The sequence below is a fragment of the Podarcis cretensis genome (assembly GCF_951804945.1).
Source record: "Podarcis cretensis genome assembly, chromosome: 11".
Classification (NCBI taxonomy): domain Eukaryota; kingdom Metazoa; phylum Chordata; class Lepidosauria; order Squamata; family Lacertidae; genus Podarcis; species Podarcis cretensis.
Window position 1 is genome coordinate 13,198,038 of NC_137180.1, and position 72,089 is coordinate 13,270,126.

The window sequence follows — 72,089 nt, forward strand, 5'->3', positions numbered from 1 at the left end:
AGTATTTTTCCACTTGCTGCCATTCTTGCAATGTCCCAGAACTCCCTCTAGAGGGATTATGGTAACTTAGTTTCCTTCCAGATCACACCCAAAAGTCAAATTAACTTGTTGCCCTTATTTTCAGTAAATTTATATCCAAATTGTAACGAATCTAACCAGCAAAGTCATCGTAACAAAGTTATCTTTTATTCTCCCACTTTGACAGCTACTTTGACAGCTGTCAAAATTTCTATATCTCTTCACCAGTCTCTCATAACGGATCGCTCCCGGTTCCCGGGGGGTTACTCTTTAGTTCTCACAAGCCACTCTTCTCCTCCAGCACAATTACTTGTAATTTCCCTTCGTGAAATTGATAACTTTTTTCAAATAAACAGATTCTTCTCTCGATCTTAGTTGTCAAATCCTTGCGTTAGAACATCTACAACAGGGGGGGGGGGCGGACTTCCTTTTTGCACCTCCCCCGCTCGCTCCGAATTCGTAAAACAAATTTTCCCTTTTAAGTCCGATAAATTTACTCACGGGTTGTTCTTTTTAGTCCAAATTTTCAAATTTAGAAGTCGGTGCTCTCCGTCGAATGGCATGCGGCTTCGCTAGGCAGGGGAAGCAGTGGACTCATAGCACCCCCCCGTCACCCTCTCCACAGCCTTTAAAAAGGCTCCTTCGCGGGTCGGGGGGCGCAAACGGTGCCCCCCGAGTCACCAAGTCCATGGGCATCACCGCCCATGGTTTTTGAGGGTCCCCGCGTCGCCGGCGCGGCGGGACCCAACCCCTGCCCAGCTATCCTTTCACTTTTTAAAGATGTGTCTGTTAACAAACATAACTTACAAATAGAAAAAAGAATGAAAAATTTGGGTGTAGAGAGAGAGGCTCAAAGATCTCCCATTCTCCTCCATTTCCCCCATCCCATCATCTCTTTCTTATTCAATTAATGCACCAACGTTCTCTCATCCACAATCACACATGTACATACATATTGAACATTCACACATAATCAGATACACTAACATCTCACACACTTGATCATGGTCCACATGATCAAAACTTTGTTTAATAAGCCAGGCAATGCACCCACAAGTAGCTTTGGAGCTTCACTCCTCCCTTCGGGCAATCAACAAAACAAAGCCAAAAGCTACTACTAACCATGGTTTCTTGTGACATGCAAACCACAGTTTAAAGATGGCTTGCAAATCTGGCTTGTTTGACAGCATCACATGTAATGGGAAGCTGTGGTTAATTTGTTTTCTTCACCACTACATGCAGATGAAATCAGTGCTAATATATCTTAGTTATAATAATAATATAATATAATATAATATAATATAATATAATATAATATAATATAATAATATAACCAGGATCCAGTCATGCAAACATGGCAGCTGCGGAGGCAAGGAGACTGTCTTTCACTTTCTGCCCTACTGCCATTATCCATCATGATAACACATTCACACAAGTGTGGGTGTGGGTGTAGGTGGGTGTGAGGGTGTGGGTGTTGGGATCTCCTTAATTTATCCTCATATGTCTGGCAGGTTCCCTGCCAGTCAGCAGAATGGATTCATACAGAGAGACTGACGGTTGTCAGCATAGCTGTTCAGAGGTATCAGCTGTGCTGGCACCAGTGGCAGATAGAAGATTTCTAATCTGTTTCAGAATTGTCCTTCAGTGTGTTCAGCGCAACCAGGTCCACCCACAAAGAGACCCTTCTTGTTGAGGGGTTCATTGGGTTGAGTGAATTGATTAGCTCCTGACCTCATCCCAAGGCCTGATTATGATTTTGGGATAGTGGCCAATAAGCAAACCTCCTCCTTGAAGCTATGATTGTGGGCTTAGGCCAGGGGCAGGGAAGTTGTGCCCCCACCAGATGCTGCTGAACTACAGCTCCCATCACCCACCACCATTCAGCCAGAATGGTTGGGGCTGATGGGAGCTGGAGTGGAGGGTCATAGTTCTCCCATCCCTTAGGTGCTTCCTCTGAGTGCAACCATAACCCATGGCAATCTCTTTGGAAGCAGATTTCAGTGGGAGGTGTGGTAGGAGTGGCTTGGAATAGTGGCTGGAATTTGCGTGTGTACACCCCCAAAACCACCCCCAAATGAAGACACAATATACACAGATTTTAGTTTAAGGTTTTTGGCATAAAATTTTGGCCACAACTTTATTGATTACAGCATGTGAGTGGTTGCTTAGGCATTGGTTCCAGACTACCTGAACCTGCACAATGGCAGGAACAGGACTGATACTGGGCACCACCATATGTCAGTAAGGGAAAGCGAGAACTCCTTTGATTTCACAGCTCACCCCAGATGCTCCTAGGGGCTCTGGCATGGCCCTAGCCCCTTGACAGGGTTCGGACAAAAGCAAGGCGAGCCCCTGGATTCCTTTAATGAAATTCCCTAGCAGCAGCAATGGAGGGGCAGGCACAGCCAACCACGTCCCCTCCCCAAAACACTGAACCAAATGCCTAACCGCCAACCTTACAAAGTTGTGACGATTTGCTACATGATAGGCAAAAACCAAGTGGCACCAGCAAACCAGCCAAATGGCAAAATTTCTACCAGGCCCCTGCTCCAAAACAGAGACCCCTAGAAAGGCATAGCAAGGCCATAAGAACAACCCTAAATATAGGGAGAGGAGGTTGGGTGATCTGCTGCACGTCACAAGAAAGTGAAACTCTCCAGCGACGCGCAGCAGCTTAAGTAGCCCCTCAGCAGCCAATAGCCAACCCAACTGACCAGATTTCTGCCCCAGCAGCAGAGGGGCAACCAATGGGGTGTTGTGGCCATGCCACCCCACAACAGGGAGGCAGTTTCTGGTGATCTCACCGCAACACCCATTGGTTGCGGACTTGTAGCAAGCTTCATTTTCTTCTCAAATCCTGAGTGAGAAACATCTATCTCAAGATCTAAACCATTTTGTCTCAATCGTTTATGTGTTAAAGTAGCTTGGTTTTTAACAGGTACGCTGTCGACTTTGGCCAACGCGTAACTCTGTCGTGTGAACAGAACCACCAGGACAGAAACATTAAGGATGGATTTTTGTCTCCCAATTTCTCAGCATATGCAGCCAAACCTTTTAAAAGCCTTGCAAGATGACTAACAGCAGGAGTTCCCTTTCATGCCAGGAACAGCTTTTACTTAATTAAAGATGCATGCTAGAGAGCAAAGGAGGCCTGGGAACAAATCAAAGGAGAGAAGTCAAAGATGGTGGATCAAACAGTCTGGCGGTCCTTTGTGGGGAGAGGGGAGTGCCATGCTAATATCTTCTTTACTGACAGTTCAAATGCAGCGATGGAGAAAAGACGCAATCCAGGTCTCTGTGCCAACTAAATTCAAATTCAGGCATGATTTTTTTTTTTTAAAAAAATGATAATTACAATAATAACAAGAGCTAGAGGAAATGTTGCACCCCAAAACTGAGGATGCAGGGGCAACTGCATAAAACACAACATAGTAAACCAGCATTTCTTTAAAAAGTGGACTGTGATCTACTAGTGGATCTCCGACCACTCAGGTGGGCCTCAGCGCTACAACCTGTGGCCTTTTGACTGGGCCAGTGACAACACTAGAAGGTCCTTGTATAATAAGCATAGGTGGTTAAGTTTCAGAAAAACTCCTTCCACTGAGGCAAAAGGACTAGAGGAGATGTTGAAGGAAATTAGAAAGAGTTACTTTTTAAATATATGTATAGAAATTGGGAATAGAAAGGAACATAATAAGAGAGAGAAGCTATTACAGGAAGAAGTGAATTTAAAAGGAGGGATGGAAAAGACTGGTCGTTTGGGGGAGAAAGGAAGTAGAAATTACAGGAGGTAAATAGAAACAGTTTGAGAAGCATTGGGGAGAAAAATATAAAATTAAATACTTTCTGTGCCTTGAGTCTCTGGATCAAAAAATTATTCCTAAAATTTGGGAGGAGAGTCACAGTTTTTCCCGAGCTAAAGTTTGAGGAAAGCTGCATTATGAAACTCCTTGCTGTAAGGAAAATGCTATGGCAAAGTATTTAGCATTTGCCAAAGAAGGATCAGGTATCAGTAGGAAATTACATCGGCAATTGCTGATGCCGAACTCGGATTCCACCTGCCATCATTTTTTGACTGGTTCTACCCCTGTTGCACCATCTTGTGACAGGTGGACCTCAGTAATTTCCAATCCACTCAACTGGAACCTGGGAGTAGAAAGTTTGAGAACTCCTCCAATAGCTAATAAAAACTCAAGATGCTCATTTTGAGAGGTGCTTAAGGAGTTCCATATTTGTGAATTCCGATATGAATTGATCTGATTCACACCTTCTGGGCAAATGTGCAGGCTTTATTGTCCTCTTGCTTTCACACTTTCCAACTCTTCTGACACAGTTCCTGGAAGAATCAAAATATTTTTAGAAAGAGAAAATATTATTTAAATAGAGAAAGACTGCAAATTATGCACATTTAACTTGTGTGTGTTCAGCTTCATGTGTACAGCAAGAAAATTTTAAAAGGGCGTGGAAAGGGGGAGGGGTTCTGGAAAAAATGGCTTTGGCAATCCCACTTGCCATTGAATCTAATGAGTTTTGACTATACATGATTTTGGCTTTAGGCACGATCCCTGGAACATCACCCTCATGTAAGTTGCAGGTTTACTGTATGTGTTTAAGTATTCATTTAAAAGTGAATTTCCATGCAACTTTTTTTGAAAACAACAACAACAGAGTAATGTGGAAATGTGATGGAACATGCCAAAGCAATGACAATTGTTAATAGACTGTTCCTAGTGACAGCAGTCACAAAAACAAAAAGATTCCTGCTTCTTGGGAGAAAAGCGATGACAAACCTAGACAGCATCTTAAAAAGCAGAGACATCACCTTGCCAGCTAAGGTCCGTATAGTAAAAGCTATGGTTTTCCCAGTAGTGGTGTATGGAAGTGAGAGCTGGACCATAAAGAAGGCTGATCGCCGAAGAATTGACACTTTTGAATTCTGGTGCTGGAGGAGACTCTTGAGAGTCCCATGGACTGCAAGAAGATCAAACGTATCCATTCTGAAGGAAATCAGCCCTGAGTGCTCACTGGAAGGACAGATCCTGAAGTTGAGGCTCCAATACTTTGGCCACCTCATGAGAAGAGAAGACTCCTTGGAAAAGACCCCGATGTCGGGAAAGATGGAGGGCACAAGGAGAAGGGGGCGATAAAGGACGAGATGGTTGGACAGTGTTCTCAAAGCTACCAACATGAGTTTGACCAAACTGTGGGAGGCAGTGGAAGACAGGAGTGCCTGTTGTGCTCTGGTCCATGGGGTCACAAAGAGTCGGACACGACTAAACTACTAAACAACAACAACAAATGAAAACTCATTTTTCTCAATATTGCAGCTGTTCAGTGATCATGGAGCTTGTGGTAACTGATGGGATGTGATTAATGTTCAAGGCAGTATAGAACAGGAGAGGGGCATGAAAGCTGCCTGGTGGAAAATGTATGAGGAGCATTTATTTCTCCTTTGTCATTAGAAACCAATAAATAGGACGTTGAAGCAGTTCTTTCTCCATTGAATTGTTTTAAGGAGGAAGAGTTTAACAAGGTCAATTAGGGAAAGTTCTTTCTTGGGAACATGGAAAAGCAAGGGTCACCAGCAGCTGTAGATAAGCACGCTCCTTTCTGCTGCAGATAGAGATGGGTAAACCATTTTTAAAAGTGCCATGTTTTGTTTTTAATCTAATATACATGAGTACTCATACATTAAGGAATATAAGTATTGGAATGTTATCCAAAGCAATAAAATCATAAAGGGATTACGGGGTTGCTATTTGAGAAATACAAGTCCACAGTCTTAGTAGACATGCAGAAGAAACTGCATGCTGCCATGATCTGTGGCTAATATCATTCATTGAACCAAATGCAACATATTATAGCAACATTTTTGGAAACCCTCTCCACCGCATTGTATTATCAAGGGGTTGGGTTTTTTGGGGGTAGGAAAAATAAATATAAATTATGAGTATGCTCATTTTTGCTTTCCATCTTGGCAAGAGTGAGAGAGGCAGCTTTCCATTTGCACTAACTAAAAATAGGTCTTGAGTCATGCATCAGCTTTTGACACTGCAGTAAACTTATGCAAGCCTCACACACAAAAAAAATAAAGGTAGCCTCGTTGACCCAAAATAAAAATTCCAATGTCCATATTAAGGTAATAATATGTATCAGGCTAACTCAAATAGCACAAAATAATGTGCAAGTTCTCCAGAACTCAGGCAGGATGGTAAACAGCAATGAAGGGAGGAGGAAAATTATTATGTTGAAACCATGGCATCTATATGTGGTCATGAGGCTATTTGAAACTCAAGTGCATTAGAGAACTAGAGGATAGAGGTATACAAGCTCGTTTACAAGTTATGTCCTTGCCCAAACACCTATTCCATTTTTATATGCATTGTGGTCCTTTTGTCTCCTCAGCAAACGTTCGATTGTTGCCAGATCTCACTTGCTCAAGATTGTGATAAGTCACTTTGAATAGTTCCATGAAGGCATAAGTATAGAATGGGTTCAGGTGAGGTTGACCTTACCACGAAGTGACACAAACCACCTTTTTTATGCAGTAGATCCTAAAGAAGTGAGATTTCCCTTGCTCTCTGTCTTTGCCTGCTGTTCAAATGTGTGTTACTTAACTGTTTACGACGTCCCACTCTACTGAAGAAGATTCTGTACCTTTGTAATAAAACCTTTCAGTATGCATGTGAAAGAGTTGTAAGGGACAATGGTCAGTCTTTAACACTGGTGAATTTAGAAACAAACAAAACAACAAAACAGGCTAGTGTTAACTTTGGAAGACAAAAAGCAAAACCACTGTCACCCTCAAATCTCTATGATATATTGTAAAGAACTGCTAAATCCTGTTGAGGAACTCTGCTCAGTTAATCAAAACCCTTTTGCTTCATTATGTCATGTAACTTTTGTATTTATTTTGCAGGAATAGCAGTTCCACATTTGCCCTGAAAGCTTCACTTACGGAAAATTTTCATTTTGGACAAAAAAGCAGGACTGTCAGGCAGTGGCGAAGCTGCATGCTCCGCTACCGCAGCCCGCAGGGGGCGCACGTTCTGGGAGAGTGGAGCACCGACTGTGGGGGCATGGCGCCCAGCACGTGGGGGGGGGGTGCGCCTAAATGGCACCCTACTGGATAAGTGGTGCAGGGGGTGGTCCGCTCCCTCCGCACTCCCGTTCCGCCGCCAGTGCTGTCAGGAATCATGCTGTGTTTTTGGAGCTTGAACACTGATTCTCAGCCAGAGGAGCAAAAACTGCAGTTGCAAACCCCAAACACACTCTGATGGCAGCAGAAGGTAGTGTACAGAACAATTCCTGCTGCTCTCCAGAGACGTGTGGTGGCGGCAGGTGGCTCCTTACTGGGGGAAACCGAGGCAGCAGTGTGTGGAAGAAAGGCTCATGGTTTCAGTTATCTCTATACTAATGTACAGAGTATGCAAAACGAGCAAGAAAACTAAACATCAAAAACAACTTTTTGACATTAAGAGCTGTTTGACAGTAATGGACTATCCTTCCTTGTAGGCTTCAGAACAGGTTAGGTGACTATCTGTCATGTGCACTTTAGTTGAGATCCTTGCATTTCAGGGACTTGGACCTGATGACCTCCGGGGTTCTTCCAATTCTACAACTCTATGATTCTATAAAGAGCTGTCCATTTCAAGTCTGGTTTAAAGAGAAGGACTATTAAGCAGGAGAAAAGGAGCTTTAGAGTTGCCCATCAACAGTTAACAGCATCTGGTCAAAAGACACACAAGTCATAGAATCATAGAATCATTGAGTTGGAAGAGACCACAAGGGCCATCGAGTCCAACCCCCTGCCAAGCAGGAAACACCATCAGAGCACTCCTGACATATGGTTGTCAAGCCTCTGCTTAAAGACCTCCAAAGAAGGAGACTCCACCACTCTCCTTGGCAGCAAATTCCACTCTCGAACAGCTCTTACTGTCAGGAAGTTCTTCCTAATGTTCAGGTGGAATCTTCTTTCTTGTAGTTTGGAACCATTGCTCCGTGTCCGCTTCTCTGGAGCAGCAGAAAACAACCTTTCTCCCTCCTCTATGTGACATCCTTTTATATATTTGAACATGGCTAAACATGCCCAGCTCCCTTAGTCACCTGGTGTCTTTCCCACTGTCATGAGATGTATTCTATTTCTACTGAAATTTTTGTAATGATTTCTAAATTTGCACCTATACATCTAAATCGCCATATGAAAACCGGTGTCCTCTTTTGTTCTCTCTTTTGTGTGTCATGCAACCCCACTTTTTTGACAATGCGTAACTGGCCACACTAAGCAAATGACAAGTATAAAAGTTGACTACATGCACTAGTGCAGGTAGGTAATTTTAGATCACTGCCTTGTAGTGGCTCTTTGGGGTTTTAGGCAGGAGATATTCCCAGTCCTATCTGGAGAAACCCAGGACTGAACCTGAGACCTTCTGCATGCAAATCAATTTTCCTTCCATTGAGCTTAATGCCACCATACTTTAAATGTAGAAAAACTACAATATGGAGTAACTGGGGGTCATTATCTCTGATGGGCCACTCTTATGGACTTTTTGCCATTAAATCTACAAGAAGAAACACAATTGTCATGGAAGCAAGAATTGATATTTCAAAGCTGTTTTACAGTGGCTCTTGTGATGTTTTATTATAGGTTTGAGGTTTGTGTTTCAAGTAGATTTACAATTCGCAAGATAAATGACGCTTCTTCCAGACTGAACTGGTGACCTACCTAACATAGTAGTCATTTTGGTTCAGCATCAAGCTAGAAGAAAAACTCTAGTTTGTTTCAAAAATAAAAAGGTTGATTTTTCCTTCAGAAAATATCTGCTGCTACTACTTCATGCTTAGGAACACAATGAAAAAGAAATGCCATCAGAACTCAAAAACTAGTTTGTTAGTGGAAAAGACTTGCTTGGCTGTTTTCTACTCTGAACCTTCGCCAGTATTTTCTTTCTTGAGATTTTATCTCTTTTTTTCTTCTTCACACATCACCATGTGCCACTAATTTTGACTGCCTACAAGTTTAGATACATAGAAAGAGAACATGGCCTGATTTGGATGAAATGCTAAACTATAGTTAAAGGTATTGTCAGGGGTTCAGGAGCAGAGGCACAGGGGAGAGAGGAGGCGGAGAGCGAAGGGGAACAATCCGAGGGCAGCGTAGGAGAGTATGACAGTGGGCCGAGAGATTCCATGAGCTTCTCCAGCGATTCGGAAGATTCCCAGAAGGGGGCACCGATGGCCAGGGCAAGGGGGGTCCCGGGAAGGACGCACCAGAAGCAAGGGGCCAGCGGCGACTCCCAAAGCAGCAGCTGGAGATCGGGACCAGCTTCCCCACCAGGACGTAGCGGGGGGGAAGAGTCCCATGTGTCAGGGCCGGCTTCCCCTCCAGTGGGGAGAGAAGGTGAGGCAGGGCTGACCACGCCCCTATCGCTAAGTGAGGGAACGGGGGGGAAGTCAGATCCAGCTAGCCCCCCCGAAGGGGGAAGCAGTGACAGGAGCAGTGTAACGGTCAGGAGGAAGGTTGCTGGCTGGGCGCGCGCGCCAAGTTCAAATGTACAGGAGCGCGGGACAGCAGGGAGGTTGGATTGGGAGCCAGGTCCTAAAGTGCGCCGGAAGCAGGGGGAAGAATCCGGGGAATCAGCATCAGAAGAGTCCAGAAAGGGCAACACCCCAGCGGGCAGAAGGACCCAGAGGAGAAAGGAGCAGAGGAGGAGGTGGAGCAAGGCTAGGGTCTTGAACTGGTGTCGAGGGGGAGGAGATTCAGATGGAGCTTCAGCGGTCTAGGGTTGAGACGTAGAGCTGCACGCCGCGGCTTTGAAATGGAAACTGAACCTTAATAAAGACTTTTGTATATAGCAAGAACTGGCATTGGTCCTTTGTGAGCTGGGACCTTGGGCAGCTCTGAAAGTTATATACATAGGTCTGCCCCTCTGCCCCTTCTCCTCTGGCATGGATGTGAGCAGAAGGTTGAAAGCTGTTTTTCATTACCTGTAGTTTGTCATTATGTTTGAAAAGGGGGAAACTGTAGTTAAAACTATGTCCCAAACAAGCCAGGACGGATTGGACAAACCATAGTTAAAAAAAAAATAACGGGTTGTCCCATTTCAGACATCATGGCGAACCTCAGTTAGTTGAAAACAGAAGCAAATGCTTCTATCCCTCCCCCCCCCAGGAACACATTAGAGGAAGAGAGTAGAGCAGGTACACTGGAAACCAAGGATCATTCATGTAGTACTAAGCTATAGCTATGCGCTTTTCAAACGTAAGAGTTGGTACCTGTGATGTTAACATATGAGAGTGCTGGAGGTGAAATAGTTAAACAGGTTACCCAATCAGAACCCACGGGGGGTGGAGTCAGAGGGACTATAAAACCAGCTCTGGGAGGGGTGAAGGGAGGAGTTCGTTGGGAATTGGATGGTTGGTTAGAGTGGGAGTGAATTAGGATAGTGTCTGTAGGTTGAGTTAGTGTAGCGAAATAAGCTGAGTCAGGAACAGTTAGGGGCTAGGAAGACAAATAAATATCTGAGAGGTGGTTTAGTGAGTGAGAGCAGGTAGCAGAAGTTATAGGTCTGTATAGGCATCCCATGAATGTAATTGACCGATACCGTTTATGAAACTACACACTTGTTAAACTGCAATAAATAAACAGAAGTTTATGTTCCAATTTAACCCTGACTGGACTCAGTATTGTACCAGGTAGGACCTGGGTGGTGGCAGCGAGAAATAAAGTGGTGGCACAGGGATCAATAGACGGTGAAACGTCCGGGGACCCTGTCTGATTGCCACAGTACCGTTTGCACTATTTTTACTGAATCAAAATAATGCCTATCTACTAAAAACATGAAAATGTGAAACGACTAGAAGACCCTTCAAATTGATTCTGGTGTCACTTATTGTTTCTTCATGGCAACCAGCTTAGAACATATCTGGATATGTGATATTACCTGTGACAAGGTAACGGAGATAAGCACACATAAACAAACTCAGGCAGGGTGGTCTTAGAAATCCACGATGCAGGGTTCCCGTTCTCTCTTAAATTTCCAGTCGTGTTCAGAGCAGCCTTCTTCTTGGCAGCGCTTTCACACACCAGGTACCACAGAACTGTTTTGAAAGTTGTGCTATAAAAGCTGACGTGAGTCTGGAAACGATAGGTCAACTGGCAAGCTTCTTCCCATTTAATTAAGCAGATTGGATTAAACCGTTTTGACACTGAACATCAAGTGTTTGTCTTTAGATGTTAGTTTTCATGCGTTGACTCACTCTTCCCCAAAATGCCCACAAGCTGGAGTCCAGTTGTGCCGCTGCTAGGTTTGAGGCAATCAAAAACATTTTAGCGCTGTTGGTGGAGGACAAGTACCCAACTGCTAGGCCATTATGTTTTCAGTTAGCCTTTGTGAGGGGAAGCAAAAAGTCTTAACCAGCGGAATAAAAGCAAATAAGGAAGTAAATGAAAATGCTGCATGCGTCAATCCCCTGCCAGAGCTTTCATGTGTTCCTATTGTGTGTACAAGAAATGCATACACAGAATTCTGACGATGTATATTCAGGCTAGATAGAACACAGTTTGCTTGACCATAATTGAGTGTGTCACCACCCAGAGCAACTCCCTATGTGGATATGACTATATGTTTTGTTTTTTAAAAAATAAAATACAAACGATTTGAGTGACTCAGATGCTCCAGTTATTGTCTGAAGTGACATGACTTTAAATTTATTAGGTGATGCTCAGATGGTCCTTTGATTCCTTGTTTCTGAGGGTAGTGAATGACGCATTTTCCTTGCTGTACTTTTCAAGCACCCCTGCTGTTCCTCCCTCTTGCTTTAGATTGTGTTCTTGCCACCTGCTCCAGCAAAAACTCTTTCTCTCTTGACCTTATCGCCAATTGATCCCATGACTCACCGCAACAAAGAGGCAGTCTCTTTTTTAAAAAAGAAAAGAACCCTACTACCAACAGCTATTTGTTAGAAACATAATACAACACGCTTCTAGCAGGCATCTCAGCGGAGGAAAGGAGCATGATAGCAGCCAGATATCCAGTGGGGATTTTATCAAGAAGTTCTTGGTGACGCCTCAAAGTGAGAAACCTGGAGTCCATGGCTTATTCTGTGCCACTTTCCTCTTACCTTCCTCTCAATGCATCGTGTTAAGTTGTGGGTGAACATATCGACGACACAGTGATTCTTCAAACAGCTCTTGTTTATTCACAGGCCAGAACAGAACTGAACTGAAGCGTTCAGTCAGCCTGCTTATATAGAGCTCCAGTACAACGTAACTGTAACAATTTTCTAAAACTATCCAATCACTGAAAGTCACTTTCGATCCCTTATTTGCATAACTATCTACAGTATCCCCCTGCTGGCCCAGGGTGAGAACTTCAGTACATAACACATCAGTTGGGTAAGACCTAGAGAATTGGGGAGTCTATGCATATTCAGATATACTCATGTAAAAACAAGAATCAGAATTCCACCCACAGTCCCCTGCAGAATATCTGGTGAAACTCCCTCCTTCCTCAATAAATGTCATCACCTGCCTATGGGAGGCGAATACAGTTTTAATACGGAATCATATTGCTTCCCCCACTGTTCCTTCTTGCCCTCCACTATTATTATTTATTAGCCCATTGCTTTCTTCATTTACTAGGTCATTCATTAATATGAGTCAACTGTAATTTCACACAGCATTAACTGAGCTGAAATTTTCCAGGATAGTATATTTGGGGAGATTGTTTCTTTCCTGCCTGTGCACATACACATCCCTCATGAGATTGTTGGTGAATATTTGATTGAAATCTTTGCAGATAAGGTGGAGGATTTTGAGAGGCACCAGCTCAAATTGCCAAGGGATTTAATGGTCAAAACCAGCCCTTTAAGTTCAACTTTACAGCAGATTAGCTACAGGAAATGGAAGATAATATCAGTGCAATGTGTTCAAAGCAGCAGGCCCCAATCAGTACCTAGGCTGCCACATTTTGTATCAGCTAAGCTACAAAAAACTTCTTTTTCTAGACTTCAGTATGCATGTTGCCTACCACCTTCCAACGGATTACCTGAATTTGCAGTATAGGTCTTTGTGGTAAACGACTTGCCCACATGAGTCTTACTGCTAGAGAATCCAAACTGCATTATGTGGGCCCCAAGTGTCTGAAAGACCATCTCTTTTCCTACAGGTGTTAAGATTGGTAGAGGAAGCCATACTTTCTGGGGCTGAGGGAGTTGGAGTTCAGCAGTATCTGGAGGGCAGCACATTGGCTATTGTGGCCCTAAATAATCCCTCTGTAACTTGGCTCATGTGGGATGGAGCATGGTAATCTGAATTCCCTTGAACATTCCACTTTTGCCTAAGGAAATTCCTATAATGTTCCAAAAATAAGATACTTTCCCCTTGCTAGTCCTGATTTTTTCTGCTTTGATGGGACAGGTATTTCAATAGAGCTGCAGCAAGTGTTGGTATTGTAATCTTTCACTTCCCCGCCACCTTGGGCTCCATTTTTGTTAATGATAATGTAGGAGAGTTTTCCCCTAAAAATAGAAGTGTTCCTAATCAGGTTTTCCTTGTGAAAAAGATGAGATGCAATTTAAAGATGTGCAGAAATCAGAACCTTGAGTAGCTGAACTCAGAAACAGTTCTCTGTCATTTCATTGTCTGCAATTTAATAGGAGAGAGAAACTTCTCAGGGCCTCTGACAAACGTTGAATGTAATGAAATGCAGAAAATCATAATTGTTGCTAGCTGGGTGGTCATTAAGTCAGTTTATATTTAGACAGGGGCCATCGTTTAAAATGCAGAAACTAGAGGAAAATTTGTATGCCTGAGAAGAGCTTACTGTTCACACAGCTGAACTCGCATCTGTTGAGTAGCAAATATATCCAACGGAGGTAATTCCACAAGGAACAAACCACAGGAATGTGGGAAGCCTGCCTGCCTGTGTGCCAGCGTGGGATTGTCTTCCACCTTCAAGTGATTGACATTCAGAAACTGAAAAGTCTAAGCAGCCAAAGTGCCAATCAAAATACATTGAAACATATCAATTAAACAAAAGCAGTTTGTTAAAGTACTTGGCTGGTTCAAAATAAGTCAACATAGAATCATAGAATCATAGAATCATAGAGTTGGAAGAGACCACAAGGGCCATCGAGTCCAACCCCCTGCCAAGCAGGAAACACCATCAGAGCACTCCTGACATATGGTTGTCAAGCCTCTGCTTAAAGACCTCCAAAGAAGGAGACTCCACCACACTCCTTGACAGCAAATTCCACTGTCGAACAGCTCTTACTGTCAGGAAGTTCTTCCTAATGTTTAGGTGGAATCTTCTTTCTTGTAGTTTGGATCCATTGCTCCGTGTCCGCTTCTCTGGAGCAGCAGAAAACAACCTATCTCCCTCCTCTATGTGACATCCTTTTATATATTTGAACATGGCTATCATATCACCCCTTAACCTCCTCTTCTCCAGGCTAAACATGCCCAGCTCCCTTAGCCGTTCCTCATAAGGCATTGTTTCCAGGCCTTTGACCATTTTGGTTGCCCTCCTCTGGACACGTTCCAGTTTGTCAGTGTCCTTCTTGAACTGTGGTGCCCAGAACCGGACACAGTACTCCAGGTGAGGTCTGACCAGAGCAGAATACAGTGGCACTATTACTTCCCTTGATCTAGATGCTATACTCCTATTGATGCAGCCCAGAATTGCATTGGCTTTTTTAGCTGCCGTGTCACACTGTTGGCTCATGTCAAGTTTGTGGTCAACCAAGACTCCTAGATCCTTTTCACATGTACTGCTCTCAAGCCAGGTGTCACCCATCTTATATTTGTGCCTCTCAATTTTTTTGCCCAAGTGCAATACTTTACATTTCTCCCTGTTAAAATTCATCTTGTTTGTTTTGGCCCAGTTCTCTAATCTGTCAAGGTCGTTTTGAAGTGTGATCCTGTCCTCTGGGGTGTTAGCCACCCCTCCCAGTTTGGTGTCATCTGCAAATTTGATCAGGATGCCCTTGAGTCCATCATCCAAGTCGTTGATAAAGATGTTGAATAAGACCGGGCCCAAGACAGAACCCTGTGGCACCCCACTAGTCACTCTTCTCCAGGATGAAGAGGAACCATTGATGAGCACCCTTTGGGTTCGGTCAGTCAGCCAGTTACAAATCCACTGAGTGGTAGCATAGTCAAGTCCGCATTTTACCAGCTTCTTTACAAGAATATCATGGGGCACTTTGTCAAATGCCTTGCTGAAATCAAGGTAGGCTACATCCACTGCGTTCCCTTCATCTACCAGGCTTCTAATTCTGTCAAAAAATGAGATCAGGTTAGTCTGACATGACTTATTTTTCAGAAATCCATGCTGACTATTGGTGATCACAGTATTCCTTTCTAGGTCCTCACAGACTGTTTGCTTAATGATCTGCTCCAGAATCTTCTCTGGTATAGATGTCAGACTGACTGGGCGGTAATTATTTGGGTCCTCTCTTTCCCCCTTTTTGAAAATAGGGACAACATTTGCCCTCCTCCAGTCTGCCGGGACTTCGCCTGTTCTCCAGGAATTCTCAAAGATGACTGCCAGTGGTTCTGAGATCACATCTGCCAGTTCTTTTAATACTCTTGGATGCAGTTCATCTGGCCCTGGAGACTTGAATACATCTAAACTAGCCAAGTATTCTTGTACTATCTCCTTAGTTATTCTGGGCTGTGTTTCCTCTGCTGAATCATTTGCTCCAAATTCTTCAGAAGACTGAGGCAAAGAAGGCATTGAGGAGTTTAGCCCTTTCTGTGTCCCCTGTTTGCATTTCACCATCTTCTCCTCTGAGTGACCCCACTGTTTCTTTGTTCTTCCTTTTGCTACGAACATACCCATAAAAGCCTTTTTTGTTGCTTTTAACCTCTCTAGCAAGCCTGAGTTCATTCTGTGCTTTAGCTTTTCTGACTTTGTGTCTACATGTGCTGGCTATTTGTTTGAATTCCTCTTTGGTGGTTTCCCCCCTTTTCCATTTTTTGTACACATCCTTTTTTAATCTTAACTCAGTTAAGAGTTCTTTAGATAGCCACCCTGGCTTCTTTAGGCACCTTCCATGTTTCCGTCTCATTGGTATTGCCTGAAGTTGTGCTTTTACTATCTCCCTCTTAACAAACTCCCAGCCATCATGAACTCCCTTTCCTTTTAGTATTACTGTCCATGGGATCTCACCCAGCACTTCCCTAAGTTTTATGAAGTCGGCTTTCTTAAAGTCAAGAAATTGAGTCCTAGTATGCTTGGCTGCTCCTTTCCGCTGTATAGTAAACTTCAGAAGAGCATGATCACTCGCGCCTAATGATCCTTCCACTTCTACCCCACTAACCAGGTCATCAACATTTGTTAGGACCAGATCTAAAATGGCTGTTCCTCTTGTTGCTTCTCCCACTTTCTGGACAATGAAGTTGTCTGCAAGGCCAGTGAGGAATCTGTTTGACCTTATGCTCTTGGCTGAGTTTGACATCCAGCAAATATCCGGGTAATTGAAGTCCCCCATTACTACTATCTCCCTTCCTTTTGAATGCTTGGCCATCTGTTCCAGGAAGGCATCATCTATGTCCTCCGTTTGGCTTGGGGATCTATAGTAAACTCCCACAATGAGATCCCTGTTATTCTTCTCTCCCTTAATTTTGACCCAGATGCTCTCACTTTGGCTTTGAGGTTCTAAATCTTGGATCTCTTCACAGGTATACACATCCCTGACATATAACGCCACTCCTTCTCCTTTCTTGTCTGGTCTGTTTCTCTGAAATAGATTGTATCCCTCCATTATTACATTCCAGTCGTGGGAGTTATCCCACCAGGTTTCAGTGATGCCTATTATGTCATATTTAGTTTGCTGTACCAAGAGCTCAAGCTCATCTTGTTTATTTCCCATGCTTTGCTCATTAGTGTACAGACATTGAAGTCCATTAATCATTCCCCCGTGTCTCTTATTTAAGGATTTTTTCCTCCCACCACTAGGTCTGCGTGCTGTTTGCTCCATTCGGTCTATGACATTTGGATGATCATCTTCATCAATTGATAGACTCCTGCCTTCAGGAGCACTGTCTCCCTCCCCCACATTAGTCAGTTTAAAGCCCTCCTGATGAGGTTTCTGAGATTTTTGGCAAAAACATTCCTTCCAACCGTTGTGAGGTGCAGCCCATCGCTTGCCAGAAGTCCATCTTCAAGAAACTGCAGTCCGTGATCTAAGAATCCAAACCGTTCCTGTTTACACCATTTGCGAAGCCAGCTGTTCACTTCCACTATTTTTCCCTCTCTCCCTGGGCCACGTCGTTCAACCGGGAGGACAGATGAGGTGACAATTTGTGCATTTAATTGCTTCAATTTCCTGCCCAGAGCCTCATAGTCTCTTTTGATCTTCTGGAGGCTATTGCTTGCAGTGTCATTGGTTCCCACATGAACCAAGAGGAAGGGGTATTTGTCAGTGGGTTTTATGATTCCTTGCAGTCGTTCAGTTACATCTTGGATCTTAGCACCGGGGAGACAGCACACTTCCCGAGACATCTTGTCAGGCCCACAGATCACTGCTTCTGTTCCCCTCAGTAGGGAATCCCCTATCACCACTACACGCCTCTTCTTAGATTTGGTCGGGGTTCTTCCGTGAGCTGTCCGTTCCAAGGTCGCCTGCACATTCCCTGAGGACTGACTTTGCTGCTTGTCTTCATATACCTGATCGACTGTAATGAGGGAGAGATCCTCAAATGGAGTCTGCTCTTCATCTTCCATGCTAGGGGAGAGGACCTCAAAGCGATTGTGTATTTCTAAACAATCAGAGCGAACCCTGGGCCTCCTACTTCTTTGAGTCACGTTTCTCCATATATCTGGCTCCTGTGTTGGTGAACTAGCCTCCTTCTCAGGAAGGAGCCTTATGCAGCCTTATTCATCAGAGAATCCATAAAAGGTTCAAAACCTTTCTGATCCTTACTTTCAATAATCTTTATGAAGAACCTGTTCCACGTTTATCTCTTACAGTTCCTGCTGTCTGATAGTACAGGACTCAGCACTGGTCTGGCATGGTGCCTGGTTGAAGAGTATTTCCCCAAAGGAGAGCATCTCGGACTTGTCCTCCGGAGCCTAAATTGTGGTTGGAGTAGGGGCAAGAAGAAAGGGGCAATTGGGGTCAGGACCAAGAGAGAGGTCTAACTGCTGGTATCAATCCTAACTGTGATAAACCACAGCTCCATTTATTTCAGTACAGTGCTACCTCGGGTATTTCAGTACAGTGTTACCTCGGGTTATGAACTTAATTTGTTCTGGAGGTCCGTTCTTAACCCAAAACCGTTCTTAACCTGAGGTGCACTTTCGCTAATTGGGCCTCCCGCCTAGCCGCTGCGTAATTTGCGTTCTCATCCTGGGGCAAAGTTCGCAACCCGGGATAACTACTTCCGGGTTAGCGGAGTTTGCAACCCAAAGTGTTTGTAGCCCGAAGCATTTGTAACCTGAGGTACCACTGTATATCAGGACCTGGAAGCCTATAGGTAAAGGTAAATGACCCCTGGACAGTAAAGCCTATAGGTAAAGGTAAAGGACCCCTGGACAGTAGTTGTTGTTGTTTAGTCGTTTAGTCGTGTCCGATTCTTCGTGACCCCATGGACCACAGCAGGCCAGGCACTCCTGTCTTCTACTGCCTCCTGCAGTTTGGTCAGGCTCATGTTTGTAGCTTTGAGAACACTGTCCAACCATCTTGTCCTCTGTCGCCCCCTTCTCCTTGTGCCCTCCATCTTTCCCAACATCAGGGTCTTTTCCAGGGAGTCTTCTCTTCTCATGAGGTGGCCAAAGTATTGGAGCCTCAGCTTCAGGATCTGTCCTTCCAGTGAGCACTCAGGGCTGATTTCCTTAAGAATGGATACGTTTGATCTTCTTGCAGTCCATGGGACTCTCAAGAGTCTCCTCCAGCACCATAATTCAAAAGCATCAATCCTTCGGCGATCAGCCTTCTTGATGGTCCAGCTCTCACTTCCATACATCACTACTGGGAAAACCATGGCTTTAACTATATGGACCTTTGTTGGCAAGGTGATGTCTCTGCCTGGACAGTTAAGTCCAGTCAAAGGCAACTATGGGGTTGCGGCGCTCATCTTGCTTTCAGGCCAAGGGAGCTGGTGTTTGTCTGCAGACAGCTTTTTGGGTCATGTGACCAGCATAACTAACCGCTTCTGGCGCAACAGAACACCGTGACGGAAGCCTGAGCACACGGAAATGCCATTTACCTTCCCACCGCAGCGGTACCTATTTATCTACTTGCACTGATGTGCTTTTGAACTGCTTGAATTGGCAGGAACTAGGACAGAGAAATGGGAGCTCACTCCATCACGGGGATTCGAACTGCTGACCTTCTGATTGGCAAGCCCAAAAAGCTCAGTGGTTTAGACCACAGCACCACCTGCATCCCTATAATCCTCAAATATTGTTGTACTACATGTCCTTCATCCCAGTGGTGTAGTGTGGGTTGCCAGTGCCCAGGGCAAGGTAAGAATTGCTCCCCCTAACCTGTGGACCATGTGCTACATGTACCCCTCAGAATGTGTTAAGAGAGCAGCCTGGGAGACGCCTCTCCACCACCCAAGAAGCAGCCCTACAGGCAGGTCTGCTCTGCCTAACAGGCCTCATGGTTGACCTCAGGCACAGTGGCGTGTGTGTGTGACCACCGTCCATCATCTCTCCCTCAGGGCCTCCCCGCACATTTACTTACATATTTGACCTTCGCTATGGCATCATTTAAATGGGGGCTCGGCAGAGAGAGGAAAAACAGACAGATTACACATTCACATTCAATTGTCTAATGGCGTCCGCATCACCCAGGAGAGCGCAGCTGCAGAGATAAGAAAAGAAGAATTGTTCCATTGTCTGGAGAGGTCACTTTCTGGTTCATATGAAGAAGCCGTTTTCAAGAGAGCCCAGCTACAGGAGCGCACAGCTGTATTGAGGCTGTGTAGAAGTTTTGCACCCCTAAGAATTTTGCACCTGGGGCAGCTGCCCCCTTGGTCCCCCCTCATGCTCTGACACGGCCTCATCCCTGACCATTGACCGCAATGGCTGGGCCTGATGGGATATGGAATCTAACAACATCTGAAACATGAGGAACTGCCTTAAAATGAGTCAGACAATTAGTCCATCTAGGGACTCAGCTCCATTGGTCAAAAAACAACATTTCGAATGCGTTATAAACATGCAACACCACATGGCGCTGTAGAGTAATAAACTTTTCTATGTGATTTTACATAGCAGGTTTCTGCCCCTCTTTTGTTATAACAATTAAATTTCTGACATAATGTTTTTTCCCTGTGTGTAGATCCACCCTAATTCCATACTTTTTTTTTTTTTTACATTAGTTCACTTTTTTGCTGGGCCTGATGGAAGATGGCCTAGCAACAGCTGGAACTTGGGAATTGGCCTTGTTCCCAGTCAGACCGCTGGTCCATTAGCTCATGACTGTCTACACATGACTGTCTCTGAGATTTCAGGCAGCATTTTCCCCAAAACACTACATGAAGATGCCAGGAATTGAGCGTGGGAACTTGTGTATGCAAAGCAGATACTCTACCCCTAAACCACAACACTTCCCCTATAGTCATGGCTTTAGAAGGCCATGTCTTGTGTAGTTATATTAGCATTCCCCCTCATGTTTATTTGTTTAAACGCAATTAATTAGTGTACTTATTTAAAGCTATCTCAGAATCTAGAGAGTTACATTTCTTGTTTAATTCACTGTATTGCTGTAATTAACTTTAACAGGATTACAGGATCCATAGAGGCATGTGGGTGGCATTTGTCTGAGAACTCTAAAAATACCGTTTGAAAGAAATTACTTTGGGCTTCGGGCTTCCCATTGTATTCAGAATTTGGAGAATGTTTTTTTCTGTTTTGCTCTTCTCTTGTCCCTCTCCTTACTTTCCCTTGCCTGAATCTAATCTCCATACAGAAGAGGGAGAAAGAGCATTTATCAAGATTTCTCTTTGCCTCGTGACATGCAGTTTAGAACGTTGCCTTAAAAAGCAGTTATCTTCATTGTTCACGAAAGGAATTCTTGGCTTGGACTGAAGGGCACCATTGGCAACTGTGCTATTTAGTGTCACACAGAAGCAAGCTGGTTCCAAGTGATACTACCATGAAAACAAAATGCAAAGCAGGGGGGACAAAGATGTAACACTGGCAGATCTGAAAATGTAATTAAAGTGCCCAGTCTTTTTCTCTTTACCTTTTGTCATCCTTTCCCCATTTGGGGCAAGTAAGAGCATCTTGAACAGGGTAAGAAGCTACAGTAAATGTAAGATGGACAATCCACTGCTTCCTTTATGTGCCTGTCACTGTAAAAATAAGCCTTTTGCACAAATGTTAAAAATTATACTTGATTGAGTGATGAAGAACACAGAAATGAGAGATGAGCCTTTGCAGGCAAGCATGAAGATATTATACTCCCCCCCCCCCTTCCTTAAATGTAATGACAGCAAACATGAGTCATGAGCAAATGATTTAAAGAACACTTCCCAAGTTGTTGGAACTTTTGCAATTCTGAGAAAGATGTTGAGAAAGTGCAGAATAAGAAGGCTTTTTACAAATAGAGCTTGTTTTTACAAACAAGGTTGTAGGAAAAGGCAATGGAAGCTGCTCTCGTCGTTGCAACAATGGAAGATATTTGCGTGGGTTACAGATTCAGACATTTATAATGTTCCTCCGTTGGACTATTAGGGTTCTTGTTTGAAAGCACCCCCGTATCAAGACTTTTCTCCATGTGGAGAGCTAAGAGATCAGGGAGATTTGGCACCTTCTCAGAGGACAGTCGGGACGCAGGTGGCGCTGTGGGTTAAAGCCTCAGCGCCTAGGGCTTGCCGATCGAAAGGTCGGCGGTTCGAATCCCTGCGGCGGGGTGCGCTCCCGCTGCTCGGTCCCAGCGCCTGCCAACCTAGCAGTTCGAAAGCACCTCCGGGTGCAAGTAGATAAATAGGGACCGCTTACCAGCGGGAAGGTAAACGGCGTTTCCGTGTGCGACTCTGGCTCGCCAGAGCAGCGATGTCACGCTGGCCACGTGACCCGGAAGTGTCTCCGGACAGCGCTGGTCCCTGGCCTCTTAAGTGAGATGGGCGCACAACCCCAGAGTCTGTCAAGACTGGCCCCTATGGGCAGGGGTACCTTTACCTTTACCTTTTACAGAGGACAGTCAGGCTTTTAAGTGCTCCTACGATCGTATGTCGAATACTATTTGTATTTGTCATTTCAAAGGTATACTACGGCTGTTTCAGAATAAGCATCACTCGGGGACAAACACCGAGCCAGTCTTTTAAAGTGAGAAGACGTACTGTTGCTGAAAGTGGGAGGTGTCATTTGTATTTTCGGATGTAATGTCAGATGTGGAGGTGGTGCAGTTCTTGTAAAGAAGGAAGGGTTATTTTTGTCATGCCACCATTTGGATGTCTGAGGAATGATGAGTAATTCTCATCTGTTACGGATGCTGCTGCTTCAATATATGCAATATTTTAGAGGCGTTATTGAAGTAGAATGGGACTTATTCCCAGGTCAGTAAGTATGCAATTGCAGCCTAAATTGCTTAATAACCTTGGGCTAAGGACTCACCCAGACTTGAGCTGGAGCAGTTTTCTGCTTGTTCCACACTTTCTAGGCACGATCCAACTGGTTTTGCCCTTGCCCTGCCGCTTTCCCCCTGGAAAACCTATTCTTTAGCAATAAATCAGAGCAAACGTCAATCCAGAGAAAACCCGCTTGATGTTTGCTCTGATTCAGTGGTAAAAAATGAATTACCTCTGGAGAAAGAGGTGGGATGAGGGAAATAGATGAGCCTGGAGTATTTCACTCCTATGAATGCACTGTTCAAAGACAGCTACAGTGTGGTAGGGGAAATAATTACAGAACTGGTTTTAAAAAGATACAGTGGTACCTCGGGTTAAGTACTTAATTCATTCCGGAGGTCTGTTCTTAACCTGAAACTGTTCTTAACCTGAAGCACCACGTTAGCTAATGGGACCTCCAGCTGCGGCCGCGCTGCCGGAACACAATTTCTGTTCTCATCCTGAAGCAAAGTTCTTAACCCGAGGTACTATTTCTGGGTTAGCGGAGTCTGTAACCTGAAGCGTATGTAACCTGAAGCATATGTAACCCGAGGTACCACTGTACTCTTATTCCCTTTGGGCCAGGGAACTGTTACTTTTAGGGGGAGAAATCCCTGCGGCATCCACCAAGCTAACAATAAAGGTGCCTTTGCAACGTTGCTTTTCTCATGCAGATAAAGTTCTTCTATAGCTATATGTAAAGGTAAAGGACCTCTGGACAGTTAAGTTCAGTCGAAACTGACTATGGGGTTGTGGCGCTCATCTCATTTTCAGGCCAAGGGAGCTGGCGTTTGTCCACAGACAGCTTTCTGGGTCATGTGGCCAGCATGACTAAACCACTTCTGGCACAATGGGACACCATGACAGAAACCAGAGCACATGGAAACGCCATTTACCTTCCCATCGCAGCAGTACCTATTTTATCTACGTACACTGGCATGCTTTCAAATTGCTAGGTTAAGTTGAGTCAAAGACAGTTTTATGGGTCATGTGGCCAGCAGGACTTAACTGCTTTAGATGGAAACCAGAGCACACGGAAACGCCGTTTACCTTCCCGCCGCAGCAGTACCTGTTTGTCTACTTGCACTGATATGCTTTCGAACTGCTAGGTTGGCAAGAGCTGGGGCAGAGCAAACGAGAGCTCACCCCATCACAGGGATTCGAACCACCAACCTTCTGATTGGGAAGCCCAAAAGGTTTAGACTACAGCGCCACCTGCTTCCTCGATAAACAAGCATACAATCACTGATAGGTCCACCAGCCATTGTGAGGCTCAAAGCAATGAAGATGATGCCTCCCCAGCTGTTGCCATTGGCTGTGGGTTTCTTGTGATGTCACAAAAGCACTTGGCAACTGAGTGGATATACAGGCAGGCCAAGGGGAAAGACCTTTTTTATTTCCAGCAGGACACACCTGGCAATGGATGTGACATTCAGCACTGCCCAGGTTTCTTCCACTTGGAGGAGGCAAACTGGTGAATAGAAGGAGGCAATCCTCTGGCAGTGGGATGCTAAGGAGCAATAGTAAGGCAAGTTTGCTTGCTTGAAGGCTGCTGGTATCCGTGTTTGGAAGCTGGTGGATGTCTCATGATGGACCCAACAGAAGCTGGCAGATGTTGGTGGATGGAAACCAGTGGCATTTGGATTCTGAAGTTGGTGGAGGCTACAAGGCTAAAGCAGATAGATGTTTGTGGATGTCGGCTGATGGAAGTTCACCTTTGGAAGACAGTCAACAGAAGCCAGTGGATATTTGTGGATTGAAGCCAGGGCACAAACGTGAATGGATGTCATGTTTTTGGATGTCGGCTGGTATATGTTTGTGTGAGTAAATGGGAGGCTCCAAATGTGGTTGAGGCGGAATGGTGTTTGCAAGTTCATGAATGTGATGTGTGGATGGTAGATATTCATGAATAGATGGAACCCATGGGAGGGGGCGCTATTGGTTTCATGGAATCAGAGAATGAGGGCATCAAATTTGGGAGTGACCATGAGGGTCATCTCGCTCAACCCCTTACAATGCAGGGATCTTTTGCCAGATGTGGGGCTCAAACGCACTGGCGTGCTTCCAAACTGCTAGGTTGGCAGGAGCTGGGTCAGAGCAACTGAAGCTCACCCCGTTATGGGGATTCGAACTGCTGGCCAGGGGTCCTTTACCTTTACCTTACCAAGCCATTATTGGTCAAGCTACGGGGCAAGGCCAGTTTGTATTTCCTTTTTTTTCAATGTGTCTCCTGTGTAGCGACAGCAGACTTTAAGCTTTCTAGCCAGGCCACTACAGTTGCACACACATGTGTTTGCATGAGGTCCCTTTCAAGCTGCCCTAGCCATCTGCCCGAACCTAAGAGAACAACGGAGGTTGGGTACATTTATTTCGCTTGCACCAGAACCAGAGGTGACCCCCAAACCAGATAAGGAGACAGAGTGAATTACTTTTTAGCACCTCTATGGGTGGTGAACGCAGCTGTTGTCAAACTGGGATCTGTTCAGCGCTGCCCCAAGTCGCCCAGCGACTTATTATAACAACTTCATGGTGAGTTTTGGCACCTACTTCTCTTGTAAAGAAAAGCACTGGATTAAACACACCACTGTAAATTTACTTTCTATCCCAGATAACTCCCAACCCCCCAATAAATATTACTTGTAAAAATGTCATCTGCAGCTAAGACTTAGGCCACAATCCTAAACACACTTTCTAAGGAATAAGCCCTTACTGAACAGAATGGGATTTACTTCTAGGTAGACGTGTGCAATTAGGGAGCTGGATGCCCTGTGGATTTAATATTAAAACAAATCCCCAAGGTCTGTATATCAGTTTACAGCTTTTACTGCATCAGCTAATTCTATATTAAGGATTCTCTTTCATGGAGGAGAGAATTATGTCACATATAATAAAAAGAAATCTTTTGGAGCCAGATCAGAACTTCGCATATTTTCCTTAATGATCTGCAGTGCAAATACAGTATTTTCATCTTGCGCGTTTTTAGCTTTTAAAATGTATTATTTATTTATTTACAATCTTTCTAAGCTGCCTTGGTATACAAAGATGATAAGATTAGTTGCAAAAAAATATATATTAACTGCACAGGTATAAAATAACTCCAGTTAAAAAGTGTGCAAAACAGTAATTTGAAGCTATATTTTTATGGTAACAATCTCCAACTAGTTCCCACATACAGAAGCACAGATTCTTCACCAATTTCCAGAAACAAATCACAGACGAACACATGTGGACTAACTCATAGGCCAATGGTCCTGATCTTGATAGATTGCAGTGATGGAATTGGAAATCAGGCTTCACTGGCAAATCTGAAAATCATCCTAGAGTGCCATTTCCTCACCATGAAAGGGCAGGTTCATCCCACAACCATCCATGCTTGGAATCAGAAAGAAAATGCCAGTCAGTTATTTGAGATTGAATGTATCTAGCTCTCTGGTTACCTCACTAGATGGCATAGTGGTTAATGCAAGTAGGTCAAGGGAGAGAGGGCTCTGTGGGTTCCCAGAAACCAGAATGTCAGTGAGTAGATCCTTGCTCTGAGTGCAATGCTGCAGGGAGTCATGATTCCCTCTATTTCCATGGCCCGTCTTTCTGAGGCCACTTTTTGCGCTCCCTCCCTCCCTCCCTCCCTCCATCTTTCAGGGTGCCAATGTTGCCACAATGGAGGAAGAAATGGGAGTGATTGGACAACTCCTTTGGGCATCCCTTCGAACATCTGCTTGACCTCTGGCAAAAGGTCTGGTACTATGGATCTGCTGATGGGTTTGAAAGCAGGCTGTGTTCCTGCAGTCCCTTCTCCCACACTGAAGCTGGTCCTCAGACCTTCTGTAAGGCAGATATTTCTCAGGCTCCAGATTAGGCTGCTGAGGCAGACTTCCTCACTTCCCAGAAAGAAACTGCGAGTTCCCAGATTGGCTCTGTTCTGACCAGTTACCTCTTCATCTGTTCCTCACATACACTCCACCCTCTTTCTGCTGGTGCTGAGGTTGTGACTGTCGGCACAGCTGCCTCGTCTCTTTCCTTCCACCTCTTGTCTCTTTCCTTCTTCCCTTTTCACTTCATGTCATACAGTGGGCTTTAGGCTTTCCAGCAAAGCCTCTACTGTTGTTGTTGTTGTTGTTTATATATTTTATTTATTTATGATTTTCAGTTTTATACATTTCAATAATTTTACAATCATTTTAACATTTCAAAACTCAACTTTGTTCGAGTTTTCTCTTTCTGCAACTCCTGAATTTTTTTATATATATTTTCTGCATATCAAAATTAACTTAATTTGCTAATTTATTCATCTACTTTAATAGATATACGCTTATAAAACTGCAGCTTATTACAATAATCCTGCCAATGTTCTTATCTGTTTACAATTTAAATATTCAATAAACCATTTCCATTTGTTTATAAAAAATTGTTATCTTGATTTCTTATTTTTCCAGTACGTTTGCCATGTCTGCATATTCCATAAGTTTTTGTATGCATTCTCCCTTTGCTGGGACTTCTTCTTCTCACCATTTTTGGGCAAGTAACATTCTCGCCACTGTAGTCGCATACGTAAATAAATTTCTATACCGTCTGGGTAGTTCTGTCCCTGTAATTCCCAAAAGGAAAGCTTCTGGTTGTTGTTTATTTTAACAAACATTATTTAAAACATCTTTTTCAATTCATTATATATCATTCCCCCCCCCCCGCCCCACGCATTTGTGCAAAGGGTCCTTCTGAGCTATCATAGCCATTTGTCTGAATCTGAGTTTGACCAAACTGTGGGAGGCAGTGGAAGACAGAAGTGCCTGGCGTGCTCTGGTCTATGGGGTCACGAAGAGTCGGACACAACTAAACGACTAAACAACAACAAGAGAATGAGGGAAGAGGGGAGCACATTTATTTGACTTGCAATAGAACCAGAGGTATCTGTTCAGAGCTGCCCCAAGTCACCCAGGGACTCACTTGTAACGACTTCATGGTGAAGTTCCGGCACCTATTTTTCGGGGGGGGGGAGCACTGTGTACAACTTACAGGCATCAACGTTAGTTTCTTGGAAGGAAGAGAGAGTTGTCCCAATCACTTTGCCTTTATTCCCTGTAAGACAAGGCTTCGCTACTATTTGTACTTTAGAGCTTCTCCCATGTACCATTCAGAAGCCCACCCCTCAACTATTGAGATGACATATGTCCACTTTAGGGCGTGATGATGTTGTTGTTGCTGTTGTTTAGTCATTTAGTCGTGTCTGACTCTTCGTAACCTTATGGACCAGAGCACACCAGGCACTCCTGTCTTCCACTGCCTCCCGCAGTTTGGTCAAACTCACGCTGGTAGCTTCAAGAACACTGTCCAACCACCTCGTCCTCTGTCATCCCCTTCTTTTTGTGCCCTCCATCTTTCCCAACATCAGGGTCTTTTCCAGGGAGTCTTCTCTTCTCATGAGGTGGCCAAAGTATTGGAGCCTCAGCTTCACGATCTGTCCTTCCAGTGAGCACTCAGGGCTGATTTCCTTCAGAATGGATAGGTTTGATCCTCTTGCAGTCCACGGGACTCTCAAGAGTTTCCTCCAGCACCAGAATTCAAAAACATCAATTCTTCAGTGATCAGCCTTTTTTATAGTCCAGCTCTCACTTCCATACATCACTACTGGGAAAACCATAGCTTTAACTATATGGACTATAGTATATGGTGTGATGACAAAAATGCAAAACATGAAAGCATTGAAAGCACCTTCCTAGTCAATATTCCCGGAGGCAATACTATTACATAACATGTTTACAAAACCTTCCACAAAGCACAAGTTCTTTACAAAAATGGAATGAGCATATTTCAGGGACAAAGCATTGAAGATACATGGCATATACATTCAGAAATGTGTAAGTCCTGTACAGCTGGTATTCAGTTTGACATCAATTTAGATCACAGGGGTGCGTGATTTATGATTTGCCTTTATGCACGTTGTCAGAGCTGCCCAAGGTCCCAGCTCACAAAGGACCAACGCCAGTCCGCTGTTATATATAAAAGTGTTTATTGAAGTGCAGTTTCGATTTCAAAGCCGTGGCGCGCAGCTCTACGTCTCAACTCTAGACCGCTGAAGCTCCGTCTGAATCTCCTCCCCCCAGACACCAGTTTAAGACTCTAGCCTTGCTCCACCTCTTCCTCTGCTCTTTCCTCCTCTGGGTCCGCCTGTCCGCTGGGGTCTTGTCCTTTCTAGACTCTTCTGACGCTGAGTCCCCTTAGTCTTCCCCCTGCCTCCGGCGGGCTTTGGGACCTGGTTCCCAATCCGGGTTATCTGCTGTGCCGCGTGCCTGTACATTTGAACTTGGCGCGCGCGCCCAGCCGGCAACCTTCCTCCTAACCGTTACGCTGCTCCTGTCACTGCTTCCCCCTTCGGAGAGGCTAGCTGGACCCGACTCCCCCTCCATTCCCTCACTCTGCGATGGAGGCGTGGCCAGCCCTGATTCATCTTCTCTCCCTGCTGGAGGAGAAGCTGGCCCTGATACATGGGACTCTTCCCCCCCACTACGCTCTGGTGGAGGAGCTGGTCCTGATCTCCCGCTGCTGCTTTGGGAGTCCCCGCTGGCCCCTTGCTTCTGGTGTGTCCCCCCTGGGACCCCCCTTGCCCTGGCCATCGGCGCCCCCTTCTGGGAATCTTCTGATTCGCTGGAGAAGCTCATGGAATCTCTCGTGCCACTGTCATACTCCCCTACACTGCCCTCAGATTCTTCCCCTTCGCTCTCCATCTCCTCTCTCCCCTGTGCCTCTGCTCCTGAGCCCCTGACACACGTGTTATTTAAACTGCCCAGATAGTTGTATGAGCAGATATTTGAAATCATGGAAGTATATTAATATAAGCTTTAAAAGTGATTGGTCTTCTATGTGGATATCGTTTCGTGGTTTCATTCTGTTATGTAAAATGGCCACTGCACTTGAAGCATAAACATTGCAGTGTTAATCTTCAAGAACAATGAAGTTTGCAATGAACATTTAACAGCCAGAATTTCCTTTGCAATAGATCATGTTCATTCTTTCTTGTTCTAGGGAGAAGAATGAATTCCTCGTGCAATTTTCACTCGAAAAACAGCACATACTTCAGGCAAGGACCTGATTACCGCTGCTGCAGAACAGGATATTGCTTTCTCTAATCCTGTACCATATTTAAAGCTTAGCCATCAGCGCCTGCCTCTGTGTATCCAAGCACAAAGCATTTAAAACTACAGTAAATCTGAATGGATGTGAAATAGGTTGACCTTGGAAATCTCAGCTTAATCTTTTTTTCCAGCTTTCATCAACCAATAACAGTCACCCTTTTGAAAGCTTCACAAGCCATCAGCTGGGATTTCAGACAACTGCAGATATGTCATTTGGACAAAATGAGTTATTTCTTGCATAGGGCTTACCTCCTGTGTTATTTTATGTAGGTTACAAGTGTTTGCATCCCACTAGCACATCACATATGGGTTCACGACATTCCTCCCTGTCTTCATAGTACATTTTTCTTACACTTCCTTGGTCAACCGATAATGACTGTTGAGAAGGCACTTTTACAAAGACTCAGTCAGAGAATACTGAAACAATTATGACAATTGAATAGATTAGCTTTACATGTAGGAGATGTTGCAGATATTAATATTGTACAGTCTGAAGTGACTGGAAGCGTAAGAATGACTCCTTTTGGAAGAAAACATTGTCCAGGCCCATAAGAATATTATTCAAACTTTTACTGGGAGAACTCTTCAAAACAAAACATAAGCATCAAAGATACTCCTCAAAAATCCATACAATATCTTGTTCTGTCCAGCACAGGCTCGGCATCTTAGAAAATATGAAATAATCCAAACAGACCTAGAATCAGAGGTCTCTCTCTCTAAAAGCATCCATTTCCCTGGAACTTCATTTACATCTTCTGTTCCCTGTGGTGTTCAGAGAAGATGGCTCACCTTTTCTGGTGGACGGCGTTGCAGCCGGGCATCCAGGACCCAACAGTGATCCAGCGCGGGGGCGGAGATGGACTCCCCTTCCTTGTGTCGCCGTGGCTGTGTCACCAGCGCTTGGCGGGGCCATGACTAGCGTAGTCCCGCTGGCCAATCAGCACTGGTATCGGGTGTGGCCACGGACGATTTAACCACAGCGTGGCCAGGAGCCTCACTCTCTTGCCTCATTTTGCTGGATCTAACAGCCACCACCCTTTCAAGATGGTGAATTTGCAACTCAATACCTTTGTCATCTGATCTAAGGTTACAACAGTTTAGAGTAACAGAAAACAATCTGCAGGTAAAATAACATTAGCTAGTGACAGCTCAGGGTTCTTTAGAAACCTACTTGGGGGGGGGGAGACCCAATGTTAGTAATAGAATTTCCCCATGTTAAATCTTCAGCAGTACACACACATTTTCCATTTCTGTGTCAATTAAATCATTATACTTAGCAGGAGAGAGTGGCTTGGATTCAGGTTTGCATGATCTGAGATGCAGTGAAAATCTGGAACTGCAGGCAACATAGATACGGTTACCAGGCAGTCACACATCTAAGCACTTAACAGGATGTTTTCCCCCTTTACCTCAGGCAACAACATGTTTTGGACCAGCCCTCAATCCTTTGTGAGGGTCTCCTTAGCTACTATTTCAGAAGCTGTGATTCCCCGCAGAAGCATGCCCGAAAGGACACGTTTGTCATTGTGATGCCAAGCAAAGACTTACCTATTTGCCAAGGCTCCCCCCCCCCCGAAAATTAGGCCTAGATGTTTCTGGAAAACCTATATTTATGTTTGGGCATTCCCAACTGTGAGGGACGCAGGTGGCGCTGTGGGTTAAAGCCTCAGCGCCTAGGGCTTGCCGATCGAAAGGTCGGCGGTTCGAATCCCTGCGGCGGGGTGCGCTCCCGCTGCTCGGTCCCAGCGCCTGCCAACCTAGCAGTTCGAAAGCACCTCCGGGTGCAAGTAGATAAATAGGGACCGCTTACCAGCGGGAAGGTAAACAGCGTTTCCGTGTGCGGCTCTGGCTCTGGCTCTGGCTCTGGCCAGAGCAGCGATGTCACGCTGGCCACGTGACCCGGAAGTGTCTCCGGACAGCGCTGGCCCTCGGCCTCTTAAGTGAGATGGGCGCACAACCCCAGAGTCTGTCAAGACTGGCCCGTACGGGCAGGGGTACCTTTACCTTTACCTTTATTCCCAACTGTGAACGTTTGCTAGCATTAGTCCGTATTTTGATATCTTTAGATGGTGCTATTTTTGTCTTATGTCAACGTTTTGATTATTCTTATTGTCAATTGCTTTGAGAAGTAGTGGTCTAGGAATTGATTACATACCATAAATAAATATAAAGGAGCAACCAGAGTAGACCTGCTTAGCTTCAACAAAGTGGGACTGTACCTTCAGACCATAATCTTCACGATCATCTTCAATGTAGGAGCCCATGTGTGAACAAGTGCTCCCATGTCGCTTTCCACACAGTTGGGTGGGACATCTGATTGTGCTGGTGTCCCAGTATTCACAAATAGGCTTCTACACTGCAGACAACCACACAAGTGCGTGACAGTCAAAAGATGGAGCATCAGCACACCTGATGCCATGTGTCAGGGCTCCATATCCCTGAGGGCAACTTCAGGCTTTTGCTTTTTGAACTTCTGTGTAAGGTGGAAAGAGGGAGCTTATATCCTGCATTGTGAGATGGAGAAATTCTAAATACATCTGATTCTAAATACATCCTAAATATACATTCCAGGGAGATGTGCAAGCTCTTCCTTGTGTAATGTGCAGAAACACAAAATTCAGAACTAGAAATCACCCATACACCCTCTTTTATTGTTTGCATTCCACGCGCTAACCCTGTCCTTGGGGCTCCTCACCCCTCACAAAGGAAGAGACCAGACAACAAGGTATGGGTTCGAGTTGGCCACAACTTTATTGAATTCAGATTTCAGACGTAGTCAACCGGGCCTTGGAAGGTATCCCTCTTAACCCCACGGGGTGGGCCGAGCCCGCAGTTTCCTGGTGGGTGGCACCTGGCCAGGTGGCTCCGCTCAGGGCCTCAAACTCTGCCCACCTGTTGGGAAGGGGTGAGCAGGTATTCATTCTCTCAGAACATATAACACCAACCTTAGTCCCATGATATTTTTTCCCACAGGGCAGACTACTTTATGTAGAACATCAGGAATTCCACTTTCAAATTAGACTTTTCTGCAGTAAGAATCGTAGAATCGTAGAACTGTTGAGTTGGAAGGGACCCAATGGTTATCTAGTCAAACCCCCTGCAACGAAGGAATATTTTGCCATATGTGAGGTGTGAAACCTGAGAATAAGAGTCTATTGCTCTACTAACTGAGCTATATTATCTCCAGGCTCAGAAGTACTTTAACCAAGGTGACCTCACACACACACACATGCACACACACGCACAAAATCACCACAGGGAATTTTTATCATATTTTCCCCTGAATATAATGTGAGCAAGCCCCAAAATCCATGTCACATAATATTAGCACCAAGCACACTAAATATTATGTCAGCCAGCACACGAAGTTGCTGTCATGTCACCCAGGCTAATGTCATTTACTGTCCGTTCCTTTGGCAGAAGACGGAATGCAATGTGACACTGGGGATTCTGCACATAGAAAGCTGTTTGTCCATGCAGCCCAGTATTGTCAATTCTAATCGGAAGTGGCTCTCCAGGGTCTTGGGCAAAGGGTATTTCCCCATCACATGCTACCTGATATTCTTTTCTTTTCTTTTTAACTGGCAATGGCAGGAACTGAACCTGGGACCTTTGGTACAAAAGGCAAACACTCTGCAGCTGAGCTGTGGTCCTTCCAAAGCTATAGTCCTCTCAATATGCTCCATGATATAGTACCAACCAAGTTAAGCAGTGGGTTGGTGTAGCTTAAAGGAGAAACGTTTCCCACCTTAAACACCTTGGTACAAAGCCATAATATCTAATACCAGCCTTCAGCACCCAGTCTAAACCACTGAGCCTCTTGGGCTTGCCGATCAGAAGATCGGCTGTTCGAATCCCCGCGACGGGGTGAGCTCCCATTGCTCTGTCCCAGCTCCTGCAACCTAGCAGTTCGAAAGCATGCCAGTGCAAGTAGATAAATAGGTACCTCTGTAATGGGAAGGTAAATGGCATTTCTGTCTGCTCTGGCTTCCGTCACTGTGTCCCGTTGTGCCAGTAGCAGTTTAGTCCTGCTGGCCACATGACCCAGAAAGTTGTCTATGGACAAACGCCAGCTCCCTCGGTTTGAAAAGCGAGATGAGTGCTGCAACCCCATAGTCACATTTGACTGGACTTAACCATCCAGGGGTCCTTTACCTTACCTTTACCTATAACCCCTGGAGTCAGTGGCGTAGCGTGGGGGGTGCCAGGGGTGCCGGCCGCACCGGGCGCAACATCTGGGGGGGCGCGAGTCCAGAGGGAAGGGACAAGTTCCTTCCTCCGCCGGGCTCCCCGCCACCACCGCCAGCCTTGCGCCCTAGCGCGCGCACGCCCCCCGCCGCCGCCACTGCGGCAGCACTCCACTCACTGCTCGCAGGAGGAGCAGCCGCTGCAGCAGCACCGACGCCGCCACCAACGCCTGGCCGGGCACGGGCAGCCTCCGCACCCCGACGCCGCCGCCATCCCCTCGGCCCAGCCACAGGCGGCGGCTGCTTCTGCCGACTGGGAGGGAGGAGAGCTCCGAGGGGCCTCGCCGCGCCCTGCGCTCCCCAAAACCCTCCGAGAGGAAGCCAGCGGGCAGGCGAGGGTCTCCCGGCAGAAGGGGGCGCTGCTGGCTCCGGCTCTCAGCGCAAGTCTCAGCCGCGGGGGGGGGGGAGGGGGTCGGGCGAGGACGGAGCGCGGCTGGAAGCCCCCGGACCAGGCCGGGGGGAGGAGAGGCGCTCGCCAAACCCGGATCTGGAGCGCCTCGGAGCGCGGGCTCCACCTACAGCCCAAGGAGAGGAGGGGGCGGGGAGGCGCCCGAGGGGAGGGGGCTTCGGCTGCCTCGGCCCGCGGGGGCTCCGCAAATAATAAATTTAATAAATTCCTGCTGAGCCTTAAGGGGGGGTCCTTGGCTCCTTCGCTCGCCCCCAGCCCCAGTGGCGTAGCGTGGGGGGTGCAGGGGGGCGGCCGCAACATCTGGGGGGGCGCCCTCGCACTCGAGTGCTAAAATCCAGGGGTTAGGGGGCGCAAATTACTTGCCTTGCCCCAGGTGCTGACAACCCACGCTACACCACTGCCTGGAGTGTGCAGAATTTCATACAAAAAACACTCTAGCCATAACAAACAATAACAACAACCCCAACGCAAGATATTTGCACATGTCCTTCTAGTCAGGCAACACACAAGGTGATAGACAACATTAGTCATATTCAGACTAGATCAAGTGAAATCAACAGAGACAATTACCTTAAGTCCATTGATTCTCATGGGTTTACTCCAAGTAGGACTAGCATTGGATTCCAGTCATGGAATTTCAGTAACTGATACATTGCTTCCTTACTCATGGTTGTTATCTGATTCATTATGAGAGTTCTTGTTATATCTGAAACTTTCCAAACTTTCATTTCTGGGTATGATGCCATAACAGCTTTCTTAGTTTCCTGGAGCTGTGTTGCTCAGCTGAATAAACATTAAGGAAGCTTATGATGCAGAAAATATAAAGGACAAGGCAGGCTTTGCTTCATCTGTAATTTCCTGAATTTATTGGAGGTCTCTAAGAGCTCAGTAAATTAACAGCATATTACTCTGCAAATGGCTCCTTTGAAATGATGACAGCTGTCGCTAGATTTATGACCTCCTTTTATAAACTTACTTTAAGCAGCTCATATTATTAAGCAGGCACCTTGACTATGCAAACAAACCAAAGCTGAATTGGAACCTACCACACAAGCCTGGACAATTTGTGACAGACCGGAGCAAATTGGAGACTGCCTCATCTTTCTGCTCCTGTAGCATGGCAAGTGACAGGCAAGTTGACATAACCTAGATTTAGCATTAGGCACAGGCGATGACCATCAGAAATGGTCCTACGTTGAAGCAGATTGAGGGGGGCAACCCGGTGGCAGATACTAGGGGCAGAAAGCAGCAGGTTGCTTCATTATGCACTCACCTCCTGAAATTTCATGCCAAAATTTCATGTGCTCACCTAACTTTCCACAAGCTTTGCAGCAATGTGGAAAATTATGATCTGGATAAGCGACAAACAACCACATATCCACTTTACCTCACATTCAAAGGAGGGTGGGAGCACTGGCGGAGGAAAGGGGGGAGGGGTGCACCGCTCCCGGCACCATTGGGGAGGAGGGGTACCATCGCGGCTGCCCCTCGGACACATTCTGCGCACCCCCGGCTGCCCCTCGGACACGCACCGTGCACACCCCCCACCGCACCAGGTGCCACGCCTTCACGAGCAGTGTGCCACACACCCCAGGAAGCGCACCACCCCCCTGCCTGTTCTCCGCCCTTGGTGTCAAAGCATACAGCTTCGCCACTGGCAGGGAGACACATCCAATTTTAAATAACGTTCAGGACCCTCCAGACTGTTTTTTTTGTGAGTGTGTTCTGCAAGTCCGCTCACCCCTTTAGCTGAGGTGGCATTGCAGGACGGCAGAGGCTCCACTGGGGCCCCAGTGAGGAAAACATGATTTTGGTTCCCTTCCTGATAGGCGGTGAGGGCATAAGCCCCTACTGCCTATCAGGAGCAGGATTCTGGCCTGCATCCTGCTTTGACAAATGGGGAAGGCTTTCCTCGGGTCTGCCCCCTGGTCATTTAAGCAGCCTGCTCCAGGGGCACTACCTGCTTGTTCCTTTGTCGGGCTTTTCCGCCCCACCCCCTCGGTTTAAGCTGATAGTCAAGGGCTTTGCTGCGGCTATGGTGGTCACTGTTCTTTATGTGGTGGGGTAGGAATTTCTCCACAGAGCAAATTGGCTCTGACCCGGTGGTTTTTGCCTACCTCATAGCAATTGTCACAACTGGGTTGGGCAATCCTTTGACTTGGATGGAGGGGGGGGGGTTGTAGTCTCCACCTGCCCCTCGAAACGCTGGGGTATCTCGTTAAAGGGATATGGGGGGAGTGGCCATGTCCGAGTGCCCAGGTGGGGCCAGGGCCAAAGGCACTCTCCCAAATGCTGGTCCCTGTGGGGGTCACCCTACTTGATGTAAGTCTTAGGAACCCCCGCCTGGATTGACCACACATCACTTCCAGCGGGCGGGCCAGAAGTACAGTGGTACCTCGGGTTAAGTACTTAATTCATTCTGGAGGTCCATTCTTAACCTGAAACTGCTCTTAACCTGAGGTACCACTTTAGCTAATGGGGCCTCGTGCTGCCGCCATGCTGCCGGAGCACGATTTCTGTTCTCTTCCTGAAGCAAAGTTCTTAACCCGAGGTACTATTTCTGGGTTAGCAGAGTCTGTAACCTGAAGTGTATATAACCTGAAGCGTATGTAACCTGAAGCGTATGTAACATGAGGTACCACTGTATTTCGATTGCCCCATGCCCAAGCCAAATCTCTTTCATCTGTGTTCAATAAGGTTGTGGCCTGTTTTGTTCCAAACCAGTCTTATTGGTCTCTTATTTATCTGCATTGGAGACTGGGGAGCACAACGCCTGGACCTGCAACATGTCATTGACAAAATAAAAGAGCATTTGCGGTGGATTTATACTGGAGTTTCCACACACCCAGGGGCAAAGGATGGCTAACTGCAACCCAGTGTGGGGTGTTGGGGGCGGGGCAAACCACCTGGCGGCGCATGTGCAGTGGTTTGCCGACAGTGCCGCTCGAGCGCCGTACAGACGAAGGAGGGATCCTCTGCTCGCGGCTGTGGTGGCGCGATGGCAGCGGCTCGTGCTGCCGCGCCTGGGGGGGCAGGGCAAGCCCCCGCGTGGTACCTTCTTGTCACCTCCCCCCAGAGATGGCATCCATGGCAACCTGCCCCCTTCCTCTGCCACTGAACACACCATGTTGCCCTTGTTAGTTACTCTGTGATATTTCACCAATGTTACTGCATTACTGCCATCCAAAGGGGTCCTCTTGTGGTTCGAGGACCCGACCCCCGCAATGTGAAATGAATACACAAGGACACGTGATATAAGGTTAATGGGCAAGGAAAGGCCACAACTTTATTGATTACAGCAGTGAAAAGTTATTGGCTTAGGCATTGGATCTCTAAAACAAGTGGGTTTATTCATCAGTAGGTGGAGCCCATTGATGCTAATCCAACTATAGGCTCACCCCTGATGTCACCGAGGGTCGTACCATGGCCTCCCGCCAAGCAGGCATCGGACAGAATACATGACCGCCAGATTCCTTTAACGGAATACCCAAAAATTGAAGGCATAGGCGATGGCCACACCTAGCATTTCGACACACCACAACACATTATTCCAATGCCTAACCTACCCACCAATACCACAAAAGTTGTGACGATTGCTACGAGGTAGGCGAAAAAACCAAAAAGCCTAATGCCAAATGGAAAAACTCCTACCAGGCCCCCTGGGCAACCAGGGCGACCAACCTAAGGTCCATAGCAATGACAATGACCTAACCCTAACTCAAAGGGAGTGGAGGGTGGGTGACTCAGGACGAGACGACGGCAAAGAATGAGGCCGGGGAGAGGCTGGCGCTGCAGCAAAAGGCTGCCAAACACGCCCCCTCTGTAGCACCTGGTTGGATGCCTACAGAGGGGCGTGGGCGCCAGCCAGGTGAGGTGGAGGCAGGGGGCTAACGCCCCCTGCTAGGGGCGGTGCTCGGGCTCCCGCCCACAACCACTCCCCTCTCTGCCAGGGAGGAGAGTCTTTGCAGGACAACAGAACAACAGAAACCGAACAATCTCCCCACTTCCCCGCTCAGAACGTTTTGTACTGTAAAAAAGGTACAGGAATTTAGCAGGAATCTATGGGACATGCACTAATTGAAAATGAACCAGTATGTCCACCCCAAAACAGTACTGAAAGTGGGATTGCATTTCACTGCTCCAACCTAATCATGAGCCCAAATAATCCTGAGTCCACAAGGTAAAGAGCAACCCAAACTGTTTGTGCAAGACAGCCAGTAGTACCTTGACACACACAAAAATGTTGTTGTCGTGTTGCCATTTTTGGAATCATAACGAAACCAACCTGTAAGCTAAATGCCTGGACCTCTGAACAAGATACAAGCAGCATGTGGTAACAGCTGAAAGATTTGCTGACAGTTTGATTAAGGAGGGTAACCATTTTCAGCCCACAGAAAATGTACGTGGGGAAAGAAAAGCGATATGATAACATTTCAGAACAAAAACACATTGCTATGGCAACTCTGTGTTTTCCCTGGGGGCTCTTTCTTCTAAGAAATGTTATAAGTGCACACTGCTAAATTGCAGGGTCTCTGTGCATACTTTGTCAGGAAGAGAAATGAATATTAATAAGGATTCACACAGAAAGGCAGCTTTGCAAATAAGCTTTGCCCAAAGATGTGGGCGGCTTTAAAATTGCTGCCTAATTTTCTGAAACAAACATGGGCAGGAATTTCTTTTTAAGGGTTCAAAAGACTCTGCCGTATTCCTCCATAATCTTGTGGACCGAAGTTAGGATTGCTAACTGTTCAGTATTTTCAGCATTCTTGCCTTGTGTTGGTGTCAGGTATTTTGCCCCAGCAACTTTGAGCTATCTCTGTTTCATTTCCTGTTGACACCACACCCTTAACTAACAGAACCTGCCTCTTGATATAGTGTGTTCTCACTAAAATGAGAGCACGGGTTGCGGTGTGGGCCGCCAAGCCAGCCCTCTGTTGCCAGGCAGGTTAATGGTTATTGCCTGGTGCAACGATTGGCTGACCGGGTTGTTGGGGCAAATTGTATGTAGCAAATTGGGTGGGTGGGACCATAGTCTTTAAATATTGGGGCACTCTGCCTCTTGCTTTCTCTTTCACAGAGTGCATCGGATCACCCGCCCGCCCTGTGTTCCCGTTGACCTTGCTTTGCCTGTTATGGGGTCGTCTGCCGTTGGGGCAGGGGCCTAGTAGGAATTTTGCCATTTGGCTGGTTGGCTGGTGCCACTTGTTTTTTGCCTACTACTTAGCAATTCGTCACAACTTGTAAGCTTGTGGTTAGGCATTGGTTATAAAAACTGGTGGAGGAGGGGTCAGGGTAGGTTGTGCCTGCCCCTCCAATGGTGCTGGAAGGGGATTCCGTTAAAGGAATCCTGGGGCTTGCCACGATTTCGTCCAATCCCTGAAATGGGACCAGGGCGGGCAAGCCTTGGGGAGCTGGTTAGGTGAGCGGTGAGGGACTGACGCTCAGCTCAACTGATCCCCAACATTGTCTTTCCCTTCACTGGCTTCCGATGGAGTTCGGAATGTCAGTTCTGTCCCAGGCGGGGGGACAGATAGTCATAACCAATGTCTAAGCAACCACTCACAGATTTTGTATTTTAATAAAGTTGTGGCCAAAATAGTGCCCAAAAACCTTAAACTAAAATTACGTGTGATTTGTGAATTATTTTGAGGGGTGGCTTGGCGACCTCCACACGCAAACTTAGATTCAATCAAAACCCTCAACCCTGAACCCTGAACCAACAAAGACGTGGTCAACTCTTACTGCTAACCCAGCCTTCCCTGATATGGTACCTTCCAGACGTTTTAGACTCCAGCTAACATGGTAGGAGATGGTGGTAGTCCAAAATATTTTGAGTGCATCAAGTTAGGGAATGTCATATTCGCAACCAGCGTTGTTGTTTTTCTGGGGGGACGCATATCCCTAAACATTTTGTGAATCTTTGTACTTTTGTCCATTTACTGTACCATATTTTTCCATGCATAACACAAATTTAAGAAAATGGGGGGAGATGGCCCAAAGTTGTCGAGCTTTTTTGTGGGACAATCGCTGTCATGTCATCACAGCGGCCAGCAATCGAATGCCCAATTGCACTTGCCGCAGCAACCAATCACCCACCCAATTACCACAGCAGCAGCCAATCCAAAGCAGCCCTTGCCACAGCCACCAATCAGCCACCAAATCACCTCTGACAATCACCCGTCCCCCCCTTTGCACTATTCATGTATAAGACGACCCCCGGTTTTAAACATAATTTTAGAGTAAAAAAACCTCATCTTATACATGGAAAAGTACGGTATTTATTTTTTCCGATTTGAACTACAAAATGGTGATTTTCTTGAGTCAAAATGAGAGTACCCCTAAACATTTTTTTAAAAAAACTCACTTCTCACAACCCATCCCTGACTCTGTCCATTAGATTGGAGTTGTTTGTTTGTTTTCTAATTCACAAGCTGCCATTGACCATCTTAGCTATAGTTCTTCAATGTTCTTCAGAGGTCTTCTATTATGCGCCCTCTCCCAGTCACCAATGTGAGTAGACTGGCAAACCAGCCACAATATTTATATGGGTATATCTGTCTCTGCGAAGCAGTTCAAGTGTTTTCTGCTGAGCAATGCATTTTAATTTTTGCTGGTGCAGCAAATCAGTTGTGTTTTTCAAGTTTTTAATCTGCATTTCTCATGACAGGGTCATATGATCAGTATTATTTTCTGTGGCGGCCATAGTTTTCAGTTAGTCCCTAATGAGTTATGTCAGCCTATGCTGACACAGTTGTTTGCACAGGACCACGTTGTGATCGGTTGCTCCAGATCGGGTTTTCCAACCTAGATGTCGCTCAGCATGAATTCACCAAAGCTAATATAGCCAGAAGCCATCATGAGCTGTCTAAAAACGGCAGCTCACATGGTTTACAAAACACTCAGTCATGTGAACAGTCATGTGTGAGAATCAGTTTCTGTTTATCAACACAAGAAAATGCATGGAAAAGGAGAGGCAAAAAGGCCAGAGAGTTTATGCTCACTTTATATGTATTTTAAATTAATTGTTAATTGTAGAATTGTCAGTGTTATTTTGCAGTAATATTGTACCCCCTGATATATATAATAATTATTTGTTATTGATATAAACTGCTTATTTTCTGTCATCTGCTTTGAGCACAAATATTTGTGGGAAATTTGGGATACAAATAAATTACTGTGACTAAGTTGATTATGCCTGGTGGTTGGTGACTTGGAGAGAGAAAGAGTGCAACCACAACTGAAAAAGCATTGGACAAATAAGAGTGTATATTAATAGCTGTGGGTGGGAATTGGATAGGAGTGACAGAAATTCTTCACTGACTTGGATAAAAATCGAATCCAGAGAAGAACTCAAGGCCATAATGAGCTCCACCTTTTTTATTTTTTATTTTTATCTATCTATCTATCTAAACAGATCACAAAAGGGGAAGTGGGATAAGAGTAAAAGAACACAACACTGGTAAGATGATGATGATGATGATAAATTATTATTATTATTATTACTATTATTACCACCACACCCATCTGGCTGGGTTTCCCTAGCCACTCTGGGCGTCTCCCAACATAATATTAAAAACACAATTAAAACATCAAACATTAAAAACTTCCCTAAAGATAGCAAGAAGCAGAAAACAATGTTCACTTTTAAAGAAGTTCATTGTTAAGTGATGCCTTTTTGTGTGTAAATATATTGGTACAAACTAGTCCTTATGTGTTTCCTTTTTTAAGCCTGAATAATTTTTTAAAAATTCTCCAAGTTGGGGGTCCACAAGTTCCATGGACTTCGCTTCTCCTTCTCATCCCCACCATGACTGAAGCCAGCAAAATGCATGGCAAACATTTTGTTTTAATTAGGAGAGAACTGAAGGCAAAGTATAATATATACAGTAAAGGGGGGGGGGAGCTTTGTTAATACAGCTGTGGTTAATGAGAAATCAATGTTTGAACAGAAGTTGCGTTTATTCAGATGCATATATTTCAACAACAGTAATAACAGACTTTCATTTAAATACTCTCCACATTACTTAGGTAAACAGGCTGTGCAGCTGGTCTCTTATTTGTGCTGCATGGGATTAAATTTCAGTAAATCCCGCAAACAGCATTAGGCCCTGGAAGCTTTACAATCATACTAATAGCAAAATGATTATCTTCTGAGTTGCTGGGGTTCACATCTCTTCCTTCCCTCCCATCAACATATTAAATACGTTTTATTGTGCAACACGGTAAATATAATGAACAGCTGGATCAAGCATACCCGCCACCGACTTCCTAGATGTGTTTTTTTCCAGTGTTTTGTGTGTGGCGCATCCCAGATTAATGCTGCATGCATTTGTGTGTGTGGTGTGTTGGTACTCCTGCTGACAATCTCACTTCCCCGTGTGTGTCACTGATGTTTTGTGAAATGGGACGGGCAGTGACCATCTGTTACCTGGGCTCAACATCAGAAATAAATACTGTGGATGGACAGACTTGAGTCCTGTCCTTTTCCTTTTTCTCTCTTTTCTTTACAGATAATTCAGTAACAATGCCCCAGTGATGTGGACCAATGAACTGGTGACAGACTGACAAGTCCTCAGAGATACTGAAAAAAAGAAAGAGCTTGAGAGGAACCACTGCCCCTGAAAAATTAGTGTCTACAGCAGTGGTTCCTAACCTTTTTTTGGCCATGCCTCACCTAAGGATTTCTAGAATCCTGATGCCCACACCACCAGCCCATGACATATAATTCTTATTATTCAAAAAGTGAACTTCTCTTCACGTGAAGCAAGCCTAAAAGGCCGTTGTTGTTGTTGTTGTTGTTATTGTTGTTGTTGTTGTTGTTGTTTAGTCCTGTCCAACTCTTTGTGACCCCATGGACCAGAGCACACTAGGCACTCCTGTCTTCCACTGCCAGGAGTGCCTGGCGTGCTCTGGTTCATGGTGTCAAGAAAGGCCATTAACTTGATCTAATTATTAATTATTAACGATGTCAATCAACATTTGATGATCTCCTTCTACAGGTCAACAATAGAAAGTGTCCTTTCATACTGCATCATGGTGTGGTACGCTGGTTTGACATCAATTCAGCAGCTTCTCTTTCCAGTCTATTTCTGAAATTCCTTTGTAATAGAACAGCTACTTTGAGATCTTGTATAGAATGTCCTGGGAGTTTGAAGTGTTCTCCTACTGGTTTCTCTGTCTTGTGGTTCCTGATGTCAGATTTATGTCCGTTTATTCTTTGGCGTAAGGTTTGGCCTGTTTGTCCAATATAGAGAGCTGAAGGACACTGTTGGCATTTGATGGCATACACAATGTTAGACGATGAGCAATTAAATAGTCCCGAGATGGTATGTGTGATGTTGTTGGGGCCAGTAATGGTGTTGTCCGGGTGTATGTGGCAGCAAAGTTGGCATCTGGGTTTATTGCAGGCTCTGGTGCCAGTGTCCGTGTTAAGTCTGGTTGTAGTATTATTGTGGGTTAGGAGTTGTTTAAGATTGGGTGGCTGTCTGTAGGCAATGAAAGGTCTTCCTCCCAGAGCTTGAGAAAGAGAACTGTCGTTGTCCAGGAGAGGTTGTAGATCTCTGATGATGCGTTGTACTGTTTTAACTTGGGAGCTGTATGTGATGACTAGAGGTGTTCTGTTATTTTCTTTTTTGGGTCTGTCTTGCAGCAAGTTCTCTCTGGGTATCAGTCTGGCTCTGTTGATCTGTTGTCTAACTTCATCTGCTGGGTATTTTAGTTCTAAAAAGGTTTGCTGTAGATCTCTTAGGTGAGAGTCTCTGTCTGTAGAATTGGAGCAGATGCGGCTGTAACGTAGTGCCTGGCTATATACAATCGACTGTTTGGTATGTTTGGGATGGTAGCTAGAGGCATGTAGATATGTTTGTCGGTCAGTTGGTTTACGGTATAAGGTGGTGTCTATGCGCCCATCCTGTATTTTTATAGTAGTGTCCAAAAAATGTATTTCTTGCATAGATTGATTCATAGTTAGGTTGATTGTGGGGTGAAAATCATTGAATTTCTGGTGGAAGGTGTCCAGGGTCTGTTGACCATGTGTCCAGATTATAAAAATATCGTCAATGTATCGCAGGTACAAGAGAGGTTTGAGTGGGTAGGAGTTTAGGAAACGTTGTTCTAAATCCGCCATGAAGATGTTGGCATACTGTGGGGCCATGCGGGTGCCCATTGCTGTGCCGCTGATCTGAAGGAACAGGTCATCACCGAATTTGAAGTTGTTGTGGGTAAGGACAAATTGGCAGAGTTTGGTAGCAAAGTCCGCTATGGTTTTATCTGAAATGGTGTTCCTTATAGCTTGTAAACCATCGTTGTGTGGGATGTTGGTATACAGAGATTCCACATCCATAGTAGCTAGTATAGTATTGTTGGGAAGATTATTAAAAGATTGTATTTTCCTCAGAAAATCTGTGGTGTCACGTACATAGCTGGGAGCACTGATGGCATATGGTTTCAGAACAGAGTCCATATAACCGGAGACACCCACTGTAATAGTGCCAATACCTGAAATGATGGGGCGTCCTGGATTTCCTGGTTTGTGTATTTTAGGTAGAAGATAGAAAGTTCCTAGTCGAGGTTCTGTTGGTGTGTTTGTGAGGATCTGTTCTTGGATGTGTGGGGGTAGCTCCTTAACAATCTTGTTCAGTTCTTTTTTGTATTCTTGTGTGGGGTCTGAGTCCAATTTTATGTAAAAAGCGGTATTGGAAAGTTGTCTGTGAGCCTCCTGAATGTAGTCAGTTTTGTTCATGATGACGACAGCTCCACCTTTGTCCGCTTCTTTAATTATAATGTCTGTGTTGTTTCTGAGATTATCTATGGCTCTCCTTTCAGCATGGTTTAGATTTTGTTGTAAGCGATGGTGTTTTCTGGTCACATCTGTTTGGATTCTGTGGCGGAAGCAGTCAATGTACAAGTCCAGTGTGGTATTGCGTCCATCAGGAGGGGTCCATGTGGAGTCCCTTTTTGTGTAACATTTTTTCGGTGGTAGTTGGTGGTCAGTGTTCTGTTGGGAGGGTGGTTGTTGTTCTCCAGTGGGTTGAGAGGTGTTGTGTTGTGAAGTTGTTGCTTGTTCTGCTTTGTCTTGTTGTTGTGTGTGTTGAAAATACTCCTTCAGGCATAAACGGAGGAAAAATTAAGACTAAGAGTCTTAATTACACAGTGGGGGGTGCTTGTGTAATCTCACTGTATACAAGTTGTACAAGTGACAATAAAGTATTTCAAATCTAACTCATTCTCAAGTTGCCCCACTTAAAAATCCAATTGCCCCCCTGTGGGACGTGTGCCCCACATTGGGAGCCATGGGTCTAGAGTAAAGGAACTTCTTCCTAATTGCAGGACTGACATGTCAAACACACTGGTAAGGGGGTGGTTCTAAGAAAGGAAGACGGTCAGAACCAATATTTCCTCTCAAGGGTTTATCAGGCAAGGCAGGCTCCCCATGTGAGGATGAGTTAAAACATGGTGTCTTCCTTCGACTGGAATGTGGACACCCAGGAAGGCCACAGAGTGCGACTTGTAGGATGAAAGAAAGAACACCTACAAACACCCCTTGCCCATCTCAAATGGAAGATGGGCACAACAACAAAAAACAACCTTCACCTCACCTTAGATGAATATCTCATCTATTTTTCCCTTTCTTCCTGGATGCAATTTCTTTTCTCATTAATTTTTGAAGAATTTTTTTTAAAAGAAGAGTGGGAGAAAATTTCCACACAGGACCAACAAATTTCATGCTTACCTCATGGTGCTGATCCAATACAATACCACCCAAAAGTCTTTATGTTGGTTCAGATAGGCCATAAATTAGAGGGATATACTGAAATGGTATAAACCCTTCAGTTCACAGTTTCCCTCACTCTCTCAGCCCCGGAAACTCCTGAGTCCACATTTGTTGAACTAGTACTTGAATGGGTTAAATTAGAAAGAAGCCTGGAATTTATTCACACTCTGACCCTAGTCCTTATACTAATTATTTTATTGCACTCAACAGGAGTCCATCATTAGCAACGCAGAGCCCAACAAGATGGTACAAATTATTGTGCACTGGATCAGTTATTTTGGTGATATGGTGAACTAATAGGATTTGGGGGGGGGGGTGTTATTCTGTATCATAGACAGCTCTTTCCAAAGTAAACATTAAAAGAGTTACCTAGAATTACTGCAGGCTGCTCTGAATAAGCTATAATTTTCTTCTTAATTAACGTTTTGGGGAAGGAAGCACAATGAAAGCAGTCGGAATGGAATTCTCTCCTCAGAGTTCTTTTCTTATTTCATGTGACACTGAAAACAAGGCAGAGGAAATTGCTATTTGGTAAACAGAGACATAAGTGGCTTTTTTTAATTTTTAAAAAACCCTCTGATCACAAGAACAAAGAAACTCTTCAGAGCATGAATTTGGGAACTCTTTCAGCACTAAGGGCCATGTTCTATAAATGCCCATGTCAACTTTTTGAAGGAAGAGCAAGGCACGTGAGAAAACAGGGAAGAGGTAGAATAACTGCCTTGCATGCAGAAGGTCCCAGGTTCAGTTCCCAGCCTCTCCTGGGAAAGACTCACTCCATGAAACCCTGGACACTGCCGGTCAGTGCCGGTCAGTGTAGATACTATTGGGCCAAATGGACCAATGCCAGATGGAGCCAGTGTGGTGTAGTGGTTAAGAGCAGTAGACTCGTAATCTGGTGAACTGGGTTCACGTCTCCGCTCCTCCACATGCAGCTGCTGGGTGACCTTGGGCCAGTCACACTTCTCTGAAGTCTCTCAGCCCCACTCACCTCACAGAGTGTTTGCTGTGGGGGAGGAAAGGAAAGGAGATTATTAGCCGCTTTGAGACTCCTTAGGGTAGTGATAAAGCGGGATATCAAATCCAAACTCTTCTTCGTCTTCTGACTTAATGTAAGGCTGCTTTCTATTTCCCTCTCTGTGGATTAAATGATTTGGCAACACTGCTGCTTATGCAAAGAGGCTTGTAGTCAGGGGCATAGCAGGGAGGAGCAGGAGGGGCCGTGGCCCCCAGACACACCATTTTTAAAGGCTGAAGCCAGGCACGCACCCCAACACAGGGATCAGCATCCTGCCCTGCCTGCCACAGGGGTCTCTGGGCCTCGGAGCCTGGCTGTCAGGGACCGTGCTGAGGAGAGCTGCACTGATGAGGAATGGTGGGAGTCACTGGAAGAGAGAGGGTTAACAGGTTCACAGTCATTGGACAGCATTCCTCCACCGCTCTCCCCAAGGTCGAGAAGAACTCAGAAAGTCTCAGAACAGAAAGCGCAGAGGGTACAAGCTCAGATTACAAAACGTGGGAGTGACGTAGATTAATAGGGATGGAGGGGGTAGCCTTAATTGGGAGCCCCGCCATTTCTTGGGAGATGTGTTATTTTGTCTCTGACTGTGGTTATTAAAGAATCTAACTGGTAAGACGTTCCTTTTGTTTGATCTTCTTATTTACTGCTATGAGGGAAGAAGCCGATTGCCCAAAGCCTGACTCTGGCCTGGCCTCACTGCCGTGGCTCTGGCCCCCTCATTGAAAGGCCATCTGGCCAGCATTGGCGAGGGGATTTGCCCACCAAGGGTCATGTCAGTCAGCAGGGCTACTCTGTGCACAGGTGGGCAGGGTGCCCCTCTTGGCTCCAGTGATGAGTGCTGAGCTGGCAAGCGGGGTCCACGAACTCTCCATGCCCCATGGTGGCGAGTACTTGCCTGGTTTGGTGGGTTCTGTTGACCCTCCATGCTCCACTCCCAACTGGCACGCGCACACATGCACACACACCCTGGGTGCCAGAAAAGGACGCAACGCCACTGCCTGTAGTTTCATTCTTTCTATCTACTAAAACTTTCAGTAATGTTAGGCTTTCATTTCAGCGCCTTTGAATGGAACAGGACTTGCAGAAGCACATGGAGGCATTAACTGAAAAGAAATGACCGCACTTATTCAAACAATTAATCCTACTTCATTAATGTCAGCTCTTCCTCCTCAGTCACGGGTAGACTATTTTATAGCTGTTACGTAACTAACATGAAGCTACATCCACAGCAGATGCCAACAGTTCTTTTTCATGTCCCAGATGGACATTTCTGTTATGTACTTTCCACTTGACCTGAAAAAGAGAGAGATTACAGAGAGTATAAGTACATAGGACAAGCTTGGGGGCTTTCATCTGGATAAACGCAGTGCAATAACTATCTTTGAGCCTGCGTGTTAGCTTACACATGAAATTTGCACAAAGTCACATGCCAATGGATGACAACATGGCATGAGCATCTTTTGGACAATTTACACCATCCCTGCCAAATGATTCTTCTTTTTTTAAAAAAATAATAATTGAATTTTCCATTTTACAAACAAAACAAACATTTTACATCCCACTGAATATCCAACAACTTCCTTGGTTCATTTTATTTACCTTCTCTTCCTGCATATTTTACTAAAACCATTTTTGTCAGTTCTCCATTTTTACAATCCCTCAAACAATAATTGCACTGTTGATTTGATCTTAATGCTGCCAGTGCTTTTAAGTGGATGTGTTGTACAAGGATAGGGCTGGGGAGCCTTTTTGGCTCCGGGGGGTGGGAGGCAGATCTAGAAGAGGGTGTGTGTGTCTTATACCAGGGTACAAGTACACAAGGGTAACCTTGTTTTTATCTGTGAAATATTGGAGAATGCCATTGAATCAGGTTTTGTCGGAACGGTGTGTGCTGTAAAGGCTCATTGGAATGCTTCCGTCCCTTCCATCTTCAACTTCAAGCACTGCATATATTAGAAACATAACATTGAGTAATTAGCTGAAAATGAAGTCCCGAGAACTACCTGTGGAGAATACAAGCCACTGCTTACATTTATAGCCCGTTCCGCTTCCCAGAGACAGAAATAAGAAGCTCAGAAATGCCAATCAGCAAACCACACAACTGGAAAAACAGTTCCCCACGCAGTAAAACACAGGAACAGTAATTTCACACTCCAAAGAATGGGGTGAGGAGAAGCGTCTACAGGTGGACCACATTTTTAGAAAATTGCTTACCTCATTTTTATTTTCAGTTAATGGGCTCAGGTCTTTACAAGCTTTGTCCTATATATTTGGCAAAGTGCACTTGATACTGATTTGCTTTGCTCAGACTCAGAGATGCATGAACCAGCCACAGAGTAATTACAGTTCTTCCTCTGATAGTGAAGCTATACCTAGATATATCATTTGTGAATCCCCTTACATATATATGTCCCAAGGCCATTTACAGACATAGCCTTAGAAACAACAAAAAATATTTTTAAAAGAGCACGATAACTACTGGATATACGTTTTAAAACAACAAGAATGAACACCTAAACAGAGACCTTTTCATCTAACTCATAAAGGGTGAGCAGATCTGCTTCCATCTGCGACTGTTTAATTATCTGTTCTAGGATGTTTCCTTATATCGACGTCAAGCTGACCAGTCTGTAGCTGTCTGCATTTTCTTTCCCCTTATTTCTGAAGATGGAAAAAAGAACTTGCTTGCCTCCAGTCCACAGGGTCCTCACCTGTTCTCCAACAATGCACAAACATTATAGACAGAGGCTCTGAGGTTGCATCTGCAAGTTCCTTTAGTACACTTAGATGCGAAGCTTCAAATGGCCTCTGCCATCATATGTAACATATACCGCTGCTCATAAAGCAGCTGATTAATAGATTTAATTATCCTCCTCTAGCTTTTGCCCCGAAGCTCTGCAGTGTAATAGGATGCTTACACTGATATCATCAACAGAGAAGGAAAACGTTTGAGAAACTGGAAGACGTGTCGGCACAGCACTAGTTATAAGGGCTATAGCAGGGGTGGGGAACCTCTGCCCCCTTCCTGATGTTGTGGGACTCCATCAGTCCCAGGGAGTTTAGTCAATGGTCAGGCATGGTGGAAGCTGTAGTCTAACAAACATCTGGCAGGCAAGAGATACCTCATCCCTGGTCTATGGGCACCTGGCATGGCACAAGATGGGCCTTGTAGGCCAGTATCAGCTGATATGGTGGCCTATATCCATCCTGTCTCTCTCCCCCCCGTATATATGTGTGTGTGGTAGAGACTGCAGTCTTGATTTCACATCCTTCAGGACCTAGAACTATTCTAAAGAAATGAAGGTTGTGACTGTTGCAGCTGCTTAGGATGGAGCTGAGCACCACCATCCATTTTCATGCTGCTGACCAACAACAGGGTGGTCTTGATTTGGGGCACTTAGGGAACTAAGCCCAGGGCCCCCATCAGACCTGGTCCTGGCCAGAGTCCACGGCTGTGCCCTTGAGATGCTCACAAGCATTCAGAATGGCACACACAAATATAAACTCTGCACAATCCCAGAAGCAACTTGTATGAGTTACTTATTTCAATGGGAGTTGGGAGACACCATGGGTCTGCTGGTCCAGAAATTGCTGGTGTGGAAATCATGGATAGCATCCAGCTCACTGCATGATTTTTGTCTAGGTTCCATGAGCCTTTCTGTTTCTGCCCAGTCTGCTGATTCCAAGATTTGTTCCCCTCTTCCCCTCTGCTTCGAATGGACGTGGGTGGCGCTGTGGTGTAAACCACTGAGCCTTGGGCTTTCCAATCGGAAGGTCGGTGGTTCGAATCCCCATGACAGGGTGAGCTCCCATTGCTCAGTCCCTCCTCCTGCCAACCTGGCAGTTCGAAAGCATGTCAAAGTGCAAGTAGATAAATAGGTACCACTCCAGTAGGAAGGTAAATGGTGTTTTCATGCACTGCTCTGGTTTCACCAGAAGTGGCTTAGTCATGCTGGCCACATGACCCCTAAAAACCATCTGTGGACAAAGTTCGGCTCCCTCGGCCAATAAAGCAAGATGAGCACCACAACCCCAGAGTCGTTTGTGACTGGACTTAACTGTCAGGGGTCCTTTACCTTTACCTCCCCCCCTCCCCCCCCCCCGCCTCAGTGGTAGGAAACTGAGTTTATCATCCTTGAATTCTGAGCATCAAATATAATCTAATTTTGGATATTAAATAACAAATGTTATCCAATAGCCAAACTATAATACCCTAATTCAGCATTTTCAGAGAGGAATTTCAAAACGTATTTAGGATGTGTACAGGTTTCAGTTCCACAATCAACAATTAATTGCTATTATTTTGTGACACGGGAACACCTTCTGTACAAATTATGTAAAGCAGCAATGTAGTCGGCGTTCACTTTCTCTGTGAAGCGTTCTTTAATTGTTGCAGGTTTTCATTCCCTGTGTCTCCAGGTCATAATGGAAAGCTATAGAAATGTACTAGAGAAATAATTAGTGCTTTTTTTTGCTTTCAACAGTTTCTGGGAATACTCTATAAATAGTGTTCAATCAACACCATCTCATCGCTCCAAGTTGGCTCCAAGTTGGCTTCACACGTCGTCACGACGTCTACCATGTAAAAAGTGTTTATGATAGCACAGGTGAAATAGTTCTACACAGTAGTTGCTGGTTCCCCCCCCCCCCCCATTTTGAACACAGTATGTGCAGCCCAGTTCACACCCAGGAAGTTGGAACACTTAGATACACAGCCCAATCCTACACACATTAACTTGAAAGCAGTGATGCTAGAACTCCTTTCCACTCGAGCTGTCTCTGGGCCACTAATTATGAGCTTCCTACACAAATAATAAAACACACACACGCCAAGAGTCCAAAAATGGCTCATTAACTTTTGACTCCCACATTTTCTCACTTGGGAACTGTCGGGAGAAGGATTGTCAAATATCAACATATTACACTCCTCTTATTGTTAAATATCAACATATTACACTCCTCCTAAACTCCTCTTCATTGTGCACCACAAGTCTGGTACCTCGGTTCCCAATTGGCTGCTGAACTGTGGAGGAGAAAGCAAAAACTCCATCAGCATTAGCCATGTTGGTTTTTCTTGCTAGACAGTGGGCTGCTGCTGAGACAGAGAGGGTGCCTTCTGCAACAGCAAATATCCTGCAGTCCCTTCAGTTCATGTGTAAGTGGAGCCTACTATGTAGACACAGGAACAGAGACAGTGGGTGGCAGGTCTGTATTTTTCAGGAGGGAGTAAAAAATAATAATTGCATCTTGGAAATGATGGGGAAAGGCACAGAAAAGTGTGGGATGAGCAAATGACTACTGGGAAGATGTGCACATACTCCATGAGGAAATCAGGAGCAATGCCTCATAGTAATATAACCACCCTGCAAACAAATAAGAATTAATGCTCAATAAAGGCAGTACATAATCTAAGCACTATGTAGGCTTTTCAGCAAGCAAATCAGTATAAATGCTGAATAACTAGGCCAACTGGAGGAGCCCCAATACTTCAGGAAGAAACATCAAGATTGAATAAGAAAGCCTGGGCTGTGGAATGCCAGCCATGCAGGCACAGAAGAGAACTTCAGTTTGGGGGGGAAATGCGTCTGAAAAATTACAAATGGAGTAACACAAATTAGAGGAGATGGATTTACAATTTAATATTGCGACAGGTGGTGGCACCTGTTCGCCAATAAACCTTGGCTTAACACCACCAACGAAGCTTCCATCTTATTTAACTACCTTATCTGTGGTGATGCACAGGTATGCCTTTATAAAGGCTAGATTCAATGTTTTCCCATCAAATGTGTTGGGTAACAGACTCTCCAACGGACAGATCTCACTCCTCTGTGACTGTAAAAGTGGATCTATAGAATCGTTATATCATATAATCTTCTGTTGTCCTATACATTCGGCTTCACGGTCCAAGTTTCTGGCCCCATATTTATCGAGAATAGCTGACAGACCTCAGGAAGCCCAAATAATATACTTATTAAACGACGAAGACTCAAGTAGATCCCTTGCAGTCGCTAGATACCTGATTAATGTCTTATTTCATAAGAGGAGAAATGGATCACTGTATGACTCTGACAGCTTAGCCAAACTTAAGAACCATCAATAAGTGCCAGAACTAAGACGCATATCCCCCAAAATCTGAGGGATTTGAATTGCGGTTGACATAGAGGGAGCTTATTGTGTATAGTTTACTTAATTGAAGTAAAATTGATTTAATAGGGGTGTTTTAACTTGGAACTGTTTAAATTGTATTGTTTATGGATAAATTTTGATGTATTGTTTTTAGATATGGGCCAATGGCCGTAATAAACCAATCAATCAAATGGAGTAAGAATTTCAGGACAAGAGTGCCAAGTATCATAAGCAGTGAAAATATGTATTACAAAGCTGTTATTTGTTACCTTTGTCAGCAGTTAACCTTATAAGTAAAAGGTAAAGGGACCCCTGGCCATTATGTCCAGTCATGGCCGACTCTGGGGTTGCAGCGCTCATCTCGCTTTATTGGCCGAGTGAGCCAGCATACAGCTTCTGGGTCATGTAGCCAGCATGACTAAGCCGCTTCTGGCGAACCAGAGCAGCACACGGAAACTCTGTTTACCTTCCCACCAGAGCGGTACCTATTTATCTACTTGCACTTTGATATGCTTTCGAACTGCTAGGTTGGCAGGAGCAGGGTTCGAGCAATGGGAGCTCACCCTGTTGCAGGGATTCGAACCGCCGACCTTCTGATCGGCAAGTCCTAGGCTCTGTGGTTTAACCCACAGCATCACCCACGTCCCCCTTGTAAGTAAGCCCCACAGTAAAATCAGAACATCTCTGAAAATGTAGGCAATGTTATAGTTTGTGATTTTATGTTGGAGTAATCATAAATGTACTTTATCCCAGGCAATTCTTCTTTTTTACTGATGCAACAAGTTTGGGGGTTGGACCAAAACCTCAAACTCCACAAAATTAAATGCAAAGTCCAATGGGCGTTAAACTTGTTCCGCTCCCAAAATATTCTGTATTGGGTTAAAAATATATAGACGATAGTTCTCCAAATGATGGTTAACCACTGTCATCACTGTATGTAGTCTTTGGGGAGTTTCACCAGTTGTTGAGGAAGATTTTCGTATACATGTACACCCAATCAGAAATCTGAGGGAAGCAGAGAAAGACTTTTCCTTACTACTAGGAAAATTGCTACTGGCCTGTCAAACACCATTGTCTCAGACAATGGGGCCCAATTCACATCTGTGGAATTGAGCATGTTCCTGGATAATGGACTAATTAAACATGTCATCCAGCAATGAATGGTTAGGCGGAGAGGATGGTGAGGATGACAAAGGATACATTGACTTGGACTGTTGAGAATATCTGGACCAAATGGCCACATGACGCGTCAACATGTGGACCAGATGAGAGGGCAAACTCCAGTTCCACTACTTCTCTCTGAGAACAATGGGGATGCTCAAGAGGAAAGAAACAATGAGCCAGTTGGTGTTCCAGAAGTCAGACAAGATCTTTTGTGTCTGGACCCTGATAAGGACCAGCAATGGTCCAGAACCAAATGAAGAAGAAGAAGAGTTTGGATTTGATATCCCGCTTTATCACTACACAAAGGAGTCTCTAAGCGGCTAACATTCTCCTTTCCCTTCCTCCCCCGCAACAAAAACCCTGTGAGGTGAGTGGGGCTGAGAGACTTCAGAGAAGTGTGACTGGCACAAGGTCACCCAGCAGCTGCATGTGGAGGAGAGGAGACGCAAACCCGGTTCCCCAGATTACGAGTCTACTGCTCTTAACCACTACACCACACTGGATGGGTGGCCCACTATCAGCGCCAATGCATTTCAGCCATTTATAAAGAAGGGCCTTTATCTGCTCCATCATTTATCTAAGCCTGCTTGTCACATATTCCCTGGAAGGAACGTGCAGTACCTGACCGGAAAGAGCCAAGGCCAAGCTTCCTCAATCGCAGCCCTCCAGATGTTCTGAGACTACAATTCCCATCATCCCTGACCACTGGTCCTGCTAGCTAGGGGTCATAGGAGTTGTAGGCCAAAAACATCTGGAGGGCCAAGGTTGAGGAAGCCTGACCAAGGCTCTCCACTCCCATGAGATGGCTGAGCTGCCCTTGCAGCCCTGTTTCCCTCACTGTCAGGAATGAGCCAGCTCCAAGAGAAGGCAGACAGGAACAGAGAGGCTTTGATGATAGTCAGGCAGGGAGGAGCTGACAGCTGCAGAATTCAGCTCTTCCTGACCTTGACAGGGAAGCTAATAAGGCAGTAGCTGAGAGCAGACTAGGACGCAGTCAAAGCTCGCCGGAAGCACAATCAGGTGAAAGAACTCAAAGATAGCCTCTCAGAAAAGGAAGAGGTGGGGGCTAATCCACCAAGTCTGAGGAGTTGGTGAATGGGAGGGTTGCAAGACAGGAAGCAAAACAAGAGATGTAAGGTTCATAAGTTCAATTGCTTCTGGCCATGCCTGAAGACATCTTCAGAAGGGTCCTATTGAGTGATGATGCCGGAGGCTTTGTTAGAGCTGTCCGGAGCTATCTGTTTGTTTTTGTAATAAATCCTCCTTTTTAATTAGCTACCCTTACTGTGTTATCAAGCTGGGAACTTGGACTCCTGACACTCACCACCAGTGTTCCAGACTGGAAGCTGACCAGCCTCGCTGATTTATGTGAGTAAATTTGAACAATGAGTGTAGTGAATAGACTAATTTTAATTCAGTAACTCATGAGAGAAACTTGAAAAGTAATTGCTTTAGTGCTTCCCAGGCTCTCTCCCTGTGAGCTACAAGAGCAGTTGGGATGCTGGTGGCAGCAACTACGGGAGAGTAAGAGCCACTGACAGCACTGCATGTTTGTTCTGTTGCAGTTGAGCAATGAAGAGCCTGTGAGAAGCTTCTCTTGGGCTTTCCCCTTCGTCACACCATCAACACTAGAGCTCACCCCTGGTATCTTCAGGACTATGAGAGTTGCAGCAGAGGTATAGTTTATTGACTGCTCTGGCTTGCCATACCAGGAACTGCTGAGTTAGTTTTCGGATTGTGAGCAGTTTCAGTTTGCACTTAAGCAGCAACCTGCTGAATGGTTTGTTCCATCCACAAATTGTTTTCTATTAAAGGGGTTATTGTTTTACATCCTCTGGGTGACCTCCTCATCGTGATATATTTCACATGCATACACAAAGCAATGACACGATGCTCTGTTCCTACCTTGTACTAGAACTTTCTGAAACCTGAACAGGAAAGTGTGTTTGTGGTTTGGGCATTATGTCATTTATAGCTAAAAAATGAAATTACATCTAATGGCTCTCTTCCAGGTGTGTGCTAGAGAAAGACAGAGAGGGAGAGTGCATGTGTGGGATTGGTTTTAAAATTACCAAATTGGTTGAAAGCTTCAAAGCATTCATTGTAGGCCCGTAATTCTTTAAATGTCAGTCATGCAAAAGCAACAGAGAATATTCTAATTTTAGAATCCTTTGTCACGTGGGAGATCAGCTCAAATAGAGCAAGAGAGCCATGAACAAGACTTGGAATTCTAAAAAGTGACCTGCGATTGCCTCCCAGCTATATATAACTAGAGATATTTGTCCCATAGCAATGGATGATTGTAAGTTGCCAGAAAGAATTTCTTTCTGCTTCCTGATGATTGATTCCATCTTCCTCTTTTCAGTCTCAGGGAACTGAGCCAAGTTTTCTTTAATTAATGATCATATATATATATATGTACATCCTTGGATTTATGAAAATTAGCATCAAGGCTTTAGTGCCTCTGACAACTTCAGTGAATTTATGTGTCATCAAAACTAGGTATAGGGGGGAAATCATTTTTCAAATTGCTGTTGATTTCAATATGCCTTATCTATAATATGTGGATTGAAAATATCATCTATAGCAGGACTGGGGGAACTGTGGCCTTCTAGATGTCGATGGATTACAATTTGCACACCTCCTGGCCATTTGCCATGTTGACTGGGATTGACAAGAGATCAAGTTTTGGGGAGATCAAGAACACCTGGAAGATCACTGATTCCTCATCCTTGACCTATATGCCGATCTTCCTTCCTTCCTGCAGAATTAACTGGATTCTGGAATATCTTTGTGAGATAAAAAGGGAACAAAAAAGCTTTCTTGGCAAAGCTGGAGCACAACTGAAGCAACACATATTTTTGTATTAAATATGAAATTGTCACAATACAGTGGTACCTAGGGTTAAGTACTTAATTCGTTCCGGAGGTCTGTACTTAACCTGAAACTGTTCTTAATCTGAAGCACCACTTTAGCTAATGGGGCCTCCTGCCGCCGCCACACCGCCGCAGCATGATTTCTGTTCTGTTCTCAACTTGAAGCAAAGTTCTTAACCTGAAGCACTATTTCTGGATTAGCGGAGTCTGTAACCTGAAGCGTATGTAACCCGAGGTACCACTGTGCAGGAAAAAAAATATGAACAAAACACTATCTCACACTTCCAGTTAATGGAATGGCAAAATGGACTTTTTAAAAATGGAATAAAGTACAGAAGTACTCTGAACCTGTGCAAAGTTGAAGGCTTGCTAAAGATTAGTGAAGACATTTCCTACAGAAATAGTTTCTAGAGCATGTAGAGATGCGGAAGACATCCCTGTAAGCAAATTTTAAGCCCCTGAATTTGATGTCAAATCTACTTTTGTTTTTCACTAATAATACTAAGAAAATGCTTGTGCTCTGCTGAGCCCTTTAAATCCTGTGTAGGAAACCTAATGTTTAAGAGGAAAATATTTACTGAACCATCCGTGTGGAAATAAAAGATGCAAGGAATAAGTGTTCACAATAATGACGGTGGTTGTCTTTCCTATAATGACATTGGTTGTTTTTATTTATTTCTCTTACAAGCAAGTACTGTAAACCCGTAATACTTCAGTCACTTGGAGTAATAATAATAATTTAATAATAAACATTAACAACTTTCCAATACAGGGCTGCCTTCAGGTGTCTTCTAAAAGTTGTGTCATTCTTTATCTCCTTGACATATGATGAGAGGGTGTTCTACAGAGAGGGTGCCACTGCCGAGAAGGCCCTCTGCCTGGTTTGCTGTAACTTCACTGTAGTGAGGGAATTGCCAGAAGGTCCTCAGAGCTGGACCTCAGTGTCCGGGCTGGACGATGGGAGTAGAGACACTCCTTCAGGTACGCTGTGCCAAGACCATTTGAGTATGCTGTTCAAGAGAGGGTTTTCATAAAATAAAATAAAGAGTGCTAATAGCATGTGTAAAGGTCCTCTTGTCTAATGGTAGATCCTAATGCATGAGTAGGCAAACTAAGGCCCGGGGGCCGGATCTGGCCCAATCACCTTCTAAATCCAGCCCACGTACAGTCTGGGAATCAGCATGTTTTTACTTGAATAGAATGTGTCCTTTTATTTAAAATGCACCTCTGGGTTATTTGTGGGGCCTGCCTGGTGTTTTTATATGAGCAGAATGTGTGCTTTTATTTAAAATGCCTCTCTGGGTTATTTGTGTAGCATAGGAATTCTTTCATATATATTTTTCAAAATATAGTCCGGCCCCCCACAAGGTCTGAGGGACAGTGGACTGGCCCCCTGCTGAAAAAGTTTGCTGACCCCTGTCCTAATGGTTGAGCTTTAACAATGACTCTTAACAATATGCAACAGATTTAGTCAGGGTGAGTTCACATGTACATGTTCATCATCATCCACTGAATGCAACATCAAGTGAGGACCAAGCATGCGTGAAAAGGTCATCCTTGATCAGACACTAGTTGTTGTTGTTATTGTTTAGTCATTTAGTCGTGTCCGACTCTTCGTGACCCCATGGACCAGAGCACACCAGGCACTCCTGTCTTCCACTGCCTCCCACAGTTTGGTCAAACTCATGCTGGTAGCTTCGAGAACACTGTCCAACCATCTCGTCCTCTGTCGTCCCCTTCTCCTTGTGCCCTCCATCTTTCCCAACATCAGGGTCTTTTCCAGGGAGTCTTCTCTTCTCATGAGGTGACCAAAGTATTGGAGCCTCAGCTTCAGTATCTGTCCTTCCAGTGAGCACTCAGGGCTGATTTCCTTAAGAATTGATAGGTTTGTTCTTCTTGCAGTCCATGGGACTCTCAAGAGTCTCCTCCAGAACCATAATTCAAAAGCATCAATTCTTCAGCGATCAGCCTTCTTTATGGTCCAGCTCTCACTTCCATACAGCTTCCATTCCAGCTCTCACTACTGGGAAAACCGTAGCTTTTACTATACGGACCTTAGCTGGCAAGGTGATGTCTCTACTTTTTAAGTAGACACTAGACAGGACATTAAATCCAGACTACGCCATTTCCACTTGGTTCTTAATTATTTCACTAGGACATAAGATAAAGCATGACTAATGGTGCAATCCTAACCAAGTCTGCTCAGAAATATTCATTTGGCTTACTTACAGGTAAGTGGGGTCAGTCTTGCTGCACAATTTTTCACAGTGATTGCACCTAACTTAGTTGGAGCAAAGTCAAGACCATTAGATCAGATCAGTTCAGACACAGTGCTGTTAAATGGAGGCAGTTGACACATTTTGCTGCAACGTACCCCTGAGGAGGCTTTAGCTAATGCTTCACTGGGTGGTGTTCATGTTTGTGTGAATCAGTCCCCAGGCATTCAGTTATTCTTGGATAGATACTTGGGTCAGGGCTTCTTGCAATTTCCTTCCTCCTCCTTCTGAAGTAAGGCATTTATTGCTGCCTCCTTGGGGTCCACTCTGTGTTCACTTCTAGAATCCATCACTACCATATCCTCAGTCCTCCGCTCCCCTAAGTCTCCTTCGCAACCATGTACCTACCATGCACTTTCAATCTTATAGATTTTGCGCATTGGTTACGTAGGGCCCAGAAAGTGGTGCATGGGCTCTATGCAGGAACTGGGTTGCATCTAACAATCTGTTTTAATGGACCTAAGTTGTGCATTAATTCTGGATACAATCCAAAGTGTGTCTGGGGGCCAGCACATCAGTTAAGACTCTTTAATAAAACACATTTAAAAATTAAACTCAGCTGTGCAATCATTACATCCCAAAATACCCAGTTGCTATATCTAGCTTGGAAACGAATTTGTGACCTGGCCAGATCCATTGGTGTACCCAAATAGAAGGGTGGCCAATTCCTGTACCATGTGCAGTTTATGATGGGTGTGGGTTACCCTGTCTTGCAGTGGCCCAAGGACCAGACTGCTAAGTGGTCTTTTGGTCTCTTCTCACTCTGTGACTTGACTTTGTTATTGTTGTTGTTTAGTCGTTCAGTCATGTCCGGCTCTTCGTGACCCCATGGACCAGAGCACGCCAGGCACTCCTGTCTTCCACTGCCTCCCGCAGTTTGGTCAAGAACACTGTCCAACCATCTCGTCCTCTGTCGTCTCCTTCTCCTTGTGCCCTCCATCTTTCCCAACATCAGGGTCTTTTCCAGGGAGTCTTCTCTTCTCATGAGGTGGCCAAAGTAAGGAGGAATTATTGGAGCCTCAGCTTCAGGATTTGTCCTTCCAGTGACTTGACTTTAGACTAAGCAAACTTTCAGATTGTCTGCTACATCCCTGGTATATTCCTTGTTTGTTCACATTTCAGCCACTGCCCACAGCAAGAACTGAGCTGGGTTTTTTCTGCCATATGCTTCAAACTCCTCATCTTCCTCATTGCAGCAAGACATTCCGGCATGCATCACTTGTCTTGTTTATTCTACGGCACCTAAGCATATGTGGAGTGAAGGGCCATATGGAGCCACCGATAAACACAAATGTCATTTGTTTTCTTTGGGGAGTATGTGTCATATAGGAATTGCAGCGCTGACATTTACAAGGGGAAAGTCTTTTTTTGGGAATATGCATGTTTTCCCTGCAGTGACATCTGGGAACTGGCATTTATTAGGGAGATTTCTATTCTGTGACTTGCCAATCTAAAATAGGATCATTCGCCTGTTTGGAGAGTTGTGAAACAAAAAACAAAAACAGGCTGTAAGCATTAGCAAACAAAAATAAGAACATTATGCCCCAAGCAATACATGTGTGTATTGCAGCAAAAGCAACAGAGTGACACCTTAAAGACTAATTGATTTATTGTGGCATAAGCCTTCTGGTCAGCTTTGGCAGACGCACAAAGGAGAGGCATCCTGAGTTGGCAGATTATATGGAGAAGGGGGCACAGAAGACAGAGTGATAGAGAGGAAGAGAAAGTAAACAATCAGGCAAACGGCTAAGAAACGGAAGAGGCACAAGGGCTGTTCACACACAACCTCACATGTTCACCAGGTGTCAGGGACTGGGTAGAGGGGGAATGGTGGAGCACAGGGCCCCCAGACGTTTCACTGTCTATTGATCCCTGTGCCACCACTTTATTTTTCACTGCCACCACCCAGGCCCTACCTGGTACAATACTGAGTCCTGTCAGGGTTAAATTGGAACATAAACTTCTGTTTATTTATTGCAGTTTAACAAGCGTGTGGTTTCATAAACGATATCAGTTAATTACAATCATGGGGTACCTATCCAGACCTATAACTTCTGCTACCTGCTCTCACTCACTAAACCACCTCTCAGATATTTATTTGTCTTCCTAGCTCCTAACTGTTCCTGACTCAGCTTATTTCGCTACACTAACTCAACCTACCCACAGACTCTATCCCAATTCAGTCCCACTCCAACCAACCACTCAACTCCCAACAAACTTCTCCCTTCGCACACTCCTCCAAGCTGGTTTTATAGTCCCTCTGACTCCACCCCCTGGGTTCTGACTGGGTAACCTGTTTAACTATTTCACCTCCAGCAGTCTCATATGTTAACGTCACAACTGCCTCCCCAGCCTGACCCTTGCAGAGAAGAAGGAGACAGTTTAGAATTACAACAGGGATTTGAGGGAGGTCACAGTTCAGAGGCAGATGAGGGGGAAAGCTGGGAAATGATGGGAGAGGAGGAAGAGGAGGAGGAGGAGGAAGAAGAAGAAGTAGTAGCAGCAGCACCAGGAGAGCAACAGCTGATGGACTTGGTGTCTTTAGAGTGCATTCCAGACCCTCCACCTCTCACAACACAGCAGACCTTGAAAGTAGGAGAGCAAAGAGCTCAAAGGCAGAGGTGCGTCCCAGCACCCGTAATGATGACTCATAAGGAAGTGGGAGGGGTTACAGATTCACTCAGAGCAACGCCATTATTCCGAGAGGCCACATTCCCAAGCCTCTCTCTCTGTGAATATTGACTTTCCCTTGCCTGATCCATTCCTGGCAACCTGCTGTGGGGGTTGGTTCCTCTGCTGCCTGACACTGGGGGGAACAGGGTTGTGCTCCCATCTTCTGTTGCCCACTCCCTTCAGTACTTACACATCTGTACATGGATGGGCTCCCTTCAGACTGCTGCCAGATGCATGGTCCCTGGGGGATTTTGCCATCAGGTTCATCCGAATGGAGGCAAGCCCACATGATCCCACTGTTGGAAAACGCCCTGGGGGTGCCCCTGCAGCCCCCGAACTCTGAGCATCCTCCGGTATGCGCAGCTCTGGAAAAGGCATTTCCCTTCTTCTCCAGTGCGCTTCAGCGACATATATCAAATGGTATACGCACACTAATCTTCTAGCATAACACAGCAAGAAGCGTGAGACATCTGCAGCAACGGAGGTGTGAAATACTAACACCCACCACTGTTCCTAGGGAACAACCCAAAGGTCTGTAACACAGTTCTGCACCCATCTCAAAGGTATAGCCAATGAATGTGCCAGCTATATTAACTAGGGATAACCTTAGCGTTCCCATTTTTGTTATCACCTGTAGAGCGAGAGGGACCCATTGTTCCAAAGAACTGCATGTTGTAGTATCTTTTTGTTCCACAACTAAATGCTGGTGTTTACTTTTGAAATTGCGTTGCCAACCAAATTCCTGCAAGAGATTAAATGAAGCCCATTCATGTGCAAAGGTGGGGAGTAGGGAGTCACCTAACTAAAATATGGATGATGAACGGCAGTTTTGAGTGCAGTCCTACTCCAGCCCGCTGGTTGATGGCTGGAGGCTTGAGGCAGAGTGTGGGAAGAGATAGCAGAGGCAATCGATTAAGTTCTCTTAGGTGCTATGGCGGGCCTCTGTGATAAAGATAAGGCTGATTTGCCCACCAGACTGACAGATTTCCCCATCCTCACACAACAGGAACCACAGTCCATATTTCAACTCTTGCTGCTCCATCTTATCTAGCCTGCTTCCTGTTGCTTACCCAATGGCCATTTCCACCCAAACTGATTTTCCTAGTTAGCTAACTATGATTTCAGACATTCTCTCTCTCTTTCCCCATCTTGCTCCTTTGCAACCATCTATACCTCACCTGCCTCAACTTTGCTCCAACCTGACAAAATTTCTCCCCAAGCCCAAGATCTCCATGTTGGGGGGCATTGTTTTAAAGTTATGCATACTTCCATTGCCTCGCTTTTAAGTTTCCTCCACTTGAAATTTTAAATAATTCAAAACAGCGAAGAGCTGCTCCCTCCTCCAGTTGCAGATGCATATTTGAGTCTAAAATGAGGACAGACGTGGGTGGAAGGGGGTGGTATACTTTAGCTGCTTGCCTCAGCCTGGAAGCTGGATTTTTTTTTTTTTTTTTTTTTTTTTGCATATACAAAGCAACCCTTCTCCCCCCCCCCCTCCTTTTCTCCGGCTCCTAGTGGATTATAACTTTTAAAAATGCAGTTTTCAGAAATAGTCAGATTCTGGCCTCATATCTTTGCCTTTAGGGGAACAATCCCTAGTGACACCACTGTGCCGTATAACTCACCTTAGTTCATTATCGTTGCATTTAAAAAGCTCTTTTAAAAGCGGTGCTTTGCTTAATGTGATACACCCAACAGGATGCTAATTAATTTTGACTAAAATTCCTGACTTGTTAATACAAAATGCCATTACATCTGTTGCACTCTTCAGATTTCATTTTCTCGTGGTGATTGCGCAGAGGAAAATAGCAAACATGACACTTGTCAGGGCCGGCGAGAAGAGAGGGCAGATCAGTACGGCCTCTTTGCCACGCAGACAATTTGTAGTCGTGTTTCCACGTCAAACATGGTCAATCTCCTGAGCCCCAAAAGAGCGGCTGCCAATCAGAATAGATAGCATGGGTCTACAGGGATGAATGGTGCAATTCAGAATGCAGTAGTGCCTTATAGTTTCAAGTCCACTTTCAGATCACATGCCGGACAAGTGCAGTTTCTAATTATAATATAAAACAATTTTGTTTGATTCATTTATTGTCAGGATGGTGTCATCGGCTCCCGGCTGGTTGCCCAGGAAAGTATAAAGACAAGGGAAAGTTTATTACTGTCCTTTTTTATTTTTATTTTATTTTTTATTTCAGTGTTTACAGAGAGTGGCTATAGAACCCAGCCTCTTGGATAATGGTGTTGTCCTGAGTGAATCTCCAACCACCATCTCTGCCACTTCCTCATTCATCACTTCTACAGGTGCTGCAACATGCCCTCCATCGCTCTTTGCTCTCCTACTTTTAAGGTTTGCCGGGTTCTGGGAGATGGAGGGTCTGGAAAGCTTTCTAAAGACACAGTGTCAGCCAGCTGCCATTCCGGTCCTGCCTCCTCCTCTCCCATTATTTCCCAGCTTTTCGCCTCATCTGCCTCTGAGCTGTGACCTTCCTCAAACCCTTGTTGTAAATCTATACTGTCTTCCTCTTCCTCCTCTCCTGGAAGGGTTCAGGATGAGGAGGCAGACTCCACCACTTATATACCAGTCCCTGACATTTATATACCACCTTTGATTGCAGCACTACCAATCAGTTCACAGCATCAGAAAACAGTTCAACAGGGAAGCTACATTTTAAAGGATTCTCCCTAATCTTAAAAGAAAAGGTTTTCAGTGAGGGTATATTCCACATAGCACACCAGGACTCCATGATGCTACAGTGGTACCTCAGGTTACATACGCTTCAGGTTACATACACTTCAGGTTACAGACTCCGCTAACCCAGAAATAATACTTGAGGTTAAGAACTTTGCTTCAGGATGAGAACAGAAATCGTGCTCCAGCAGCGCGGCAGCAGCAGGAGGCCCCATTAGCTAAAGTGGTGCTTCAGGTTAAGAACAGTTTCAGGTTAAGAACGGACCTCCAGAACGAATTAAGTACTTAACCCGAGGTACCACTGTAATTGTTGCTTTTGTAATTACTTCTCTTTTGGTCAAGTAAGAAATAATAGTCAAATGGTAGACAAAAGGTAAATAATGGATATGCCAATAGTCAATATTTCACACCTCTTCTTTTTGAAAAAACAGTTCCTGTCCAATTCGTTAATTACTTTTGTATAACTTTTGTTGTTAAAGCCAGTCTCATGGGAACTGCAGCCCATTTGCCAATCATTGCATTATGCTTCAGTGGCTCGATTTACTGCAACAGGAATGCGCAGGAGAAATACTTGCCCCCTCTTCTGGCTCCTGTTACCTCACAAGCAACAGGAGCAATCCAAACTGGATTTAACTTTATTGGACAGACAAAATAAAAGATGTGCATATAATCAGAACACAATTCTAAACCTAAGGCCATGAAAACTAACTCATGCAGGAGCATCATAAATATTAAACACTGGATTTCAAGGCATCCACAGAGTCTCTAGAATTATTTAGAAACAATGCTTTTCTTTAAAAAAGGGAGGGGGGACAGAATAGTTTGATTCAGGTGATCCTCCAAACCAGGGGCCAGCAAACTTTTTCAGCAGGGGGCCGGTCCACTGTCCCTCAGACCTTGGGGGGGGGGCTGGACTATATTTTTTTGGGGGGGAGGGATAACAAATTCCTATGTCCCACAAATAACCCAGAGATGCATTTTAAATAAAAGGACACATTCTACTCATGTAAAAACACGCTGATTCCCAGATCGTCCGCAGGCCAGATTTAGAAGGTGATTGGGCCAGATCCGGCCCCCGGCCCCTAGTTTGCCTAATCATGCTCCAAACTGTGGCAGAAGAATCAGGAATGAGCCACAGGGTTGTGTGTCCCATCCTGTCTTCCCCTCTCAATGGTGCCATCAAGGAGGACTTGGGGGCAAACATCCAGTATTTTGGAGGTCCCCACTTCCTTAGGATTTCTCCCTCAACATTTTAATGTTTCTGCAAACCTGGGGGAGTCCCCCAAGTCTGTTGCATAATTCCTCTTGCCTATGCACGGGTACTACTTTGGCCACGCAAATGTCACAGCTTGAACATCAGAAACTGATGGAGTTGAAGTCCTATCCAGTTCAGAGGCACTTATTCCCAGGAGTTAGGATTGCAGCCTAATTTGATTTTGAATTGATTTAAAAATGAATTGATTTTAGAATGCTGTGTTACTTTTATTGTTGTTAGCTGCTCTGAGCCCGGCTTCGGCTGGGGAGGGCAGGATATAAATAAATTATTATTATTATTATTATTATTATTATTATTATTATTATTAAAGTACAAGACATTATGGTGCAAGACATTCACCAGAAGAACACTGTCTCATTTGGTCGGTGTGTCCTGGTGAGGGCAAACCTGCCCTATCACCATGTATACAGCAAGGGGATCTTGAGCATAACTTGATGAAAAGTCTTTCCTGCTCTGCATTAAGGTTCTGCATGGGCTTCAGTGATCCATGAGCAGAAAGAGCTTGAGGCAAGTTCCTGAACACGTTTGTAGGAAGATCTTGGCCCTTAATGAACTGAGATGAGCTTAAGCACTAAACGTTGAATCAGCAGAAAAGGTCCAGCCAGCTTGTCCCAGGGAACATCAAAATAAAGTACAGAGAGTGCAAAGACTTGGTTAAAAGGCATGCCAACCGAGTGACGCACAGAGCCGTATGATTTTATTTTATTTATTTACTATTGATTGGTGATCTGAGTGCTCAGCAAACGGAGCAGAACCCCTACCCTTATACTAAGCAGAAGATGTTTTGCTGCAACCTCTTCTTGAGAGATCCAAAGTAATTCTCCAATTCACTGTCGCTGACCAGGCTACTTGGATAACTTTTATTGGACTTTGCAGCCTTGTACTCGATAATTAAGACTGCAGCCAAGGCCTATTTATGAAGCGTGTTCATTGGATAGAGTTCTGGTCCCTTCAGGCATCTGAATCTGGCTGACAACAGAAAAATAATTATTTCTTTCGTACATTTTATAGGTTGTTTTTCTTTTAGCATTTTATAAATAGCAGTTCTTTCATTAATAAGCATTGATGTTTCTGGTAGAATAATTAGGGCATTTCCTTGAAATGTGCTCTAAAGATCAAGGCAGGGAGCGACCTAAGAATAATTCTCCTCGTTTCATGTCCAGCCTTAACATTTTGATTGGGCTTTCGGAAACAGGGACTATACAGTAGAGCATTTAGGGTGGCGGGGGAGGGGAGGCAAACATTCTTTTATAGCAGGGATGGGGAACCTGTTGTTGGACTTCAGCTCCCATCAGTCAGAGACAGGCCACACTCTCACCATTCTTCTGGAATAGATGAAGGGCTGATGTGAGGTTCTGGAGCATTTAGGCACTGCTGAAAACCGATCACCCTCTCTAAAGCAATGTGGCATAGCTGTCAACTTACAGATTTGAAAATAAGGGACCAGCAGCCTTGAAAATAAGAGATCAGCAGCCAAAATAAGGGACCTGCAGCCTCAGCAGTTCCAGGCACTCCAGTCTTCCTGTCCTCCTGCAGTCTGGTCAAACTCATGCTGGTAGCTTCGAGAACACTGTCCAACCAACTTTGTAACCAGAGGTTCAACTGAATAGAATCTGCATCACATGCACCACAAGGCCTATGCAGCCTCAACTTAAGATGGCTCCCCGGCCTGGCTTTGCACTGCAAAGTTTGCAGCAGCACGTGCAACAAAATGGCATCCAGCATTCAAAAAACCCCTCAGCTTGCATTAACTAGCCACACACACACAGCCTCCCCCCCTCGCCACGAGATCGCCAGTCACCCACCATTTTAGTCAACCAGCTCCTTTCTTTTCCCCCATAGGTCAACTGAAGGAGCCTCCAAAACAAATTCAATAGCCCCCCCTCCCACGAGATCTCCTTTCCTTTCCCCCCACCATGTGCCCCCGCTCCAGACAGACCTTTTTGCCGGCAAGGGTGAGTGGGCCGTCGATGACGTATCCATCTGATTCCGATCCGAGCACTCAGCACAGGTATGTTCAACTTCTGAGACCCTCTGAGCCAAAGGCAGAAAGCCCAGCCAGCAGCCAAACAAAACCTCAAGGAAAACCACCGTCACCTCTCCGCTGGGAAGCGCTGAGCAAAGGTGAGTCCCCAGGCAACGCAGCTGATTTGATCAGCACAAGGCATGCAAGCTCCACCCCCCAGTCGTTCTTAGACTTCTTACTGGGTGAGCAACACAGCCAAGCAACACAGTTGGAGCCTCCCTCCTCCCTGGCCGGCAGGGAGGGAGGGAGAGGAGCTGCTTCCTTTGAAATTTAAGGGATATCATTTAAGGGACATCCATCAATAAGGGACAGCAGCGGGACATGGCGCTGGAATAAGGGACTGTCCCTTCAAATAAGGGACGCTTGACAGCTATGCAATGTGATAAGGCTCCTCTTGCAGGCATAGGAGCCAACTCCTAGAGGTTTGGGGGGCTTCGGTCCCCACAATACCTGGAATAACCTCAGACATCCGATTGATTGATTGATTGATTGATTGGATTTATATACAGTGGTCCCTCAGGTTACAGACGCTTCAGGTTACAGATTCCGCTAACCCAGAAATAGTACCTTGGGTTAAGAACTTTACCTCAGGATGAGAACAGAAATCGTGCGGCAGCCCCATTAGCTAAAGTGGTACCTCAGGTTAAGAACAGTTGTAGGTTAAGAATGGACCTCCAGAACGAATTAAGTTCTTAACCCGAGGTACCACTCTAAAAGCACACATTCCACTCATGTCAAAACACCAACAGGCCCCACAAATCACCCAGAGATGCGTTTTAAATAAAAGGACACATTCTACGCATATCAAAACATGCTGATTCCCGGACCATCCGTGGGCCGGATTGAGAAGGTGATTGGGCCGCATCCGGCTCCCGGGCCTTAGGTTGCCTGTGTTAGGATTTTTATCCACCCAAGCTGCTCAGCAAGTAACACTATGGTTGTTTATATCACGTGAGTGTCTGAGAACATGAGACAGGAAGTCTCAGGACTGTTGGAGAATTCACTTTCATTTCTGTATGTGATGCTTTTCTGTACTGCTGCTGAGAGAGCACAGACATGCTGATGGATTCTTTGTATATAGACTGTAAATAAAGTAGTTTAGAGCTACTGATTGTCTCTTTCTTCTGCAATGAGATGCCAGAAGACGAGTGTGCTCCTTTCAGGAGGGAGAAGTCGCTTAAGAGTCTCGTGTTCTACTGACGGAACTATCGCAGAAAAGGCAACTGTTGGAAAATTCCATTCCACCTTAAGGAGAAGACATGGGATTGTTACATGTCACATGTCTGTTTACGTTCCAGCACAGCTTGCTGGGAACTTCTGTTGTGGATATAGCTTTTGCCTTTCTCTGTCTCTCTGAGGAGAAGAAAGGGAGACGACATGTTTTCTTTGTCCTGATTTATGCTTAATATCTTTAGCTGTTAGTATGTTTCCACAAGCCTCATGCCTGTTCTGTTTGCACAGTATGTTCTGCTAATATAGCGTGCTCACGCTTTTGAAGTCTGAGTCGCTGATTTACATCGCACCAGAGATAGGGGGTTCATCACGGCTGGAAGGGTATGATCCAGCTGGGGGCTAGCCAGCTGGCATCTCGACCCCCGAAGGATGCCGAAAGCAACAAAGTTTCAGGATGTAGTTGCAACTCAAACCTTTATGCTGCGTAGCAGCACCAGCTTTAAAAACAATGGCTCATAACGTTCTACCAATACAAAATGTCCAAACAGTTGGGCGTTGAATATCTATTACCTTCGAAGTTATTCGAGCAGTTACAGGATGCTATGTGACTAGAATTCAGCTTGCAAAAATGGAACAATCGCCTGGGGTTGTGAATCATACTCTGGGAGAATGGAAATTCTTGTAATGCTGCTACTGAGGCAGTTTGCCCAGCTTACTAACGAAATTGCATTGTTGAGGGGCTCCTGCAACAGCACCCCATTTGTGCAGGGGTTCCAGCAGCACCATCTGGTCAAAATTCCCTTTAAAGATATGACATGGTCCTGTGGTTAAGACGGAAACAATTCAAGGTGCTGGTTATCACTTTTCCAGTGCATCTCTATTTCAAAGTACGGTAACTGTTATTGGATTTAGTGGGACTTACTCACAGTTTATGTGTGTAGGAGTGCATACCTAAAAAGTAATCCTGTACAAATCTACTCAGAAGTAAGTGCTATGAAATCCAATGGAGCAGCGCTGGTTCCTTGAAACCCCAAACATCGTTAGTTCCGCCCCCTAATTTTTCACTGCAATTCCTAGTTCTTCAGTTTGTTTTAAATGAGCCAGCTCATTACTATGAAGAAACACAAAGGCTTTTAAAGACCCAGCAGGATTTAGTTAATTATTTAGTTAGCATCCCATGGAGTAAACAAATTAGCCGGCATATATTCTCTATTGAAACCTGCAATTCCCCCCCCCCTTTTTTTTTCTTTGATCACTGTAATTTCCACAGGGCCTACTGTGATCAGTCTTGTCACTTTTCCTGACTTTACAGACACCAAGATATGGAATGGAAATGTGTTATGGCTACTTATTAGTTGAGGAAAAAGAATAAGCCACATTCTGTGATACAGGTTTTAAAAGATATTCTCATTTGGTCATTTGTCTCTTGGCTTCCAGTCCAACATCCTTGGCACATATTTGGATATGAGGCCACTGGCTTTGGAGTACTCTGGATTTAATCGGCTTTGTGCTTTGCTTTAATAAATGCCATGGCAAGTGCACAGCATTCATTCCATAAAAGTGTGCAAAAACTCTGAGACAGGAGACAATTCCACCTAACAAGGAAGTAGCTTTTGGGGCAGGATTCCTGCCTTGGGGATGGCTCAGTTCAGAACCTTTGCTCCTGAATTTGAGACCCTTCCCAACACCGAATAGGGAATTTCTCCTGTCTCCGATTAGCTAGTTTGCTATTTGCAGCATTTGCCTGCTGTCATCGAACATAAATGTCTCTAGGCAGCTTAGACTACATAAGTACGAAACAATTTAAATCAGAAAACAAATCCCGATTAGTGCCTTAAGGAGAATGGGGAGGTATTTTCCTTGTTTCTTGGCTCACATCAGCTTTTTATGTAAGCCCTCTTCAGGTTTCCTTGTTCTGTGTCAAAAGAAATGTGCAGCAGGGAGGGCATGGAGACAAACGTACCCCCTCCACCAGTGAAGGTGAGGTGAAGGAGGGTGAACTTCTGAAGTAGGGAGCCTCCTGTACTCATCATCATCATCATCATCATCATCATTCATTACTTATACCCCGCCCACCTCGCCGGGTCTCCCCAACCACTCTGGGCAGCTGCCAAAAGAATATTAAAAACACAATAAAATGTCAAACATTAAAAATTCCCGATACAGGGTTGTTGCCTTCAGATGTCTTCTAAAAGTCAGATAGTTGTTTAATTCCCTGATGGGAACATCTGATGGGAGGTTGTTCCATAGGGTGGGTGCCACTACCAAGAAGGCCCTCTGCCTGGTTCCCTGTAACCTCACTTTTCACAGTGAGGGAACTGCCAGAAGGCCCTCGGAGCTGGACCTCAGTGTCCAGGCTGAGCGATGGGGGTGGAGACACTCCTTCAGGTCTACCAGGCCGAGGCCATTTAGGGCTTTAAAGGTCAGCAGCAACCCTTTCAATTGTGCTCAGAAACTTACTGGGAGCCAATGTAGATCTTTCAGGACTGGTGTTATATGGTCTCGGTGGCCACTCCCAGTCCCCAGTCTAGCTGCCACATTCTGGATTAGTTGTAGTTTCTGGGTCACCTTCAAAGGTAGCCCCACGTAGAGTGTGTTGCAGTAGTCCAAGCAGGAGATAACTAGAGCATGCACCACTCTGG

The 72,089-nt window shown here is 45.1% G+C and overlaps 1 long non-coding RNA gene across 1 annotated transcript; it reads left to right on the forward strand.

Annotated features, from left to right (window-relative positions):
• Positions 1-30,718: 30,718 nt before the first annotated feature.
• Positions 30,719-43,053, forward strand: LOC307226957. Its single transcript, XR_013843740.1, has 3 exons — positions 30,719-30,838; positions 41,786-41,830; positions 42,882-43,053. It is a non-coding gene; the product is annotated as an uncharacterized lncRNA (long non-coding RNA).
• Positions 43,054-72,089: the final 29,036 nt, after the last annotated feature.